This window comes from Acinonyx jubatus, chromosome D4, assembly GCF_027475565.1.
Source record: "Acinonyx jubatus isolate Ajub_Pintada_27869175 chromosome D4, VMU_Ajub_asm_v1.0, whole genome shotgun sequence".
NCBI lineage: Eukaryota > Metazoa > Chordata > Mammalia > Carnivora > Felidae > Acinonyx > Acinonyx jubatus.
In genome coordinates this window covers 46,497,852-46,569,940 of record NC_069391.1, presented here as the reverse complement: position 1 = coordinate 46,569,940, position 72,089 = coordinate 46,497,852, and the positions used below count along the sequence as shown (strand labels likewise).

Genomic DNA, 72,089 nt, shown 5'->3' with positions numbered 1-72,089 from the left:
CAATAAAAACTATGGGAGGATTCTGTACAGAGTTGCTATAATATATTATGTAAAATGTCCAGCTTTCAGCAAAAAATTGTAAGACATGCAGAGAAATAGGCAATATGACCATATTTGGGGGAAAAAAGCAGACAATAGAAAGTAAGGCACAGATTTAGCAAACAAAGACTTCAGAGGAGCATAGAAATATGTTCAAGGAACTAAAGGAGCTCTCATCTAAAGAGTTAAAAGAAAGTATGGTAACAGTGATCCAATACACAGAGAGTATCAATAGAGATGAAAATTATTTAAAATAACTCAATATACACAGTATATTGAGTATATATATACATATATATTTAGATCTACCTCAGTTCCTTTTATCGCTGTTTTGTAGTCTTCCACATAGAGATTTTATGCATATTTATTAGACTTATACCTAAATACTTTACTTTTTGAAACATTATAAATGCCATTTAAAAAATTCTACATGTCAGGGTGCCTGGGCAGTTCAGTTGGTTAAGCATCGAACTCTTGATGTTGACTCAGGTCATGAACTCCGACAGTTTGTAAGTTCAAGCCCCATGTGGGGATCTGCACTGATGGCGTAGAGCCTGCTTGGGATTCTCTCCCTCTCTCTCTGCCCCTGCCCCACTCTAAACAAACAAACAAACAAATAAACAAACAAACATTTAAAATTTTTACATGTTATTTGCTGGTATATAGCATCATAGTTGATTTGGATACATTGACCTTGTATCCTGGAAACTGGTTAAAATCATGTATTAGTTTCAGAAGCTTTGATAGATTCTTTGGTATTTTCTAGATCTAAATAATATAACCTGAGCACTTTTATTTTTAAAGTATAGTTTCATTGAATATAGAATTCTTGGTTTACTTTTTTTATTTCAGCATTTGAATGCTATCCCACTACCTTTCGAATGTCATGATTTCTGGTGAGGAGTTAGTTGTTCATCCATATTGTTTTTCTTCCTGTAAATGAAGAGTTCTTTTTCTCTTGCCATTTTCAGGGTGTTCTTGTTGTCTTTGGCTTTGAACAGTTTGACTATGATGCTCGTAGGTGTGAACTTCTTTGCGTCACCAAGAAGTTTGGTAAACTTTTTAGAAGTCAAAATTAATGTTTTTCTTCAAATTTGGGAGGTTTTTAGCTATTCTATAAATATTTTTTCTTCCGCTTTCTCTGTATCCTCTTCTGGGAGTCCATTAGGCCTATACTCATGGTATACCGCAGGCTTCTAAAGCTTTGTTGTTTTTTCTTCCTTTTCTTGTTCTCGTTTCAATTTTGTTTTTCTTTAAGTTTGCTGATTTATTTCTTCTACCATCACAAATCTACTGTTGAGCCCCTCTAGCAATTTTTTTATTTCAGTTATATGTTTTTTATCTTCAAAATTTGCATTTGGTGCTTTCTTTTAATGTTTACTTATTTATTTTGAGAGAGAGAGAGAGAACATGAGCAGGGGAGCAGCAGAAACAGAGGCAAAGAGAGGATTGCAAGCAGGCTGCATTCTGTCAGTACAGAGCCTAATGCAGGGCTTGATCCCACAAACCATGAGATCATGGCCTAAGCCAAAATCAAGAGTCAAATGCTCAGCCTACTGAGCCACTTAGATCCCCCACATTTTGTGCTTTTTACCAATATGCATCTATATTGATCATTGTGATTTATTACATTAATGGAAAAAATGAAAAAAATATATAATACTTTCAATAGACACATAAAATATTGCAAAAAATTACTCATTCAGAAAACATTTTTAAACAAACTAGGAACAAAATAAGGGATTTTACTCAACTTGATAAAAAGCATCTATGTAAAATCAGTAGCTAATATCATATTTAATGTGAAAGATAGAATGATTTCCCCAAAGACTGGGAACAAGGCAAGAATGCTCACTTTCATCATTCTATTCAACCTTATACTAGAGGTCCTAACCAGTGTAATAAGACAATATAAATAAAGGAATCCATATTAGAAAAGAAAACATCTTTATTTGTAAGCAACATGACCCTGTATGTAGAAAACACTAAGAAAACCACATCCAAAAATTAGAAGTAACATATGAGTTCAGTAAAGCCAAAGGAGCCAAGATAGATATAGAAACATCAATTAAATATCAGCAATGAACCACCCACATATGAAATTAACAATTCCATTCCCTACAGCCTCAAAAAGTGAAAAAAATACTTAGGCTGAAATTTAATAAAAGAAGTACAAGTCTGGTACACCAGAAACTACAAGACATTGCTGAGAGAAATGAAAGAAGATATAAATAAATCGAGGAGCATTCTATGCTCATGTTCAATGGTGTTAAGAAGGCAGTTCTCCTCAAATTGATCTATAGATTCAAAGTAATCTCTATCAAAACACCAGCAGGCATTTTTTTGCAGAAATTCGCAAGCTGTTCCTAAAATTTATATTGAAATGCAAAAGACTGAAAATACCCTAAACCATTTTCAAGAAGAATAATGAAGTTAGAGGACTTACACTTCTAATTTAAAAACTTACTTGGGGCGCCTGGGTGGTTCAGTCAGGTAAGCCTCTAACTTCGGCTCAGGTCTTGATATCCCGGTTCATGAGTTCAAGCTCCAAGTTAGGCTCTGTGCTGACAGCTCAGAGCCTGGAGCCTGCTTCGGATTCTGTCTCTCCCTCTCTCTCTATGCCCCTCCTCTGCTCGCTCACTTTCGCTCTCTCTCTCTCAAAAATAAATAACCATTAAGAAGAACTAGAATGATACAGTAATCAAATTAAGGTGGCACTGGTTCAAGAAAAGATATATGAAATCAAAGGAAAACAGAAGTCCAGAAGTAAATCCTTACATTTATGGTTAATTGATCACTAATAAACATGCCAAGGCAACTCCATGGGGGAAAGAAATAGTCTTTTCAACAAATAGTGCTGAGCCAATTGGATATCACACATAAAAAGATGAACTTAGACCTTTACCTCATATCATACACAAAAATTAACTCAAAATGGGTAATATACCTAAATGGAAGAGCTGAAACTATTAAAATTTTAAAATAATTCATAGAGAAGATATCTTCTTGATTTTGGGTTGGGCAGAGATCTTAAACACTATACCCAGAGCATGATCCATATAAGAAAAAATTGATAAATTGGCCATCATCAAATTGAAGATTTTGTGCTCCAGAACATGCAATTGGGAAAATGAAAAAATAAGCCACAGATTGGGGAAAATATTGCAAATAATATAGCTGATAAATACCTTGTGACCATAATACATAAAGAATACTTACAACTCAATAATAAAAAGATAAGCACAATGAAAAAATATTAGAAAAAAAGAACTGAAAAGACACCATACCAAAAAATATATATGAATAAATAATAAGCTATTATTATAAACCTTCACAAGCTTGACTACCACACAGTTCAAAGGTCTCTTCTTTAAAATCTTATAATATATTTATTTCCCATATAATTCATTTAACATTTACCATCTCTCATGTATTGTTAGATGTACTTACCTATGCATGCCTTGACTGTTAAACTGAGAGATTTGGAAATATCACTAAACAGCATGTTATAATTATTTGAGGAAACAGAGACTAGTATGGATGTTGCACAGAATAGCTATTAAATTGATGATTAGGGAATCAGAAGACAATAAGAGACCTTTCATACAGCTTCATTGAATGTGAAAACTTCTTAACTCATGTTTACTCAAGAAGTTTTCACAACTTCTTTTGCCAAGTCTTTTTAGTGTTAACGACTCTCATGATCGACCAGCATTATACACAGTTGGTCTAGTGCTTTTATGTTCTGTTCCAGTTAATATAGGTTCCTTTTTTAAAATAGTGGTTTAATTTGGTCATTCAAACAAGGTTAACAATCAACTTGAAATTCTATTCTACCATGCCAAATCAGCTGAGCCTACCTTCATTAAATTCACAAAGCCTTGAATAATACCAGACAAGAACTAGACACTCTTTACGTCCAATATCTTAAAGATAACATGACACCCTGAGAATTCTACTATTGGTATGTCTAGCTGTGTGGTCTATCAAATTAATATTATTTTTCAATCTGATCACTTTCAATACATTGGTTTTTTTTTAACCAAACAGTGAAAGACACAGCCTCCTTGAACTGAGTACAAATACAAAATAAATAACTAATCATTAATTATGCATGACATTATATACCAATTATTTGTGAAGAAGCCTGAGTGTGTTATAAATATAATCTCATTAGTTTTCTCAAATTTTCCACAAGCTTTAAAGGTATTCATTATTATATCTATATTTAACACATTACTATATTAATAAAAACCATAGACTCTTTAATTTACAAAACATATTTACATTTATCATTCCACTTGCCCTTTTGTGAAATAGACACTATTATCATTCCCTTTTTCCCAACGAGAAAACTTGAGTTTAATCATTTCCAAGATCTTTGTAATCATTACATTAATGAAAGCTAATCTGTACTACTGAAGAAGTACCCTTATTCAAAGGATTACCCTAATATAGGAAAGAGTTGGAGCACCTGGTTTGGTATTAGGAAATGAGATAGTAAGGGGCAGAAAAGGAACCTTTATGGACCAAAACTAAGTGGTACTAATTAACTCTAATGCAGCCAATGTCTAAAATTGTTTTGCCATTGCAGTCATTGCTCCTGGAAACTTCCATCAAAATTTGAACTGATATATTTAATCCTTTTTAAAATTAATTTAAGTGCCATTGACACACAATGTTATGTTAATTTCAGGTGTACAACATAGTGACAAGTTTATGCTATGTGCACAAGGGTAGCTACTGTCTATCACCATACAAAGCTATCACAATATCATTGACTACATTCCCTAGGCTGTGTCTTTTAGTCCCATTACTTATTCATTCCATAACTGGAAGACTGTATCTCCCACTCTCCTTCACCCATTTTGCCCATCCCTTTCCCCTCTGGCAACCATTAGTTTGTACTCTGTGTTTACAAATCTGATCGTGTTTCTTATTTATTAATTTGGGGTTTTTCTTAGATTCCACATATGTAAAATCATCTGGTATTTGTCTTTCTCAGTCTGACTTATTTCACTTAGCATAATACCCTCTAGGTCCATCCATGTTGTTGCAAATAGCATGATCTCACCCTTTTTATGGCTGTATAATATTCCATTTTATATGCGTATATGTGTGTGTATGTGTGTGTGTGTGTGTGTATATATATATAAAATCTCTCTCTCTCTCTCTCTCTCTATCTCTCTCTCTCTCTATATATATGTGTATATACATATATATATGTATGTGTGTGTGTGTGTGTATATATATCTATATATAAAATCTCTCTCTCTCTCTCTATATATATATAAAATCTCTCTCTCTCTCTCTCTCTCTCTCTCTCTCTCTGTATATATATATATATATACAATCTTCCTTTTCCATCTATCAATGGACTCTTAGATTGTTTCCATATCTTGACTATTGTAATAATGCTGCAATGAACAATGGGATGCATATATCTTTTCAAATTAGTGTTTTTGCTTCCCTTGGATAAATACTTGTAGTGGAATTATTGGATAACATAGTATTTCTATTTTTAACTTTTTGAGGAGCCTGCATACTGTTTTCTACCGTGGCTGTACAAATTTACATCCCCACCACATATATTTAATCCTTGACAGAACATTCTAAAGTAGAAAAAAAGAATATGAGTAAAAGAGCAATGACATCTCAAATAGTTATTTTTTTAAATATATTTTAACATTTATTTATTGTTGAGAGACAGAGCATGAGCAGGGAAGGGGCAGAGAGAAAGGGAGACACAGAATCTGAAGCAGGCTCCAGGCTCTGAGCTGTCAGCAGAGAGCCAGATGCGGGGCTCGAACCCACGAACCATGAGATCATGACCTGAGCTAAAGTTGGACGCTTAACCGACTGAGCTACCCAGGTGCCCCTCAAATAGCTATTGAATATAGGGCCCACAGAGCAAGGTTTACAGCCTTCAAGCTCTCTAAAACCCTGTGTTCCTCTAGGTTCCTTCAGAATTGCCATTAAGGAGTCAAGGCTACTTTTTATGTCCGCTTTAGAAAACTATCTACTTGTTTCTTCTGATTGGTAAGGTTTTTTTTTTTGTTTGTTTGGTCATTTGTTATTAAGTTGTATGAGTTCTTTATATATTTTGGATATTAACTTCTTATCTGATTTATGGTTTGCAAAAACTTTCTCCCATTCAGTAGGCTGTCCTTTCATTTTGTTGATTATTTATTTTGCTGTGTAGAGAGGCACATGAAGAGATGCTCAACATCACTAATCAGAGAATTGCAAATCAAAACCAAGATGAGATATCACCTCACACATGTTAGAATGGCTATCAACAAGAAGACAAGAGAAAACAGGTTCTGGCAAGTATGTGGTGAAAAGGGAACCCTTATACATTGTTAATGGGAATGTAAGTTAGTTCAATCACTATATAAAACAATATGGAGTTTCCTTAAAAAATTAAAAATAGATCTACCACAGGAGCCAGCAATTCCACTTCAGGGAATATATCCAAAGGAAATGCAAACAGAATTTCGACAAGATATGCTCTCCCATGTTTATCGCAGCATTATTCACAATAGCTAAGATGTGGAAACAACCCAAATGCCCATCAGTGGATGGATGGGTAAAAATGATGTGTATGTGTATGCATATCAATGGAATATTATTCAGCCATGAGAAAGGAGGATATTTGCCATTTGCAACAACATGGATGGACTTTAAGCACATTATGTTAAGCAAGATAAGTCTGAGGAAAAGCAAGTATTATATGATATCACTTATATGTGGAATCTAAAAAACTAAAATTCATAAAAAGAGAGTAAAATGGTGGTTACCAGGGAAAAAAGGGTAAGGAGAACAGACCAATAGTGTTTGAGGGCACAGATTTATAATGAGTAAACAAGTCATAGAGATCTAATGCACAGGATAATGAATACAGACAATAATGTACTACAATTACATAATTTGATAAATATCACTACGATGTCAATCATATTATAATATATAAATGTATCAAAGACATTGTACACCTTAGATTTATACAATGTGACATGTCAAATTTATTTAATAAAAATATAAATGCAACTGCTTCTAAAAAATTAAAGTGCTGAAGAGAAAAAAGAAAGTCAAAAGGCTACTGTCATATATACTCTGCCTCTTGGTGGCAGATATGAACAGATGCCAGAAAATGCCACTGGAGCAAGCCACTAAGGTTGAACTAGCCACTGGCAACTACTACATCTGTCAATGAGTAGCTCCCTCTTCATGTTGCTGACTTTTACACTAAGCACCCTAACATTGCCACTACATTATAACACAATGCTATTTTGGGGCGGAGTATTTTTTAATTTTTTAATGTTTATTTATTTTTGAGAAAGGGAGACAGAGTGTGAGTGGAGGAGGGACAGAGAGAAAGGGAGACACAGAATCCGAAGCAGGCTCCAGGCTCCCAGCTGTCAGCACAAAGCCGGATGTGGGGCGCGAACCCATGAACCATGAGATCATGACCTGAGCCAAAGTCAGACGCTAAAGCAACTGAGCCACCCAAATACAAAAAACCATTATCCAAGGAAGAAACTGAGGAAGGCAGTAGAGGTAGTATTTAAATATCTCTGCTACTAAATAAATGTGAGGTTAGACAAACCACAATTCCCTAATGTGTATAATAGTAATGTGTATAATAGTAATCCTAGGGACGACTGGGTGGCTCCGTCGGTTAAGCATCCGACTTCAGCTTGGGTCATAATCTCATGGATCCTGAGTTCCAGCCCCCTGTTGTGTGGGGCTCTGTGCTGACAGCTCAGAGCCTGGAGCCTGCTTCAGATTCTGTGTCTCCTTCTCCCTCTGCCGGTCCCCCACTCGCACTCTGTCGCTCTCTCAAAAATAAATAAACTGTAAAAAAATAGTAACTCTAGTGCTATCTGCTGAATTCACTTAAAATATTTGGTATATACAAGCTCACAGAAGGAAGGATGAGAGGCACAATTCTGGTCTGAGCTTCAGCTGTGCCACTAACCTTCCCATGTTGTGGTCTTTATGAATCTCCATTTCCTCATATAAAAAGTAGAGCTAGAAACGCCTACATGCTGGAGTTACCTGATTATTTTTTATTTTGAGAAGCAAATGAGATAATGCCAGCAAAATAACTTCATTGATAATGTTTTTTAAATTAACTATAAAATTATAAAAATTTGTCGAGCTGTAGGTATCTGATGGAATCTCTCACCCCCAACCAAAGCACGAGGTGTACTCCCTTTGCCACCACCATGCTTAGACCACTCTCAGGGCCATTTCTGTCACCATCATTTGACAGAAGAGGTATCCTGTTGCCTTTAAACCAGGGACAGAATACTCATATACTAGGAGTATAAGTATATACTCATAAGGTCAGCATGGAGAAGCAGGGGAAGCAGTAACGGCATGTATATTAGAAGACTTACCTTGAATTAATTATTTCCCACACACTGTACTGTATTCGTTAACAATCTATTCAGGCGACCATCATCCCTTTATCTACATACACTTTTGTACACTCTGGGCATTTACCACATATACCAAATCTTGAGCACAATAGATTTGTAAATGGATGACTATATTTTATGTATATAAATATATTTTATGCATGAATATATTTTATGCATGAAAGTACTGTCAAAATGCATGCTAACATTATTATCTCTGATAACTTCATTGAAATGTTTATAACATGATTTTGAGTCACATTTAGCAATCAAGGGGGGGGTTTTCATTTGTCTTTCATACACTCAAAATTATTCCTAAAGTATCTATTGTGTTATGCATCTGGTCACTTACTAAATACCACTGATCAATCAAATACGCATGGTTCCTGTCCTTACAGATTTAATATTCTAGTGGGAGAAAGAAGATAAAGAAATAAAGCAAGCAAGTTAGCATATTATGCTACATTAACGAGCAACCCCCAAATCTCAATGACTCCATACCAGCAAAGCTTTCCACACCCCACTCATGCAATTTGCTCAGTGCAAGTCTGCAGGAAAGGTCTGCATATCTTTGTCACTCAGAGAATCAGGCTGATAGATGCTTTACTTTAACATGTGCTTTCAACAATCTCCACGGCAGTGGGAAGTGAGTGTGGCAAATCCCACAGTGGTCTTAACGTTTCTGTTCAAAAGTGGTTCATATCCCTCCTACTTGTGTCTCATTATGCAAAAAGCAAGTCACATGGCCATACTTAAATATGAAGAGAGTGAAGACATATAGCACCACAGTGTGCTCACATGGAAGAAATTCAAAAATATTCAGTGAATAGCTCTAATGATTACCACAATGTAAAATTTCAAATAAACAGTGGGAAGAAACTCCTTTACATGGGATGTCTGGAAATTCTCTTGAGACATGAATAGATGAGAAGAACTCAGCCCGATCATGAGAAGAAAATAATTCCTGTCAGAATAAACATGGGTGGAATTCGGAGGCTGACAAGAACGAGGCAAATATAAGGAACAGAAAAAGGGTCACGTGATTAAAGCATACTCAGTGAGAAAGGCACTGGAAAGAAGGGCTGGGATGAGATCCTTAAGGGCTTCATTTGCCATAGTTAGGAGTGGGAAGTCGAGGAGGGCTTTAAGCCAGGGAGTGGCATCATCTGATTTATGGTCGCTGTGTGGAACATAATGGTGTGGGTCAAGAGTGGCAACTATGATGGTACAGCATTATTAAAAGTGGAAGGAGGGGCACCTGGGTGACTCAGTCGGTTAAACCTCCAAGTCTTGATCTCAGCTCAGGTTCCTGAGTTCGAGCCCCCCACTAGGCTCTGGGCTGACAGTGTGGAGCTTACTTAGGATTCTCTCTCCCTCTCTCTCTCTCTCTTTCTCTGCCCCTATCCTGCTTGCCCTCTCTTTCTCTCTCAAAATAAATAAACTTAAAACAATTTTTTAAGTGGAAGGAAATCCACCAGCACTAAAGAAAGAAAGGACAAATACATTCCCAGATATATTTTGATGGTAGAAATAATAAAACATTCAGATAGAGGAGCTTTAGGGGTTAAGGGAAAGATGACTCAAGAATAACTCCTGGATTTGTGCTCTGAGCTATGGCATGGAAGGTATTACCATTTACAGAGCTGATTAAGACAGGCAAAGGGCTCATTTTGTTGGATTACTGTTTAGTTTGTTCATTTTTTTTTTTTTTTTGGCTGGCTACTTGGCTGGTTGGTTAGTGAGGGTGGCTGTGCGCAAATTTAAATAAGAGTTTGATTTAAAAGTTAATTTTAATAAAGCAGTGAGATATGCAAATGCAGATCAAGGAGGAAGTGCATAGTCAAGTCTAGAATCTATAGGTGACCTAGCCGGTTGTGTATGTTTGGAAGTTGTCAGCATACATGGGACAATTAAAGCCAAGGAAACAGATAACATCTCACCTAAAGAGTGAATTTAAGGAAGAGGGGAGGGCTCAGGACAGTGTCCCGTCCCGGAGAGCTCTGATATGTAGCCGTCAGTAGAACAAGGGCTGGCACAAAGTCAGGGACAAAACAATTCTTACCACAGAGTTCAAGGGCAGAGTGTATCTCATTATGGAAGGAAAAATAAACTGTTTAAATGTTCCTGGAAAGTCCTATCGGATTAGGACAGAAAAAATAGCATTGAGTTTTTCCTTCCTTTATCCAGTCGGGAAACAATTCTAGCTTTGTTTCATTCCTTAATCTGACCAATATTTATTCTTTGCCTACTGTGGACCCAAACTATTCTAGGTGCTCAGAATAGGGTGGCAAATGAGACAGCCAAGGTTTCTGCATCTATGAAGCTTACATTCTATTGGAGTGTACATACAACAAACAAGTAGGTGAATAAGCCAGGTAATTTCAAAAAAGAAAGTGCCATCAAGAAAGAAAGACAAATGTTAGAGCATCATTAGGCCAACTGGTGTAGGTTTAGAAAGAGACAAGGGGCATCAACATGTCTGATAGCATGTAATTATCAACAAAATCGGCTTCTCCCTGAGTTGTTTAATAACTAATACGATTTGGTTTCAAACATTGAAAACAATATGAGCAGAGACAATAATGGGAGATACCTTCATTAACTGGAAGTCAAGGCAACGTTTAGGATGCTAGCCCTGTTGCTAACTCTGTGAGGAAAAGAAAGTAAGCTGTTTAGGGCAGTTCAAAGAAGTGAGCAGAGCTCTCTGGATGCAACCAATGCCCCAGGATATTTCTACCATATCACAAGAACTGTAGGCTTCTTCAGATTGATGTTAACATGTTTCCTATCAAATATTTTCTAGGAGAAGCAAATATATTTTCTGTGTCATCTACAGTTGTGCTCCATATAATTAAGATGTGTGACAACTGTCTATATGTATGTGTTCCAAGAAGGCAGTCTGCCAGGCAACGCAAGAAAGAAAATGTCACTTATTCTATACTCTGACCACACCTCTCCTCTCACATTGGTTGTTTCTGTCCCTGCCCCAGAAAAGGCCATTCAGTTCACAGAAGAACCTGGAGATCCAGGAGGAGATGTGGTAGCGAAAGAGGCTGCAAGATTTCCTTTGGGCAATCAAGTTTGCAAAACTTTTCCAATGACCATGAAACATGAGCATGTTTTCGAGGTACCTCAAGCTACACAAGTACTTTTTTTGGAGGATAAAGTTTGTCTTCCTGGAGCCACCTGTACTTTTAGAGTTCTTTTAGGAACCCTATCCTAGACTACTACCTGAAAGTAGCCGGGTTTGAATTCAAATCCGTACCAATTAAAATTATTTCCCCTAGTTTCTTCAGAATTGGGCCCTTATAAACATATCTCCCATTTAGAAGCAAGCAATTTAAAATCTTTAATTTTCTTTACCTGTTAAGCAGAGTTAACTGGGATGACCTATACTCCTTATCGCCTCAGAGGGTTTTCACCTTCCTAGAGTAGATAATCAAGGTTTAAGTGATTTCAGTGTTCATCTGATCCAATATTGTTGCCTATAAGGTAGAATACAAAATTCTATAAAAATTGCTACCAAGATATTAAGAAATGTCTAGTCTTTATGGGAAAGAACCAAACATTGAAAGGGGTCTTGACCTGATAAGGAAAACATGGATGGGGACTTGCTAGGATGAACATGTTCCAATGAAAGTCAAAGTCATTGACTCCTCTTGTCTCTCATATAAATATTTCCCTCCACACCACACCCTCTCTAGTAATAGTGTTGGCTGGAGACTGAAACACTTAAGTAAGGCTAATTTAAGAAGTGATTCCTGTGACCTATATAGGTCTTCTATTCAACACACATAGCTTTGAAATAATCTTACGTTATCTAATTGCCTGCCTCCCATGAAGCTTGTTGGCTTCACAAACACTATAAATTTTCTCAAGTTCCTGAAATCCAAATTGCCCTTTTTCTTTATGAAGTTATCCCAGAAACTCAAAAGGAATGTGAAAAAAGAACTGAGATCATAATGTAGCAAACAGTGAAAGTTTTCCATTTCACCTATGACCAAATATGCATGTCCCAGCTGAGGTGGGCTGGATATGAAAAGAATCAAGTTTGCCATCAGCCTTCCTTTTTCTCTCTCCCCACAGTTGACAGCTCCCAACCAGCTCCTCTGAATATCTGATGTCATCCTCCCCCAACTGTGAGAAAGCCACACCCTAGAACTGTTTCATATCTCATTCCTACGAACCCTAAGTCACCAAGTGGTGAATGTCATCAACTAAACCATGTACCAGTAGAAGAGAGAGAAAAACACTTGTAAACAACAGAGGATATTGCTATTTGTTTTATAGCCCACTAGTGAACTTCAAGCAAGATGAGAAGGGTACCATCTGAAGCAAAACAGACCACTTAGGAACTGCTTAAGAGTCCAAACAAGGAATCTACCTTATGCATGACTGGCTGAGTTGGGAACAAGACCAACAAACCAGATGCCTCTCATTAACTCATCTCTGTTACCTCAAAATTTATTGATCTACGGGGTGGCAGTGATCAAATTATAAACCATTCAATCAATATTTGCTGCTTTCTAACCTCATAGAAACCGGTCCATGTGATAAACAACAAGGAACAAGGGGTTCCCACGGCCCTAAATGCTCCGCTCCATGCTACCTGAATAGGTCTCTTTCCCTCTTCTCAGGTGTGAAATTCTACCAAATCAAGATTCATTTGGGTTAACAAGCCCATTTTGAAAGGTAAATAACTCTGAGAGAATTAGTTTAACAATTAAGTCCTTTATGGAGAATGCACTGGCTGCTTTCAATTACTTCCCTCCTAAACTCCAGTTGAGATGTCCCCAGAGTAAGGAGTACTTTAATAGCAGAGACTGAGAAAACTGAAGAGCAGTGTTGGAATATGAGAAGGGCTCTAGGTAAAAACATGCTTAGGTAGAACTTAAACATGGAGGGGCAGAGGAGCCGGAAGCCTGACAAAGTCAAGAGAGAACAGAGGAGAAGATAGAGAAGTAGGAAGGCCCGCACACCACGGATAAATACTTCAAACATGTGTCCTGGACTAGGCATGCTCCCAGTTTTCAGTGTCATATTGCCTCTTGACCACTCAGATATAAGAAGATAGCAGTATAACAGTCTATACCGAAACATAAAAGTCAAAAGCAGCCTTGATCACCTCACACTCCACAGAAACAGATCATCTCACAATTCAATTATGTGATTAAAAAACTCCATATATCTTTAGATTCCAAATTTTGATAACAGCTAAATGTTCTGATGTTCTTCCCCAAAGCCTTGCTGATTTAAAAGAAAAAAGCAAGTCAAAAGGCATATCCGTTTATGGAGGTTGGTTGTCAAACGTGGGAGTCAAATGTGGGCCATTGTCTTAATTCACTGTCTCGTGCTTCCATTGTTCAGACCATTATTCTAGTCTGCCAAGGCGAGAGATGAACATATGTTCACTGGGATACAAACCACCTTTCCTGGAATATTCTCGAGGTTTCATGGGCCTCCAGAGAAGTTGTGCACCGAGTACAGAGGAAACTTAAGAACACCAGTGTTTACCAGACTCCAGAGTCAAATGAAGGCATCTTAACTGTATTACTTATCCTGCAGCTCAAATACATTTTGCCAGAGATTATTTATTGTTGTGGACACCAAATGGATGATCTGTAAACTGCCTGTGGCGAGAGCTGCTCTAAGAATCCCAAACCTGGCTGGAGGGAGCAGCATGGGGACTATCGGCAGCGCAGTGACTCAGTGGGCTATGAGGGGACTCCAGGGTTTCTGTTTTCACACCAGCTCTGCCCTCACAGCCTCGCCACGTAACCCCGGGCAGTCTTTCAACTTGTTCCAGCTGTACTTTTTTCCACAGTCTGTGAGTTAATCAGCAGCCCTTGGGAGGAAAACCTAACTGAAATGATTTGTAAACAAAAGTTTTATGGAGTACAATTAATAATAAATAGCAAGGCGTTAAGCCCTTGATAGCACAAGTGAATCAGTTCCCCAGCACTTTCCACATGCTATCAGCTGCAGTCATAGGCAGGTTTTACAAAATGCTCATGTCTGCCGTCAGACCAAACCTTCCCGGCCCTGCTCCGTTGTGAAATCTGAGGATTTTAAAATTAGCACCTGAGTCCATACCCTAAGCCCACCTAAAAGGTAAGGTCTAGAACTAACTTTTCTTAGGGCCTGCTGACAGTGGCCATTTCCTGGCTTTTGTGAATGTTAGACCCAGAGCCAAGGAGAGCCAGACGCAGCAGCCGACTGGAATCCCCTACTCATACCAGATGAGATCTGAAAACAGTTCCAAAGCTGATGTATTAAGGCTGAGGCATGAATTTTTTCTTTAGCGTCCTGGGAAAGCCCTGGAAACACATCTGAATGCCAACATCGCCTTCAGCATATATGCCCAATATGGCAGACTCACCATTCAACCCATGACCTTGACCTAAACCCTAATCTATGCCAGTCTTTCTTCTACCTTCACAGGTCCTCAACTTTGGTGCTGGGCTCTTACTGCTTCTGATATCCCAATCTTTTCAAGGTAGAAAGAAAACAAGCTGAGTAAAAACAATATTCTGCAGCTGTTATGGCTTACCTAGTTTATCCCACTGAGATCCAGAGCCTTGATTTCAATCAGTCAAGTTTGCTCAATCCAAACGCCCATCGATAGCAATACCAGAGCTGGTGGTTATAGTTGTTTATCCTGTTGCTGCTTTTAACTAACACTTTGTGAAACGATGAACGTATGGGTTTAAAAATGCTTTACTTATACCATGAGATGAAAACTACATGCAATTTGTTATATAGCTAACTTGAGTATACTCACATGCAATTATTAGAGTAGGATGACTATAATACACATGCAGCTCCTCTCACTAAATCGTTAATGAAAATCCTTTGTCGGGGTGTTAAAAAGTAGTCTCCGTTCTAAACCGGCACGGTTTCCTCTCCTTGCAACATGCAGTCCCTGCTAAATCTGTTTTATGGGCCCCATGCTGTGTATATTGGTTCCAGCCTAGGCTGAAACAATGTTTGCTTTTATCAGGATACTTATTCATAGTCTCCTTATGAAAACTGCTCTGAGTTAAATACTAGCTCTAATAATTGTATTTCTAGAACACCTTTACTGCCCCCACACGGCCCGAAGAGTATCCGCCACTAATTTGTCCTCATGTTGTTTCTGTGATGCTACAGTGCATCTCCCACATCTGACTGCCCCATGTGATGGTGTTGGGCATGAATTCTGCACGTGGCTGTGACCGAAGACACGATCAGTTCTGATCCCTTTAGTAGATAAAATAGCTTCTGGAGTGGGTTTACAAACCAATAATGTACTCATGCACTTTGTAGAAATATGTGCATGATGATTTCATCTCTACACCACCAATAATCTCCACACCAATTCTCCTTCTGGTCACTCCAACAATAAAACCAATTCTCCAGCTTCTCCCTGGAACGAGCTTGTCCATACATCCAGCACCCCAACTTTTGTGGCTGCCATCCAAGAGACAGGCCCCCAAGTCACCTAGCTCTAATAGTCAATGGGGCTCAGCATTCATGTCTCACAGGACCATAGTAAATAAAAAAAAGTTTTCAAATGGACATGGAAGCTTCATGCAGCAATTTCTCCTTGGCTCAGCACATAGGAATAGTCACACTGCGTCCCATCACCTGTGCATTTTCTGTGAACTTTGGACTTAGGTGTGGTAGACTACTGGTCACTCCTAGGAGGTTCAGTTTTTGACTTTGTGGTTCCTGCCCGAGTTTGTTCCTTGCTTGAGGAAGCTCAATGCATGAACTATTAGCAATTAAGAACTTTTAGAAATAGTCCAGATTATTCAGAATTAAAAGCAGCAGTAACCAAACCTCACAGATGCTTACCTAACTCAAGGTTTCTTTCTTGTTTCCTTTTTCTTCCTTCCTTCCTTCTCTTTCTTTTCTTTCTTTCCTTTCTTTTCTTTCCTTTCTTTTTCTTTCTTTCCTTTCCTTTCTTTTCTTTCCTTTCTCTTTCTTCCTTTCTTTTTTTCTTTCTTTCTTTCTGTCTCTCTCTCTCTCTCTCTCTCTCTCTCTCTCTCTCTCTCTCTTTCCCAGGCTGTAATACTATCTTCTCATCTTCCTTTAACCCTCAAACTTATTTTCCCTCCAGCAGAAAAAGACTGCCCTCCCACTCCCCCCACACACATCTTCCTCTATGGCTTTAGGTGAAAAACACTGACATCATAGCCGCCTACCATCATGAGTGCATGTTGCCCTCAGCTCTTAGCAATTCTAGCATCAATGATGCTTGTCCCTGGAGACTTGCTTCATCATTCTTGCTTCATTCCTGGAGCCTAACTTAATTCTAACCCTCAGAAACTCCTACCTCTTCCCTTGCTAGTTTGTACTAAATTCATGAAAAGTATTTTAGGTTTCCTTTCCCTCTTTCTAATATTTGCCTGAACTGGAAAGAAAATAGTATGTACAGTACCCGGAAAGAGTACACAAAGCGGGGATATTTATAAACAGGCTGTGAGCTTCATTCAAGAAAGAGCCAGCGAGCCTGGTTTGGTATTTTCCATCGATTTGTATTACTTGAGAACCCCAAGCTATCATGCCCTTAAGACTCCAGCCATTTGAATTGTACCACTTTTTCTGGATGTTCCCATTCCAGTTTGCCAAGAAATCGCCTGAATATGGATTGCTTACATAGCTTTTCCCACACTGAGTAGATCAGCTAACAAAGTACACGGATTTGCTCAGAAGCTGAATTTCTCATTATATATTTATGTATTACTGTGGTTTGTTCATCACTGTCTTATGAGTCTGGTTAGTGTGGTTCATCTCCTAGAACATAACACTTTTAAAAAACATAAACATTCAAGTTTCTGTCTAGGAAATATTTTGGCTCCAACCTCGGACTTTTAGAGACTCAGAAAGGTAACCAGGGTTAAATGCTCAATCCCACTATATTCCTGGGAGTCCTTTAACTCACAGCGGGCCCTGTGTTCTTTATGTCTCCTTTTCAACTTCAGTTACCACAAAATTATATACTCACACACATGCACACACGCACATGAATTTTTGATTACTTTCATTGGCTCTTGTGAATGAAATTGTCTTTGAATTCATCCATTTTGAATTCTTCATTTACAGTGAGTTTTGGCATTTTTTAAGGCCTGTGTCATTTTACTTTGTCAGTTGTTTGATAAAATTGCAAAAGTCTTGGTTTCTTCACAAAGTCTAACATGTCCCCAAAATTTCAAGCCAACAACTCTTCTGAGGAGCCCATTAACATATTAAGGAGAAATCAATCCAATGTTTCCTGCTAGCAAGCATAATATATTTATCTAATTACCTCTTCTTTTTTCCTAAATCTCCCATCTTTCCAATTATTGCTTTAAAACTCTTTTCAAGGCATCACAAATTAAGTTAGATTGACCTACCTCAGCAGGTATCATCATATTTGGCTTTTCCTTCCTAGCTGTGGATTTTTTTCTGATCCTACTACATGCATTGATTTCTTTCCACAAAGAGTCTTTTGTTAATCTTCAGTTCATAAACATTCTAGCCCTTTGTCGACTTTTTAGGAACTGCCAAAACTGGAACTTGTTATACTTGTATAATTCATGTTTGACTATTCCAACTTTGACTTCATTTTTAAATACTCCATTTTTCTCCCTCCTGTTTTTTTTTTCTCAGTATATTCTGAAGAGGTAAGCATAGGGGTCTGAATTGTAAACTTTCCTTTAGAAACAACTACAGATCTTGCACCATGCCTGAATCATTTTCTCTATGGAGACACATACACCGTCCCCTCCCCACCAACACACACACACACACACACACACACACACACACACACACACACACACACACTGAAAGGTGAAGAGTATTAGGGAAGTCTCTGAAGGTAGCCCCACTCACATTCAGCTTTTAAGAAGGCTGTTTTTTTTAACCATATTTGTGTAGACCACATGAGAATTCTTTCGAGTTGTCTCAGTAGACTTCCCCATAACGCAGCCAGAATGATCTTTTCCAAAGCATAACTTTGGCCCCTGCAAGACAATGATGATTCAAATCCTGAATCCCCTTTCTCCACAAAGTGAAACCCTAAGATAAGCACAAGCTCTTCCATATCCAGCCTCTTCCTTTCTCAAGGGTCCTTCCTTTCTCAGGAGCCTTTTTTCCCAGAGCCTTCTTACTCAATATATTCAAACTCTAACAAGCTACTAGAGTTCCCAAATGAACCTGTGTCTTGCACATGCTGTTCCCTATGTGTACAGTTCCCTTTCCCTCATTTCACCCTGAAAATGGATTCATTTTTTACTTACAAAATATTCATTTTAAAGTATATTTTCCCCAACCATTAACAGTCTCTGTTCAATTCCCTCAGTGATCAAAAGAATTCATTAATGGGGCAACTGAGTGGTTCAGTCGGTCAAGCTTCCGACTCTTGATTTCAGTTCAGGTCATGATCTCGAAGTTCATGAGTTTGAGCCCCAAGTCGGGCACTGCACTGACAGTGTGGAGCCTATTTGGGATTATCTGTCTCCCTCTCTCTCTCTGCCCCTCCCCTGCTCTCACTCTCTGGCTCTTTCCAAATAAATAAGTAAACTTAAAAAAAGGAGAGAATTCACTAGTAAGGCAATTGGCAAAGCTTATCAATGTGGTCAAGCAGCAAAGTGCGTCCACGTGGTCTAGGTGACCCATGATCAGATAATAACCCTGTGTTCTCACCAGTAGAATAGTGTCATATGATATAGTTAACACACTGAAATATCACTCCTGTGCACACACACATGTACTTTCCAGGCTCTGGGTTGAGATTAGTCTGTAAGCTGACATCAACATGCAGAATATTCAAGCCATAATATTTACCAAAGTAGGATTCCCACCTTAGCTAACCTTCTCAACTTGCAAAGGCATATTTACCTGGCAAACTCCAGGTTAAAATTTTTTCAATGGTCTGACTCTCTGGGGGTCTAAATATAAAGAGGATCAAGAATAAAGGGTTACTTTTTGGAATTTCTTTCAAGTAGTCAGAAATCAAGTAGTTAGAAATTTTGCCCAAAATCTTTTGCATTGCCCAACTCTAAGTTAAATTCAAGCTTGACTATAATCTCTTTAAAACCTGTTCTTAAACTGAGGGTTGATGGGGGGTGGGTGATGGGTACTGAAGAAGGCACCTTTTGGGATGAGCACTGGGTGTTGTATGGAAACCAATTTGACAATAAATTTCATATATTGAAAAAAAACACCTGTTATTATTGTCTTTAAAATTACTGAACAATGATATGATCTTTAGGAACAAAGACAGTGTCGGTTCTATCTTTGACTCTGACAGAATTAGTAGCATTCTTGTATATTATATTCTATGTACATTTATTCATTATCTGCATGAAATATCTCATTACCACTTTCTGGTCTGTAAATATAGATGAGCAGTGCCATTGATATTTATGCTTCTAAGTGTAATGTGGACAGACATTCTGATAAAAACTATTAACTGCAAGAGAACACCAAAAAAGGACAAAATAAGCTAAATTAAAATATACTTTTTTCAGGGCCTGGGTGGCTCAGTCAGTTAAGCTACCAACTCTTAGTTTTGGTTCAGGTCATGGTCTCAGGGTTCATGAGTTCCAGCCCCATGTCCGGTTCTACAGCTGGCAGCATGGAGCCTGTTTGGGATTTGCTCTCTGTCTCACTCTTCCTCTGGCCCCTCCCCCACTCGCACTGTCTCTGTCTCTATCAAAATAAATAAATGAACTTTTATTTTTTCTTTACTTTTTTCTTTACTATTTCAAATGTCTCTTTAAATATCAGAATTCTATGGGCAGTTACCATAATTTATTCAGTATGTATTATATTACTTAGGAGTTTATTAAATTATTTAGGCTTTCCTTGTATTCATGGCATTTTACCCCAAAAATGAGGTATTGTCAAAACATTCTTCCTTTTCTTTCTTACTAAAAATTATCTGATTTATATTAATAACTTCATTCCAAAAATTATTTTCCTCACTATTTTAAATAGCTATTTGAAGACTTTCAATGTAAATTAGCCAACTAAATAAAATTAGCTATTACTATTTTATAAAGGGAATTTTTGTAAATCCCCAAATGGAATATGTCTGACCTTTAGAAACCGATACTTGCAAAATAATTTTCTGATCCAATCAAATATAAAACACATAAGTGAATTAGATAGATTAAAGGGTCAGTGTGAAAACAGGGGACTTTCTCTAGGCATTTCAAAGAAGAAGGAACTTAATACAGGGAAATAGTACTCACAGAACTGATGCAAGGGCCAAGGAGAAAAGGTGGGGGAAAAGACTGCTGGGAAATTTAAGAAATTAGGAATCTGTGGACAATTAAGGAAATTATCATTAATGAACTCAGTTGATGGTAGCACTGAAGCAGAGATTTGCCACCTGCCCACCGTTGTCAGGTACTAAAAATGGCCTCTCTTCCAACTTCCAAATATCATGCAAATGCCTTATTGTCAGAATCCAACCTAGAACCCTATTAGACAGGGCTTACTACTATTATAGCAAAAGGACAAGAAACAAATGCATAGCCTGTCCTCTGAGCAAGCCTGAGAAAGTATTAATAAAATACCTTTTAATTTTATTTTATTTTGGTTTGTGCTTGCTTTCTAATGTACACATGTGGTAGTTTTTTTGTTATGTTTGTTTTGTTTTGTTTCATTATTGCTGCAAATCCTTTGACACTTCTCCCATCAGAAAGTGTGGTCTATGTCATCTCCCTCCCCTAGATGCTCAGGGCCCTTGTGGCTGCTCTGAAGACAGAGTATAAAAGAAGCAAAGACCCGTGATTTGTACAGTTGGGCCATGAAGAACATAGAGCTTCTGCCTGGCTCTCTTGGAATGCTCGGTCTCAAGGCTCTCCTTCCTGGAACCCAGCCACAATGCTGAGAGAACCTGTGGAGACAGTCCCAGCCAAGCACAGCTTTGAGTCCCCAGCCAAGACATCAGACATGCAAGTAATAAATCCTCTAGATATTTGTCGCCATGGTTCCACTCACCCCTGGGGACATGAAGACTGACATATTGTAGAGCAGAGACAAGCCATCCCTGTAATATTGTGTCTGAATTTCTGACCCCCAGAATTTGTAAGCATTATAAAATAGCCGCTTTACACTACTAAGTTTGGGATAATTTATTACTCAGCCGTAGTTACTTGAACATCTCGTGAAAACATGAGAAGTAAGAAAAGGTAACGAAGTGGATGGAGACTTAGAGACAGTGGAATTCAACTTGAGTATGCAAATTTGAAGGTTGCCCCAATAGCCTAAGAGGGGAGATTTATGCACCAAGCTATGCAATTTGGCTCACAATCATCCGTTAAAAATCTGTAGTATTTGTCTTCCTCCATTTTGTTCCTTCTCCAGTTACATGATCTCAAGTCTCGAGTCCGAAAGCTCAGAGAGGAAACATCGGGTAGGTTTGAGTCCTCTTTACCATTCCCACGTCATCACCCAAATGACACAGATGTAGTGCAATGGGTCTTTCAGAAGTTGCAATTTTCAAAGACACTGTGCAGTGTTACCACATTAATTAACTTTCACCCACACACTCCCAGAGGAAAAAAAGGAACAAAAATTCCAATTACCACATCCATTTGCTAAGGAAACTGAGTTCCCTGTAAGCGGAGCCTATCATATTTTTCTACACCTTTCCCTTGAATTTGGCAATCCACAGCTACAGAACATTCTTATGGCTAAGTTTCTCTTCTGTTGATGCCCCTCGCTTTTTATCCAGATGTTCTCTTTGATTTTTATCTTTTCGCTCATTTTGCTCTGCCATCAAGAGTGATAGTTATTATATGCTTTTATGTGGCATTGTATGTTATCAAGCACCTCAAGGATTAGATCTATTCATTATTCTGTTCTGAACTCATTACCACCCCATTCTCTACATTTTTGAGTGTCCAGTGTGTACAAAACTGTAGCTCAGTCCTAGGGCAAGTAAAAAAAAAAAGTACTGGAAGACATAGTTCCTTGCTGCAAAGCACTTCTTTTCTGATGAAGATAAGAATGGTATATATAAAAGAGAATGATTTTTTTAATAAAAAACAAGAAAGGAAAACAAACTTGCTATAATTTAGAAACAATAAGAATAGTTTTATAACTCGGCCAGACTCAGCTGGAGGACATAGTGGGACCTCTGTGGTGTCGGCGATTGTCCCAAGAAGGATTGGGCTTGGGTTCTCCATTTCTTTCTCCCCACTTTATTAAGCAACTAATGCATGGCAAGGAGTATGCTAATAAGTTTACAGTCTTATTTAGCTCACTCAGAGATTAGATTCCCATTTGTAATGTTAGGCAATGGTCCAATAGGTCAAATTAAGACACACATTTGGGGGTTTGTTCAAGACAAGGGAGGTTCGAAGGCGACCAAGTGTGAAGGGGCAGTGCCAAAGCGACAGGCGATCAATCCATGAAAAGCTGAATTCTAGTCAAGTCTTTCACATGCCGGCCACTTACCGTGTAATAGAAACTGTGCTAAACCTGGAGATAAAGGATAGTTAAGCCCTCATCTCTGCCTACGATGGGCATAGGTACCACAGGAGAAGTACACATAAGGCCAGGTGGAGGCACAGAGAAAAAGTCTAACCCCAGAGAGTAAGTAAATAAGTAAGACAGGCATACAAGATATCCAAGGACTGAACAACTGGGGTATAGTTTAGGATGGAGCCTTATTCCTCAAAAGTAAACTAGCCAATTGAAAAACAAGAGATACTGATACAAACAACATAGATGAATGTCAAAAGTAGTATATTTAACAAAATTAAGAAAGACCTAAATGAGTACATGCTCTATGATCCTATTATAAGAAGTCTGAGAATAGGCAAAACTAATCCATGTGGAAAGAAATCATAACAGTAGTAGCTTCTACAGGGTATTGACTGGAAAGAAGCACAAAAGAGTTTTCTAGGGTGATGAAATACTCTATATCTTGTTTGAGTGTTCATTATAAGATAGTATGCATTTGTCAAAACTTACTAAATTGCGAACTCCAGATCTTCTCAGTATTTTAGACTGCTTTATGCTTGGCTTCTCAGCTTCTCAGACTCTCAGTCCTGGGCACTTCTACATCAGCATATTCCTCAAGGGCAAGGAAAGCAGAGAACATTTGGTTCCTCTCAATGCGTCTCCCGCTCTCCAGTAACTGGGTCCCTTAAGTCCTCAAGGGCATGACATTTCACCAATACCTGCCAAAAATTCATTTTGTATTGTTATCATTTTTATTTTACTGTTTCCATTTTGTCTTACCAAGATATAAGCTAGTCCATTCCATCTAGAAGTAGAGGTCTAAAGTAAATTTTTTAATAAAGTTTGTTGCCAACCAAGAAGCCATATGGAGTAAGAGAAAACTGAATCTGTTCCTCTTCACACTATACACCTGTAGGAATATCAAGTGGATCAGAATAAGAAACCACAAGCACAATAGGGAAAAACAAGGATGAATTCTTCATAAGCCAGGGGTAGATAATTCTTCTAATTCAAAATTGAAGCAATACAGGAACAACTTAACAAATTTGGCTACATAAGAATTAAAAACAAAAAAGTTTGCATCATAAAATACTGTATACAAAGTAAAAATATCAATGAGCTTTCTTTCCATGCTGATAACAATCCCACATACTTGGTAAATTGTTCTTAAAATCTGCTGGTCTGTCTATAAAAAGCATGGCAGGCATCAACCTCATAAAATGAGACAGTACACAAAAGGCACGAATTCTCTGTATGCCCAAGAAAAGAACCATGATGACAGGGAACAGAGTGGCTATGGTGGACAATCTGAGTCAATTTTCTGGCAAGCAGCTAAAACTACAAAGAAGATTGTGCTAAGGCTTGAATGTGTTGACCCCAAATACAGATCTAAAAGAATGCTGGCTATTAAGAGATGCCAAACATCTTCTCCTTTTTTTTTTAAGTTTATTTATTTATTTTGAGAGAGAAGGAGGGCACATGCACACAAGTAGGGGAGGGGCAGAGAGAGACAGGGAGAGCAAGTAGGCTCTGTGTTCCACGCACTGAGCCCAACGTGGAGCTCAAGATCCCGGACCATGAGATCATGACCTGAGCCAAAATCAAGAGTCAGATGTTCAACTGACTGAGCTACCCGGATGCCCCAAGAAATGCAAACATTTTAAACTGAGAGGAGATAAGAGAAAGGGCCAAGTGATCCAATTCTAAGCTTCATCTTCTGTCCTATTATGAAGACAATAAAATCTTGAGGTTATGTTCACTTCAAAAAATAAGTAAATAGGGATGCCTAAGCCAGTTGAACAACCGACTCTTGATTTCAGCTCCGGTCATGATCTCAAGGTTTGTGAGTTCAGGCCTCGCCTCATGAGGGCTCTGTGCTAACAGTACAGAGCCTGCTTGGGATTCTCTCTCTCCCTTCCTTTCTGCCCCTACCCTACTCGCACTTCTCTCTCTCTTTCTCTCAAACTAAATAAATAAACCTTAAAAAGAAGTAGGTAAATAAATGATAAACTGAGAAAAATGTTTGCAACTTACAGCATAGGGTTTGGATATCCCTAATATTTAAAAGGATCCTCATAATTGAGAAGAAAATGATCAAGCACATAATATAAAAATTGGCAGAAGATGGGAAGAAAGCACAGAAAAAGAAATTAAGATGCATCTGGGTTGTGTGTGTGTGTGTGTCTAATCCTCATCGCTCATTCATAATTAGGGAGACAGAAATCTTAAACTATATTCTGTAGACTTAATTTTAGTACTAATGTTAGTGTTTCTATTTTTAAACTATTACAGGTATATTGTGAGTAAGTAACTGTGTTAATGTCCATGAGAACAAGGATTTGGGAGGCTTCAGAAAAAAAAATTCAAGAAATAAAAAAAACTCTACGTCTTAAAAATGAATTAGAGATTCATATAAAATGATTTTATCTCTCTTGTTTAAAATTATTATATTGACTAGTTCTGTCTACTATGTGTCTGAAAATGGTGGCAAGTCAGGAGCGGTGATCACCCCTGGGACCCAGAATGTGATCTCTGGGTCCCATTCCCTCCTAAAAGGAAGGGGAGTTCTTTGTGGAAAGGTTGAAATCAAGCCCACCACAGATCATACCCTATTTACCTAGCCAATGAGCAGCAATTTGTCTGTAGAGAAAAATTATAGCTAACAAATATGTGAAGTGTGTTAGAATTAGGAACCCATCCTTTTGCAAAGTCTAATGAAAAATAATTTACAAACAAGTGTGTCATGAATGTACACTATTAGGAGAAAAGCTGAAGGGGTCAATAATTACTCAGCATTACCCATCATGAGAAAACCAGACATTGTACGCTTCCAAGTGTGAATCAAATACACATCTATGAGGTTTGCAAAAAAAAAAAAAAAAAAAAAATTAACGTGCTCTAATCAAGCCTTAGGTAAAATCCACTCTTCAATAACGTAGAGCATGAAGGAATGAGTAAAATTATGCCACAAGAAGCGAGTTCAGCATGTAGGAGATTCTACAGGACAATTGGGCCAACATCCCTAACAAGTCAATAGCATGTGAGAAATAAATATTTAAGAAGATGCTTAAAAGACATAGCAACCATATTCAATGAGCGGACCTTATGAAAGAAAATCAACTTTAAAAACATATTTTTGATACCATTGAAGGAATTTTAAATTGGACAAAGTATTCTAAATTATTAGAGAATTATCATTAACTTTGTTAGGTATAATAATGGTACCGTGGCTCGGTGAGAAAATGGGTTTTAAAAATAAATATATACAGTAGTGGATTGAAACAACATGATGTATTCATCATCACTACTAAATATTGTCTGTCTCATTACATCGTTTTGAATGAATTAAAATTTTTAAATGTTTTAAATTATGTGTTAATGGCTAATATAAATATAATTCTTTTCAGGACACATTTATTTACTGACTCAATTTCTAGCTAATCTTGAGGTGGAGTATAGTTCTGAACAATGAGTTTACAGGAGACAGTAAACAGGTTGACTAGTAACTCTTATTTGGGTGTGAAGCATTATCATGTTTTATATCATATTCCCATGAAGTAATTCATCTCCAATAACTCTTTTATCCATAAATCTTTCAATAATGGAGAAACTTTTCTCCATCTAAAAAAGGGGCAGTGGGGTATGCTCATCTTTAAACAAACGAACAAAAAAAAATTGACAGTTTTCAATGGATGGAATCAGAACCCTGGGATAAATGGAATAGTCCCCAAGGATGGTCAAATGTGATTCTCTGCAGATGGCTGCACAGGATGACACTTCATAAAACATCATTTCTCTGCTACGCTGCACAGCATCTCTGGTGCTTCAAACATATTGTTTATCTCATCAAGAGGAGCAGGTTCTAAAGGTAAGATCTGAACAAGTGCCATTGCTAAGGAAAAGAGCAGATGGCCCATCTACGATGGTCTGCCTTCGCTTGATGAGAGACGGCTCCAACCCCAAGCAGACCAGTTGCCAATTAAAAAAGGTCTTGGCTGAGGGATCTGTACTTTCCTGTGACACAGAATCAGCTTATTATTTTTCTCAGACTCTGCCCACTACCTGTTCCAGCACTGCCCTCTCCAGAAATAAAGAGGCCCCTCATGGCCAGTTCTATGGAATATTCCGTGGATACATACTAGTGAGTATCTGGATTTCTCCCAAATTCTCACTCCAGTTCCAGGTGACACTTTATTTTCAGACCCTTTCTAGCTTAATCCCTAACAAAGAAATGTGTCTGTGCTTTGTAAAGAACTTCAAAGACATGAGTTAAACGTAAGAGAATTGTCTCGACTTCCTTTTGCCACAGAAATGGGCTTAATTAACTACTCTCTCTAAACACACTTTAAGTGAATATAATCCATTTAAGTTTTCACAAAAACAGGTGTAAAAGATACGACTAGCAGGCATATTTTAACTTTCAAAGTTCAGGATCCTGAGCTCCAGTGTTGTCTAAAGAAAGCAACAATAGGAGTCTGAAGACAACCATCAGGATCAAATGTCCAGAAATCTCAGGGGAATCAAAGTTTTTTTCTTATAAAGGCACTTAAGATATTCTGATCCTCTGTATACATTTTTTTTAACTTAGTATTAAGAATTAGGTCTTTAACTTCTTTTTCCTGTGCTTCATAACAGCTTTCAACGCGATCTCCCTGCCTCCAGCCTTGCTACCTTGGCACGTCATCTTCTACACGCCTCCAGTGTAAACCTTGCTAAAACTGAGATTGGGTCAGGTCAGTAGTGCTTCTGTTCCAAAATCCCTTCATGGCTCAGAATTCATACCTTCATACGGAAGCAAACGCCCTTCCTCTTCCTTATCCCCAGGTCCCATCCATGAGCCACACTCCTGCACTGCTGGCTTCCTTCCTCCTGAACCCTTCCATACCTCTGCTTTTGCTCTTTCCTCTGTTATATGTGCTCCTTTCTTCATTTTCATCCTGGCAGTATCCGACTCCTGTCAAAATCTAATTTAAATGCCACCTTATCTGTGAAGCTTTTCTTGACTCATCTAGATAGAATTAAATCACACTTTCTGTGCTCTTATACCTTAATGTAGAGTGAACAGATGGAAGTGAAAGCTTTAGAGCCAGAAAGATCTCATTTCCATTCCTGATTCCTCTGCTCACTGTGTGACCTTGGGCAAAACACTTAAGATCTCTGAGCCTCATATTTCTCATCTATAAAGTGGGTATAATAACATCAACGTATCAGGGGTCCTATAAAAACTGTGATCATGTATACAAAATGCTTAGCATAAGTCTTGGCTACATAGTAAAAACTCAAAGAAGGTATTTACCTTGCTTTTTATCATCTTATTATCACAATCTGATTGATACTGATAGCTGTATGCCTGCCCAACCCACTAGGTTTTCAGTCATTAAAGACGGGTATGTGATAGTCATATATTTATCCATGGTGCCTAGAACAGGACCTGACTCACTGATGGTGCCAGTTTATTACTTACTGAATAAAGTCAGCCTGTATTTGATACAGTGATTTCCTGAACTTTTCTGAGATAACGTTTCACTATATCACAACTGTTGATTCATGTGCACCAAAATAGGTGTGCTACTTTAACAACATAAAAATATATGGTGTTATAAATTGTTCTCGTTATAGCTTTGCACATAATAATCCCTGAAAAGGCAGCAGGACAGGAACTATCTCTTTTTGCCTCCGTTTTAACCGTAAGTGTAAAATTAACATGACTCTGTAAGATTTACAGAAAATAATATATAATTCACCTCTAACCTGTATTTCCACCAACATAGCTGCTGGGGATACCTTGGGCTGAGAATTGCATTAAAACTCCTGAATGATTCAGTTCACTCAGTTCAATTGATATTTAAGTATGTGCTATTCCCAGTTTATTGGGAAGGCAGTGTGGAACAAGACAACATAAAAGGTTTTCTTTCTAGTTCAATTAAACAATGACATGTGCCCTGTTGAAATAACAACTGAACAATAGCACGAGGTCCACTCCGGATATCCAAATGGGAAATGAATGTGTGATGCGATTCTCTCAGTCTGACCAGGTCATGTCTGTCCCCAGCCTCTGGTCCCCAAGAGAAGCACTCCTATGCTGCCACCAATGTAAGCCTTCAGCTGTGTCGCCACCCAGCTAAGATTCTTCCACGGTTGCCCCTCTCTGGCCTGCAGCACACAGTCCCAATGTTTGGCCTGGCACAAAATGCTTTGGAGAAGCGTGACCACACCTATTTTTCCAGCCTTGCTTCCCCTTGCCTTCTTCATACCTCCTATGTTCCAGTGACATGAAAATTATGTCCTTGGACTTCCAGTTTCAACTCCCAACAGAGTAAAGAGCTTAGAAGTCATTATTCCTGTCCTTATAACAAATAAAACCTAAAAATACCTGAAAATTACTTTTCTTGGAACCATCAGAGAACTGAGGTCACGGGGCAAGCTACAATGTTGAAGGTAAGATCTGAACAAATAGGAGAAATAGGCTCATCTAGACAAACACGGCCAAGATCTTATCTGGAGAAGCCCACTGGAGCCATAAACTGGTAGGAATACCTAAATGGCAATAATACTGAAATGGTAATTTTGATGAGCTGCTGGAGGCTGGGGGTGGGGCTAAAGAATGAGAAATTCCTGAAGACTGCAGTCTTGGGATTTGGGGGAAACACTTTCATGGGTTTTACCACTGAGAAACTCACTGCGTTCTCATGGTTAAGCTCTGAGAAAGATCCCCTGAAGGACTCTGGCAGGAGGAGGGAAAGAGGAATAATTGTGAAATATGAGCAGAGATTTCTCCATAATTAAAGCTCCCCAGTCTGGGAGAAAAGAGTTTCTCAGAACATTTTCCCTACTGGGGAAAGGCCTTCCCCAGCACTGCGGCCTCCTCTAGCCTTCTGGTCTCATCTAAGAAGATGAAAACATGGTGAAGAGGGGTCCAGGGCCAAACGAAGTAGACTGGGAACACTGCAGCCAGGCAAAGATACAGAAGGTGGCGGTTTGGGGGGGGGAGCTATTACCACTGGAAAGACCCCTCAAAAGTCACAGCCCCAAGATACAGGCTGTGCAAACGGAGATTTAGTCAAAGGATTATAGAGTGTTCCCCGTCCCCATAACATATCATCAGACCACATGTCAGACCAAGACTCCAATATAGTAACAATGGAGTGCAGCAGAAAGAGCAGCAAGAGACAAATTCTGTACATTTTACTTAGGGAAGTCCAAGGCCAAATAGGGAGACAAAAACACAGACACAAGAGAGATTTGAACCTCTAGCACCTACAGCTCAAGCAAATACTAAATCCAACCAAAAGCCTAGCCAGATTACATAGGACCTATATACTTTAGTTCCTGCTACCTGCTAAAACACATCTGGCTTTCAACACAACAGTAGGGGCACCTGAGTGAGTTCAATTGGTTGAGCATCCTGCCTTTTTTTTTTAAGAAATTCTTTTTTTAATGTTTATTTATGTATTTTGAGAGAGAGAGCGCGCATGCAAGTGGGAGAGGGGCAGAGAGGGAGAGAGAGAATCCCAAGCAGGCTCTTGCATTGTCAGCCCAGAGCCTGTTGCAGGGCTCAATCTCACAAACCATGAGATCATGACCAGACACTTAACCAACTGAGTCACCCAGGTACCCTGAGCATCCAACTGTTGATTTTGGCTCAGATCAGTGTCCCAGGGTCGTTGGATCAAGCCCTGTGTCAGGCTCTGCACTAAGCGTGGAGCCTGCTTAAGATTCTCTCTCTCCCTCTGCCCCTTTCCCCAACTCACACACTCTCTAGCTCTCTAAAATTATATATATATATATATATATATATATATATATATATACACACATATATATACATATACATACACACACATACATATATGTGTGTATGTATATGTGTGTGTGTGTGTGTGTGTGTGTGTGTGTGTATATATATATATATATATATATACACACAACAATCATCAGGACCAGAAGTATATCTGGCACAAATTTGGGTATTATCAGAAAAGGAATTTAAAGTAACTATGATTCATATGTTAGAGACATTTTTTATTTTTGATTTTTTTTAATGTTTATTTTTTGAGAGAGAGAGAGAGAGAGAGAGAGAAGGAATTTAAAATAACTATGATTCATATGTTAGAGACATTTTTTATTTTTTATTTTTTTTAATGTTTATTTTTTGAGATAGAGAGAGAGACACAGCATGACCAGGGGAGGGGCAGAGAGAGAGGGAGACAGAATTGGAAGCAGGCTCCAGGCTCTGAGCTGTCAGCACAGAGCCTGACATGGGGCTTAAACTCATGAACTATGAGATCATGACCTGAGCCAAAGTCGGATGCTTAACCAATTGAGCCACCCAGGCGCCCCCCATATGTTAAAGATTTTAACTGAAAAGTAAACAGCATGCAAAAACACATGGGTAGTATAAGCAAAAGATGGAAAATCCAAGAAAGAATCAAAAGGAAAGTGTAGAGATCAAAAACAGAGTACAGAAATGAAGAATGCACAATGCACTTGATAATATTAGCCATTGATTTGACACAGCTGAGGAAAGAATCAGTGATTTTGCAAATAGGTCAAAAGAAATTACAAACTGAAATGCAAAGAGAAAGAAGAATTTAAAAAAACAGAATGAACCATGCAGGAACTGTGGGATAATTTCAAAAGGTATAACATACACATAATTGGAAAATTAGAATGAGAAGGAAAAAAATGGAGAACTTTCCAAGTACTTTCCAAAACTGATGACAGATTCCAAACTACAGGTCCAGGAAAGCTCAACAAACACAAAATAAAATAATCATACCCCTCTATATGTGTGCTTGCACACATATAGACACACACACACACACACACACACACACACACACACACACACACCAAGGCATATCATATTAAAACTGCAGAAAACAAAAGACATTGAGAAAATTTTGAAAGGTGACAGAGGAAAAAAAATAATAACTTACCAAAATGATATAATGAAGAAGAGAATGCAGTAAAATATTTTAAGTGTTGAAAGAAAAAATCATCAACCTAGAATTCTATAGCAAGTGAGTTATTCTTTACAAGGGAATGAGAAATAATGTATTTCCCAGACAAGCAAAAATTAAGGGAATTCATCATTGACAGATTTGCCTGAAATCCAAAAAGAAGATTTTTGTGAAAAAAGAAAATGATACGAGTCAGAAACTTAGATCTACCTAAAGACAAAAAGAGAATGAAAAGGGAATAAATGATTTTACTTTCCTTATTCTTTTTTTTTATTAAAAATTTTTTTAATGTTTATTTATTTTTGAGACAGAGACAGAGTGTGAGCAGGGGAGGGACAGAGAGAGAGGGAGACACAGAACCCAAAACAGGCTGAGCTGTCAGCACAGAGCCAGATGCGGGGCTCAAACTCACACTTCGAGATCATGACCTGAGCCGAAGTCAGATGCTCAACCAACTAAGCCACCGAGGCACCCCTTACTTTCCTTATTCTTAACTAATCTAAAAAATAACTGTCTAAAATCATAATAGTAACAGTGTACTGGATGACTGTAACACATGACTAAGTGAAATAAATGACAAGGATATCACAAAGGGAGAAATTGGGAATACTCTGTTATAAAGTACCTTTATTACATGTGAAACAATATAGTATTATTTGAACATGGAATTAGATTGTTAAAAATGTATATGTAAACTCCAGGGCATTAAAATTTTAAAAAAGAAGTATAATTGTAATGCTGAAAAGAGATAAAATTGAATCATATAAATTTCTCAGTTAAGACCACAGAAAACAGAAAAAAAGAAGAAAAATGACAAGGGTAAGGAATAGAAAACAGGTACAAACACAGTAGATATTAATGCAATTATGTCAATAATCACTTTAAAGTATGAGTGATCTAAATACACCTATTAAAACCTGAGATTGTCAGAGTGGATAAACAACCCATACCCAAATTTATCTTGTCTACAAGAAACACACATTAAATATAAAGACAGAGATAAATTAAAAGTAAAAAGATTTAGAAAGACATACCATGATAACACTAATTCATAAAAGTTGGAGTAGGTATACAAATTTCTGACAAGTCTACATTTACAAAAAAGATTATCAGGGATAAAGAAAGCATTACGTAATGATAAAGTGATCAATTCTCTAAGAAGACATAGCAATCCTAAACATGTATGCATCTAACAAGAAAGCAACAAGGCAAAATGTAATAGAACTACAAGGAGAAATAGACAAATCCACTATAGTCAGAGACTTCAACATACTTTTGTCAGTAATAGACAGGCAGAATATCAGTAAGTATATAGTTGACCTTAACATCCCTATCATTTGACTTGCTCTAATTGACCTTTATACAATATTCCATCCAACAACAACAGAATACACATTCTTCTCCAGCTCATATCCACAAGTATAGGCCACATTCTAGGCTATAAATCACTCACCAAAAAGAGAATAGAAACCATACAAAATATATTCTCAGACCACAATGGAATTAAGCTAGAAATTAATGACAGAAGGACAGCTGGAAAATCTCCCAAATATTTGGAAATTAAACAAAAGACTTCTAGATAATACAAGGATCAAAGAAGTCTTATGAGAAATTTTTAAATATTTGAACTAGATGAAAATAAAATACAATGTATCAAATTATTAGGGATGTAGCAAAAGCAGTGCTTAAAAAGAAATTCATTACATTAAATGAACATATTAAAATAGAATAAAGGTAAAAAATCAATAATATAATCTTCCTTTTTAGGAAACTAGAGTAATTTAAGCATAAAGCAAGGAAAACCAAAATAATAAAAATTATAGCAGAAGTCAATGAAATTTAAAACATTCAAACAAGAGAGAAAAGCTATTTTTAATTTCAATAAAATTGATAACAAAGAAAAAAGGAAAGACACAAATTAACATTAAACAGAAAGAAAAGAGTTTTCATTACTCTTGATCTCAAGTATGTTAAAAGAATATAATAAAGGAATATTATGAACAACTGTGTGCCCACAAATTGGACAACCTAGGTGAAATGGACCAATTTCTTGAAAGATACAACCTACTAAAATTCATGTGTGTATAAATAACTTGAAAAAAACCTATTAAAGAAATTGTCTCAACAATTAATAAACTTGCAAAAAGAAAAGTACCAAGCCCAAACGGTTTTACTGGTGAATTCTACCAAACATTTAAGGAAGCAATAATATTGATTCTTCATAATCTCTGTCAGAAAGTAAAACCAGAGGGAAGACTTCCTAACTCATTCTATAAGGCAAACATTGCCCTATTAACAAAATAAAAACTTTGCCATGCTCATGCATGTGAACACACACACATACACCTACAGAGAATAATTCACATAAACATAGACACAAAATCTTCAATAAAATATTATTGGGTTCTGTTTGCTAATGTTTTAAAGAATTAAAACCTACAGCCAAGTGAAATTCATTCCAGGTATGCAAGAAAGATTCAACATTCAAAAATCAATTAATGTAATCTATCATATCAACAGGCTAAAGAAGTCATGTGATGTTATCAGTCAATGCCAAAAAATTTTTTGACAAAATCTAACATTTATTTATCATATTTTAAAAAATACTGTCAGAAAACCAGGAATAGAAGAAAACTTCTATTTTTGACAAAGAACAACTAACAAAACCTACATTCTGCATCATACTTATTGGAGAGAAGCTGGATGCTTCCTCACTAAGATTGGGAAGAAGTCAAGAATGTCTTCTTGCATCATTCCTATTCAATACTTAATGGAAGCCCTAGCTAGTACAACGTAACAAGAAAAATATATAAAAGTTACACATGTTGGAAAGGAAGAAATGAAACTATTATTTGACACAATTGTTGTGTCTGATATCCCAAAGAATCTACAAAAGAAGTGTAGAATGATTCATGGTGTAATGGCACCAAAGTTGGGCACATGAGTACAAACTCATGTTTAGCTCAACATTGATATAGATAGGTACATATGTAAGTATTTATAAATATGTATCTATACTGTTTTGTTTATACATACATATTTCCTTTCTCCATCAAGCCTGGAAGCAATGACATTGCAGTAGAAACAAACACACCTAGCACCCAGATCTTGATTTCTAATATCACCCACCAATACACAGAACAAGGAATCTTTGGGGAAATGGAAGATTTTAGGACAAAATAAAAAATAGAAAAAATATACAGTACCAAAATGTAAGGGGGGAAATGATAATGATAGGAGTCAAAGGGACACAGGAACCAACTGAAGAAGCTCCCAATGGCCAAGGCTGGAACAATTTAAGCAACAAAATAAAGGATTATTTGGATTATAATATGAAATATAAAATAAATATCCATGGGTTCATACTGGTATATATAAATGATTGAATAAATAAATAAATGGGGATAATAAATTGTTCATGCAGAGGAATTGCAAATTATTCATGCAGCTACTTCACCCTCAAGGTGTTAGAATACAACTCCCTACTCTTTGAATAGGGCTGTGCAAGGCCACTTTCTTCCAAAACACCCAAAACAGGATGAAAAGAGAGGGGAAAAGAGTAACAGTATAGTAGAGAAACCTGACAAACATTGCCTAAGCCAGGTGATGTTAACATCAAAAGTGATAGATGTATCAGTACATCTGTTGAAGAAAACAGATCAATTCTACACAAGGAAGATTCTACAAATTGCCTGACAAGTACACTTCAAAACTTTAAAGTCATCAAAAACAACAAAAAACACTGTTACAGCCAAAAGGAGCCAAAAGAGACATTATGACTAAATGCAATGTGGTATCCTTTTCTGGGTTGGATCCCAGAAAAGATAAGACATTAGGTAAAAGTTATGGAAACTGGAATAAAGTATTGACTTTGGTTACTAACATGTCAATATCGCTTCACTAATGTGATAATTTTATCATACTAATGTAAGATATTAATAATAAGGGAATCTGGGTATGGGGTAAATGTATGAATCTCTCTGCAATATTTTTTTAGGTGGCTGACATCTTTTTTGCTGGGCGCAGGTGCTCAGGAGCTCTTGGTGGGAAGGCCCTCCTTCCTCTTCACCGTCACAGGCTTCTGGCTGCACAGGATGGCACTGGCTCTGCGAATGGCAGGCATGCACAGATCTGGGCCATAACTGTTCTTGTGGATCATGGGCCAGATGCTGCTGAGGGCGGCCCAGGCATTCTTGCTAATGGTGGTGAGCACCTCCACCATTGGAGGTGGCAGGCTTTCGCTGGAGGGTTCTGTGCTTTGTGACCACCACTATACCTCTGCCCTCTGCCCCCAGCGCTACACCCACAGTCTTGCAGTGAATCAGCCCATTGTAGCAGAAGGAGCTGTGAACTTTAAGGTTAGTGGGCTCAGTGTTGTGTATCTGTTCGTTCCACTTGATCAGAAAGCTGGAGCCGTTCCCCACAAGCACCCATTGCAGGTGTGCAGACATGGCGGCCTCTCCTTTCACTGCACCAGCGTGAGACAGCCTCTCTGTACTACGTTCACAATTTTTCTGTAAATACAAAATAAAAGCCTTATTTAAAAATATATCTTAGTTGAGGGGCACATGGGTGGCTCAGTCTGTTAAGCATCCAACTCTTGATTTTGGCTCAGGTCATGATCTCACAGTTTGTGAATCTGAGCCCCCCATCTGGCTCTGTGCTAACAGCACAGAGCCTGCTTGGGATTCTCTCTCTATTCCCTCCCCTAGTTTCTCACTCGCTCTCTCTCTCAAAAGAAATACACATTTTTTAAAAATATATTTTTTAGCTGAATCATTATGTTGTACACCTGAAATGAATATACCATTGTATGTTAATCATACTTCAATTAAATATATTGTTACTTTTATGTTAACATACTCTGTTGCTCTTCTCTCTACTTGTCATTATGATGTTTTCTTGGCCAGACATAAGCCTACTTCTCCATCTGACAAAATGCTAAGACATTGCTTCTTAAAGTCATCTTCAACCTCTGCAGACAGTGTCCTTCTTTCTCCTTTTGATGCCATGACAATTACCGCAATGGAATCACGTGCTCACCTCTTCTCACACTAAGCTGAGTCCTCTGTGGCCTCCACCACAGGTCATTATTCCAACACTGTGCTAGCAAAGTGCTGATCACAATGGAAGCACTCAACTAATGTGTGCTGCCTAAATGAAAGATCACGTTAATAATGCTCTTGAATTTTTAAACAAGTTCACATACATTGTTCTGTATGTTCATCTGACCCCCTTGTGTGCTTAGAGACCACTAAGCCATTTTTTGCCATTTAAAATGAATAAACTGAGACTCAGAGTGGAAAAGATTTGTCCTCATGTACACAATTCAAAAGTGCTGGAAAAGGTATTTATCTCATTTTTACAACTCAACATCTACTTTCCTCTCTCACATGGAGACAAGCTGAGACTCTTCACCTAGGTTTAAGTGCTGGCTCTGTGCACTGCTCTCCTCTCTGATCTTGGGCAAGTCACACAATCTAGCTGAACTTCAAAACCCTCACATATCTTAATGGAAACTAATGTTAATTTTTACCTCAGAGTTTTGTGAGGATTAAAGACACAATGCTTGTAAAGTGACACTTGGTAAGAGGACAATAAATTGCAACGACTTTTATTTTTTTCTTTAATATTACTAATAGTGTAACTATTTTAGAGTCAACCAATCAGTTTTGCTGGAAAAGAAAGAAAGAAAGAAAGAAAGAAAGAAAAGAAAGAGAAAGAAAGAAAGAAAGAAAGAAAGAAAGAAAGAAAGAAAGAAAGAAAGAAAAGAAAGAAAAAGGAAGGAAGGAAGGAAGGAAGGAAGGAAGGAAGGAAGGAAGGAAGGAAGGGAGGGAGGGAGGGAGGGAGGGAGGGAGGGAGGGAGGGAGGAAGGAAGGAAGGAAGGAAGGAAGGAAGGAAGGAAGGAAGGAAGGGCTACATTCTTTCTATTTGCTCTAGTTGGGCCAACACACAAGTCCTTTTTTTTTTAAGGCTACCCTCCCATTTAAAAAAACAAGTCCAATGGCAAAGAACCAGTCTTCTATTGAGATGGGCATTTGGATTGTATGACCTCTAAGATCCTTTCTGCATATACTCCTCCACATTCTTTATTTCCTTTGCAGTCCCCCAAGCATTGTAGCATACAATATCAGAGGTTCAATAAAGGTTGGCTGAGTGAGGCTTTCAAACTCCCAACACAATCACTTTCATGTTGCCAACTTTGATTCAATTTGTGATTTATGGGCATATGGAGTGTTTTGCATCCCAGAGTTTCCTCTTTTGAGTCATGATTTGCAAATGGATATAATAACCCATAAACTGATATCAGCATCAAAACAGATCCATCCAACTCCAGTAATAAATGGCCTCTGGAATGAAAAGACACCAGCCCATTAGGAAGGGCTCAAACAACAAGCAAGGGAGTGTGAACAGCCACCTTCATAAAGTCAGAGTTTCTCAGTTCATTCCCCACATTCTGTCCGTTCTAAGACATCGTGTGTGATGAGGGCCTAATGCAATCGGACTCTCACTCTCCTTTGGCAGGCAGGCCTGCAACAATAGACTAAACCTTGGCCCTGCCAACCCCAAACAGGCATGCCAGTCTGCCTCATTCCAGATTTGTGGCTTGTCTCCACAAAGTAATAGTGATTCTCTTGTCTATACCAATTGCAAGCTGCAGATGGGTAGCCTAATGTTGTAATGTCGGACTAAATTCTACACAGATGAACTGGAAAATTTCCTCACTCATTCAGAAATCTGCCAGCCAGCTGTCAGGTCTCCAGGACTCCCTCACTTGCCCAAATCACCAGTGAACAGACGGTGTTCACCACAATGATTAGGCTGTGTTTTTAGTGCAAACTCTTTGCTCCCATCGAAAGATTTAATCCATTCTTCTTTCTTCAAAGACTCTGGGAAATGGCCATTGTAATTTTCTTCAGCAGAAGGATTCTTCAAGAAGGCAAAACTGAGAAAACTCCTGAAACCACGTTGGAATCAGAGATAAAAAGTGTGTCTTTGTGAGCTACTCGGTGGCCATGACCCCACTCCATGCCTGATCACTATTCCAAGGTGCCCAGTGGAAGACAAGCTTTTGTGCCAATAGGGATGGGGAATTAGGAAGCAGGTGCCAGCTCACTATGTATTTGACTGTCACCATCAATAAAGGACACAACATAATTTTAGGGAACTCCAAAAGCCAAGACACCACATTTAAATAGCAAAGAAATTAGTGAAAAATGAACCCCAAAGAAGTAAGAAAAGAGGGAAGAATCTATTTCATTTGCATTTATAAAATATGAGAACATTTTACATCCAAAAAAAATGTTGTTTTGGCTCTCACATATTTAAATAAATAAAGAGAACTTAGAAGGATCATCATGAGGGGCACCTGGGTGGCTCAGTCAGTTAAGCGTCTGACTTCCACTCAGGTCACGATCTCGTGGTTTGTGGATTTGAGCCCTGCATCGGGCTCTGTGCTGTCGCTGTCTCTCTCTCTCTCTCTCTCTCTCTCTCAAAAATTATAAATATTAAAAAATCTTTGTCAATACTAAAAATAAAAAAATTAAAAAAGGATCGGACTTTTTAGAGGGCTTTTAGGTTTTTTTTTTATAGAGTTTGTTCCTCCTTTAGCCTTTGATCTGGGTAAAATTAGTTCAAAAACATCTTAGAGTGTCCATTCATAGTGTCCTTCCCTAGGGAGTGTGGATTTTGAAAAATCCCAGAGTTCTTTCTGAATATGTTTCTCTCAGGGCACTTCCTTGTCAATCATTAGTGTAAGTGATTCGATCACACAGACCTTCCCAATGAGCATGAGCTTTGGAGTTAAATAAGCTTCAGTTCAAAAGCTGGCTCTGTCATTTCCAGTGTACAAAAACATTTAGAAACCTACTTAATTTTTCATAGCCTCAATTTCCTGATATTTCAGTCATTGTGAGGTCTCCATGCCTGCTGCCAAGCCACCTGTCAACAACTCCCCAAACACTCCCCTGATAAACTGTATAGAGCCTCCCAATCATACTAAATCTGGCTCCTGCTTTCCCAAGCTACTCTCTTCCTAACACTTCATGTTTGAGGACTCTGGCCTACTTTCTGTTCCCAACATATACAAAGGGATTCCTCTTCTCAAGACCCTCCCATGCCTTGTCTTCTCCACCTGAAACACCTCGCTCCCTGCTCTTTTCAATACTGATTTTTTTTTCTTACTCTTCAGATTTCATCTGGACTATCACTTCCTCAAAGAGGTCTTCTGAGAGCACTTTATCAAAAATGTCCTCCTGTCATGGTGTCTGTTGGTTCTTTCCAGCCCTTTTCAGTTTGCATTTATGTACTTGTCTCGTATTACCTTTCTCCTTCATGGAGGTGAATGGTGTGTCCACCTGGAAGGTTCCTTTCCTCACAATTCCATTGCTTTGACTAATTAGTATTTATCCTTTTTAAGTGACACTACCTGGAATTCCTACACGAGGCTAAGCCCCCTCCCTATGTATTTCCTTAACTCCCTGCACTTTCCTTCTGGAACTCTCTAGACACTTATAATTACTTGGCCATTGTCTCTCTTAATATACTTACAGGACAGGGTCCAAGTCTGTTCTCTACTATGCCCATACTGCTCAATATAATGCCTAGTACTAGGAGATGCTCAATAAATGTTTATTCCTATATGTCCCCATATATGAATGAATATATGTTACTATTCATTATAAATCCTATGAACACGTTAACTTTCCCCTAGAGTCTTCTTGTTGATGACCCCTTCACATGCAGGTTAAACACATTTCTCTTCAGTTTCTCTTTCTTTACGCCATGACTCTTTTCTACTTCAAAACTATTGTCAAAACCTAGAATTACTGATTTAGACACATTTCCCGGGTGTTATAGTCAAAGAATGTGTAAAATCAGAACAAAGCATAATGTGTAGACTGTGAGGTGAAAACGCCCACCTCATTTACTTTGGGGTTTAGGGTGGGTGAACTATTATATATACATAAGCAGTGACTTAGCAAGTAAGACCCAAATAGTTTGTGGAAGCTTCTGATCATCTGTTTCCTAGTTTCACAGTTACATCTTGTCTTCTTTAGCATTTAGATGTTTCTCCTTTCTTCTTATTCTGCCTCTCCACAGCAGCCTGGTTTTCACTTTCTGTATCTCCTAGCAGTAGACATTTTTCTCAAACATCACACCCAAGATGGTTATATTGGCTTGCACTTCTCTGTGGAATCCCCTGCTCAGAAAATCTCCAATTGGTAAAACTCATACCTCAGGGGATAGTTGTCATATAACCAAATCCGAAACAAGCTGCCAAAGAAATAAGACCATCAAGTGTTCTAGACATGCCAAAAGCAAATAAATACATAAAGGGGTATGCACATCCACAGACTACTGATAGAGTTTTTTTGTTCCTGTTCTGGAGGGCTTCTCATGTTCAAAGTCACCCTCAGTCTAAAACTCTGAAAAATGCAGTTAAATAATAAGTTTATATTCTTTTGGCTCATTTTATTATAATAATTAGTAAGAATATTGCAGTAATCCACATTTAGAGTTTTTTTTTTTTTAAGAAAAAAAAAAAGTATTCTCCTATTTAGTCCCAAACAAAATTAAAGTGACCTAAAATTTGGGAAACTGTATGAAAATCAATCACAGAATTACTATCCAGAGAACCATAGCAATCTTCTAATGGCATGAGTTAATGATCTAAGCATTTGCAGAATTTTAAGATGTCGGGATAATAGGTCAAATTTATTGAAATGAAGCTGAGCCTTGAAATGTTTAAGCTCTGTCAGAAGCATAAAAAACATTGAGGTTTTAGTAACCTTTGAACATAGTATCTCTTTAAGGATTAACAATGTGTAAAATGGTCAAGTAACAACATTCTGGGCTAAACATGAAAGTGTCTGAGAGGTCAGCTGTAGGGAAATACACAGGTCCTACTGATAAAGGACAGTATAGGTTTTGGTTGCTGACTACAGCAATGAACAAACATAGTTCTTTGAAATGCAGGTATTATCTAGGTTACAAAGGGTTAGATAATATTGCAAAGCTAAGTTAATGTTTGCTTTTTTAAAAGACATATTTTCCCTCCTTTCCCTTCCTGTCTTCTGTATCTATCATTTCCATATGGCAAATAACCCTGCCCCTTCAGGTCAAAGAGGCTGGATTTCAATCCTGACAATGTAACATTGTGCAAGGTACTTAAACTCTCTGAACCTCATCAAATAGGGTTAACAGCTGTCTCATAAGGTTTGGGGGTTGAGCAAGGTGAGGTATGCAAAATTCTTGATATAAAGGCTGGCATACATTCAGTGCTCAATAACTATGGGAAAACCTCCATCGTTCACTTGAGGAAAATGGAAAATACACATCTCTTGTTACCTTATGACTTAAAATGTGCCTTCTTGGTCAGTCCTCACAGCACCCGGTTGTATAGACCTGAAATTCCATTATACCAACTGAAAATGTTTTATAGCAGTAGTTCTCAAGACTGAGAAATAAACAGTCACCATTCAAAAGGGGAGGGTGGGAAAAATCGTGGATGAACTGAAATCTATTAGTAGTCACCTGAGCACTTAAGTTATACAAAAAATCCATAACTAAAAGTAAAATTCTACCTCTCTTGGCAATCACTTGCAACAGGCAATTGCAAACACATTTGCAGTTTGGGTCACGAATCAAGTGGAAGGTTAACAAACTGGCCATCCAAATAAGCCAGGACAGATTTGTACAAATGTTTAAAATCATTTTGAAAATTGAAACATAAAACTTTTCAGTTCTCAAAGTTTTGGTGGACTCCCTGGAAAGATATTACCATAGATGTCAGTTTGAAAAACAAAGTTTCATAGTAACAGAATTTTGTGTTTTTCTAAAAAGCAGATTTAAGTCTTCAGAGGCTAGATGTGAAACTGAGGTATGTGTCTTTATCCCTATTTAAAATGCACTTTAGGGGTGCCTGGGTGGCTCAGTTGGTTAAGTGACCGACTCTTGACTTCAGCTCAGGTCATGATCTTACAGTTCATGGTATTGAGCCCCACATTAGGCTCTGCTCTGATAGCACAGAGCCTGCTTGGGATTCTCTCTCTTCCTCTCTCTCCGCCCCCCCCCCCAACTTCTCTCTCTCTCTCTCTCAAAGTAAATAAATTTAAACAAAATTTAAATGCACTTTAATCCAAGTAAACATCGGTGCTTTGATGAAAGCAGGATAAAAGGAATTATGAAAACACAACTCACTCTATACTTTCTTCCTATTTTTGAATCTATGTTGTGTTGCCTTCTCTCACTCATTGTTTGGGAATTTGGGTATCCAGGGTCCTAATCAATGCTATGCAGCTAAACCAGGACTGTCATGGAATATACTCGGTCACATGTAAGGAAATAGGGAGTATTTCCCTTCCTCTGATGGTAGGTACATGCTCCCCATGGGAACTCTCCTAGCACATTGTGCTTACTTAGCAGGGTATTTATATTAAGGATAAGAGCTATCTTCTATTACAGCATTCTGACACAGGGCTTAAGGGTTCAATACGTATTCAAAAAATGAAGGAACAATAAGTGGCTAATTTATATTTAATAAAAGGTAGCTATCAATTCAGCTTATCCCATTTAATGCCATATCATTTACCTTCTAATAAAGAATGTTTTAAAAATAACAGAAACAGGGGCACCTGGAGGAAACTCATTCAGTTAAGCATCCGACTTCAGCTCAGGTCATGGTCTTGAGGTTTGTGAGTTCGAGCCCTTCGTCAGGCTCTGTGCTGACAGTTCAGAGCCTGGAGCCTCTTTCAGGTTCTGTGTCTCCCTCTCTCTCTGCCCCTCCCATGCTCATGCTCTCTCTCTGTCTCTCAATAGTCAATAAACATTAAAAAATATTTTTTAATAGCAGAAATAGACCCCTAAATACAGCGAAACACTGACAGTTGTCAGAGAGGTGGGCAAAATGGGTGAAGGGGAGTGGGAGGTACAGGCCTCCAGTTATGGAATGAATAAATCATGGGGATAAAAAGTACAGAACAGGGAATATCATCAATGATATTGTAATAACGTTGTATAGTGACAGATGGTAGTTACACTTATGGTGAGTACAGCATAATTTAAAGACTTGTCCAATTACTATGTTGTACACCTGAGATTAATATAACATTATGTGTCAACTGTACTCAAATAAAAAGAATATTTACTTCCTGCCCCCTACACAAACACACACCCCCCGCTGATATACTGTGGCTCCTCACCTTATAAGGGCAAACAAAACTGGCCCATAGATCTTTTGTGTCACCACATGGGTTGAAAAAATTGAAGAATTTGAGATCCATTGCCCTATCAGAGGAGCATGAACACATGTGATTGCAACAGTATCATCTAGCTGTTTATTTTGACCAAAGGTTATTTCCTCTAAATTGGATAAGGGTTAAAATTAATTACAGACATCTTATAGCTGAGTGGCTCAGTTATCACTGCCTGGAATGATCCTTATGTCCTGATGTCTATCAATACATGCAAACCACCCATCAAGTCACTAATTGGCATGCTCTGAAGAAGTCTCTGGAGAAAAGCTAAGACTGAGCACATCCTAGCTTCAGTGTACTCTTGAAGCACGCTTTCCCTGGAGATCAGAGCTGTCAAGAGGCAGCTCTTGATCATGGGAGACCATTAAAGCTCCTCCTCACTTTTGAGATGTCAGGATTTTAACAGAAACACGGTATTGTACTAAATCCGATGTCATCTTCTTGATACTTATGAGGAAGCAAAATAAAATGGGCAATTAAAAATCTATGAAGGTCGATTGATTTTCTCTACTAGCAATTATGCCTTATAATTGTTTGCTAAAAGAGGAATTGGCATTTTACAAAGCCAACAATTGGCTGGGATTTTGTGCTTACTGAACCTCTGTGGGTTTAGAGTTTGGGTTTGGATAAAAACCAAGAGTTGAGCAGCATTTGAGAAGCTTCTCCCAAGCCTTTCATCCAGAAGCTGGCTGGGGAGCTCACGAGGTTTCTGACATTTCCCCCATTCCAACCAGGCCGGAACCCCACTGTAATCAAAATTCACAATGTTCCAGAACCTCGACTTTGGTCCTCATTAAAAACCCTACAGACAAAAGAGTCCAGGAGGCCTGCTAGCCAAACCTTTTCACACAGCAGGGAAGGTTTGCTTTCGGTTTTATTTTTAAGTTAGCAGACTAGGTCAGGACTCATTCTGAAAGCTGATGAAAGACCCGGAGCCCACGTTTCATCTTCTGATTAATCCAAAATTAAACAATTCAGAGATTTTGATCACTTAGTCTTTTTTTTTTTTTAACATATGTGACAGATAATAAATAGCCATCTCTAGTACACATAGCAGGACACATTGTGTCTGCCTGCAGGCTCTTGATGGACCATTCTTTGGATTATTCCAAGATCAGATAGTAAATCACAATTTCCTTTTAAAGCACTGTTACAATTCTCACCTCTTATTGAAACCAAAATGTGTGTATTCAGCTACTTAGACATGACTTACCTGCTGCTCATGTTCCCAGTAATAATCTATCTTACTCTTTAAAAACACTTCTGATAAAGCGGGTATGTGATTTATGTAAGCCTTGCAGTACATGAAAGGGGGACGGGATTAGACACATATTGCGAGGCTCATTTGAGTTAAACATAAATCTTTAACTCAATTGAGTCGCATTGGAGTTAAACATAAATCTTTGGAGAATAACAAAGTATTTGGCATTTTCCAAGTTTCTTTTTTTTCTTCCTACACAAAGGCTTGAAAATTAGCAGGCTTTAAAAATAATAAATAATCAACCCAACAGGAAGTGAATGGGAAGCCCAACAACACACCAAGCAAGATCGTGGGTGTTTCAGAGATAAATAACTGGCCCTTCCACATGCAGGGCCTGTCACCACCCTATTCACTTGACTTTAACAACCCCACCTTTTGTGACCACCTCAGTCCTCATCCACTCTGGTCCCTTGACCAGCTCCCAACCCCACATCTCAGCGCAGTGAGGAACATATCAGGTCCCCGGAAGACCTGTATAACTCATCATGCACTGCGATTATTTGCTTCCTTGAATGTCTTCCTCACAGACTGTGATCTCCTCAAGGACTAGGACTTAATTGTCTTCACATCCCAGAGTAAAGCAGAGGACCCAGCATATTTATTTGCATACGCATTTGTTTATTTACGCTTTGACTCTTTGCAAAAGGATATTTTGAAGTGCTTTATAGAACAGAGGTGTTTCTAATTCAAAGGAATAAAAGATCAATCCATAAATACAATAGGGCACAGTAAAACTAAGAGGCGATTAGCCAGTGTGCCCGGCAGTTGCCAGAGTTTATCAGTCAGGGTCTCAGCAGGAATCTGATGGCACATTCAAATTGAATCCATTAAGGAGAGGTTAATAAAGGGACTATTTGCAAAGGTGCCGGAAGGATTTAAGAAATGGAAAAAGTGGGTAGTGGAGTGCCTCTGGGAAAATAACCAAAAAACCTCCACCAGGAATTTTTTTACTACTCTAGACCTGAAAAGCAAGGTGAGGGAGTGGTTACTGGTACCCAGAGAAAGAACTGAACAGGGACGGGCCACCTGGTAGGAGCTGTGGACTTACAAAAGGAGGCCGCTAACCTTCAGTGTCCTAACCTGCAGAGAGCTCAGGGAATAAGTACCTAGTTTCATTCTCTTCTTGCCTTTAGATCTCTTTCTGATACCTCTCATGGACCAAATCTAATGGAAACCAGAGGGCAGAGAATCCCCTTGATACAGTCCATATGGGTCAGGTTCCAGAGCCCAGAGCAGTGTGCAGAAAAGAGGGGTAAGGAGAAGCCATCAACACATAGCAGAAGCTTGTAAATTCAGTTATAGGCATATTATCAACCAGACAGAACAAAATTAGAAATAAATTAGTTCCGAAACTCAGAGCCTTTATCAGTAATAGCATATCAGTGGTTTGTGAAAAGGCACAGAGGCCTGAGAAAAAAAAATCTCCCATGGTATTAACGCCAGAGAGTGACTTTCACAGACTTCCTTCTGGAGCATGCCTTGAGGCACACCCAGGGCCCAGTACACACAGCTGTGGAGAAGAAATTCTACAAGGTCACAATAATGGGTTATAAACCTACCAGGCTCACAGCCTGATGATCCAGGGGTAAATTTTAAGGAACTTCAAGGAAATGTCAAACTGATTATCTTTTATGTAATTCTGTAAGAATATCAGTCATTTCTTTTTAACAAAGATTTTGATAAAAGTTGAGCAGCAGACAATTAATATTCTTTGGCAAAAACAAGGATTAGGTATGAATAATAAAGCTTCAGACTTCATTAATCAAATGAATGGAAGATAGGGCCAGTCCCTTTCGTGAAATTTAAGGTGCCTACCTGATATGCATCAGAGTAGATGCCCAACACACGCAGGCACACAGAGTCAAGATAGTTCTAGACTCTCTGAAAGACTCAATAAACATTTGATTTAAAAAACAGAAAACGGGCACTTGGATGGCTAAGTCCAGTTGAACATCCGACTCTTGGTTTCGGTTCAGGTCACAAACTCGTGACCCATGAGATCGAGTCCCGCACTGGGCTCCAGGCTGTCAGTGCAGATTCCCTCTCTCCCTCTCTCTCTCTGCCCCTCCTGCCCTCTCTCTCTCTCTCTCGCTCAAAATAAATAAAGAAACTTAAAAAAAAAAAGCATAAATTGAAACATGCAGAAAATGAGGACATACTCCCAGGTTGTGTTTTCTTCATCTTTGCTACCAAGTAGACCCCGAAGGAAAGTGTTTTCTTCTCCTCAGTATATTGACAGAAACTAGTTATTTCATTCCTTGTTATAATAAAAAGAACTAATGGCCCTTCTGATGTTCTAATCATCATCACTAACAGTTTTAAATTGCCACTAAGTATTAGTCTACTAAATACTTTATACATTTAAATTTCACACAAAATTTAAATTGCTCATTTAAATTTCACACAACTATCAGCATCTGCATTTTACAAGCAAGGAAACTGAGGCACAGAGAGTTTAGGTATCTCACCTGAATTAGTTAGCATTCTCCAGAGAAACAGAACTAGGAGATTATATATATGAACTGATTCACTTGGTTAGGTAGCTGAGAAGTCCCATGACCTGCCATCTGCAGGCCAGTGAAACTCCCATGTCCAAGGGCAGGAGAAGATGGAGGTCCTAAATCAAGAAGAAAGAATTCGCCCTTTCTTCACATTTTTATTCTATTTGTGCCCTCATTGAGTTGGATGATGCCTGCTCAACCCCCACTGGTGACAGCAGAACTTCCCTAGTCTTCTAATTCAAATGCTAATCTCTACCGGAAATACCCAAAATAATGTTTTACGTGCTATCTGGGCATCCCTTAACTCAGTCAAGTTGACACATTAAATTAACCATCACATTGCTCAAGTTCACCCAGTATGCAAGAGGATTTAAATCTTAGATGTCTAGCTTCAGAGACCTCCCTGTTAACCACCAACAATTCTAGCTCTCTAGTCTAACATTAGACAAGAAAAGTAGATTAAAAAAAAAAGCCATCCCACATGAAATGAGAAACTTGGCAGGACCAAGAATTGTCACCCAAATAATACTCTGAGCCTCACATTTCCCAAACTGGGATTCCATAGGACGTCTTATCCTGTAAGATGCACCAGGAAAAGAAGGACACCACGGACAATGAAGCTTAAAAACCCACATACTAGTATCCTGCTTTGTGAGAGTCATGATACATTTATTACAGGCTCTAAGAAAGTATTTATTAAAGAAAAGATTTTTCTCTTTCAGTATCCAGATTCTACTAAATTTATTCCATCACTGAATTCCCTCATTGCTTCATCCCTGTTAAGGCCAGCCATAACCTCTGGGCCACTAATCCAAAGGACTTCTTAGCAGCTCTAGACACAATAGACTTTGCCCTCCTTTTGAAACACACTTTTTGCATGGCTTCTGCAATACAATTCTCTTGGTTTCCTTCCTTCTGTGTGTTTCTCATTATTCCTTTACCAGTTCATTGACCACCTGCTAGTCAACAGCTGTGGGGAGTCCTCAGGACTGTCCCTAGCTCTTTCCTCATCTTACTTGAGGGTCTCTACCTAGGTGAATGTATTTACATCTTTTGCTTTAATATATCCACCTATCTGCAGACAATGCCCAGATTTATATCAATATTCCAGTCTTCATCTCTAAGTTCCAGAACCATTTTTCCAACTTCCTATTTGACATCATATCTACAATGTCTCAAAGCCCTCTTAAGTTCAACCTGTCCAAAGAAAAGCTTGTTATTTTCCTCCCAAATTTCATCCTCTTCCTACCATCTGCTGGCAGGAAAATGATAGAAAAAAATCATTCATTTGCTTACCAATACGAGGGCCTCATTTTGTGACTCACCACCCACAACCAGTCATGAGCAGATCCCGTTCACTTTGTAGCTAAATGCCTCTCATATCCATGCATTTTTCTCTATTTAAACGACAAACTTAGTCCTTGTAATCACAATTTTTCTCTCAGACTTTTTTGCAGCAACATATAACTTGGCTATATGTACTTCTACTCACCATCAGCTATGCTCATCTACTCTATTCTCCATCTTACAGACATGTCCAAATGAGTGGTATTTTTTAAGTGCCAATATAATCATGTCCTCTTTCTACTTAAAAGAGATCAGTGGTTTCTTATTTAACTTATGACAGACAAAAACCTTAGGATGGTCTTCAATGTTTTCCATGCATGTCCTGATCTCTCTCTCCAGCTTCATGTAGCATGCCTTTTTTCCTCAACGTCATCACTTGGAAGACATGGACATTTTGCAATTCATCACACTTGCTGGGTTCATACCTAGGACATTGGCACAAGCTATTTGCTCCGAATGGAATGTGTTTCTCTCTCTCTCTTCTACTGAGTAACCACTCATCATCCTTCAGATTTTTTTCCATGTATCACTTCTTCAGAGATATCTATTTTAACTCCCGGATGAGGCCAAATGCCCCCATTCTAAACTCCTATGAAATGACATACCTATCTTATAGAGCATGTCTTAGCCATAATTTTATATTTTCTACATGATTATTGGCTCAATATCTATCCTCCCTAGTAGATAGTAAGCTATACAGGAGGGTGAGCAATGTTCTTTCTGTTCACTACTGCATCTTTAGCACCTAACACAGCACCTCAAATAATGTAGGTGTTTCTAGACAAGGCACTAGTTTACCAGCAGTGTGCTAGGTGCTATTTTTTTTTTTTAATTTTAGAGAGACAGAGAGAGCGTGAGCAGGGAAGAGGGTCAGAGGAAGAGAGAGAGAGTGCAGAGCCTGGCATGGGGCTTGATTCCACAGCCCTGGAATCATGATCTGAGCCAAATCAAGACTCAGATGCTTAACCGACTGAGGCACCCAGGTGCCCAGCTAGGTGCTATTGATAAAACATTAAAGAAGATGAACTTTTCTCTTTGCTGATAGAGCTTCTAACCTTGTGTAAGAGAAAGGTAATCAATAGGTATGCACAAAGCAATGTGTGGTAGGGGTTAAAACAGGAGAGGTTCCAGGGAAAACCAAGCTGCAGAGGGTTCTGGAAGCCTTCCCAGAAACAAAAGACGTAAATAATAGTGATATGTAGGCACTTGATGTATTAACGTATGTGCTAATGTATTATGTTATGTGTAAATGTATTATGTATTAATTCACACTGATCTTCATCTAAGAGGGGGCAAATAAGGAAACTGAGGAGCAAAGAAGGTATGTGACTTGCCAAGTTTGCTCAGCTAATTAGAAGGAGAGCTGGATTCAAACCTAGACAGTCTGGCTCCTACTTCTGTGTTCTTAACTCACATTGCATTAAGTTTTTGAGTTGCCTAGTCAAAAAAGAGTCAAGAGACAGGCAGGGTTCCAAACAAAGGGTAAAGCAAAAACAAAGACTGAGCAAAAAAGAACTCTAAGCTTTAGAGAAACTGATTGATCAGATTGCATTTTTAGAAAGAAAAAAAGAAAAAAAAATCACTAGCTATAATACGGAGACTGGATTTGGAGCAAGGCAAGGCCTATAACAGTTTACCCTTTCCCCACATCCACCATTAAAATCCTCTGGGACATGTGTTCCTTGGAAGACCATAAGTGAATACTGCTCTATCCAAACCAGACACTGAATGAAGGTTTGATTCGCTATGTGGGTCATCACCTCTTATCAAGACCACAAACGGAAGACTATGTTGAAGTAAGCATTTTACAAGTATACATGCTTTGGCCCAAAGAGGGATTCTGACTCGGTTCAGAACAAATTCATTCCCAGAAAGTTCACCTAACTTCAATGTTCCAGAACTTGAAAGAACTTTTATCCTATCAAGTCTATGTGTAACAATGAGGAAATATAAAAGGACAATTACTACTAACCACTTCCTCTGGGGAAAAAAAAAATTCAAAAGGGACATAGTTAAAAAAAAAAAATAGTAAGCTGGTTTTTCCTCCTCATATCTTTGAAGGGATGTGCTGGGAAAGAGGGTGGCAATGCTAGATCAGGCATTTTTGCACATATTATCCACAGGGAAATCTAAATCTATAACCATCATCATAAAATGAAACAAGAAGCAAATCAGAAAGGAATGAATGAAGGGCAAGTGATAGCCAAGGGGTTTACAATAATCAATTATTAAAATGCCTTAAAAGAGCAAAGAAAATGCTTATCAGATCAGCAAAGCACCTTTTAATAAATAATATGATTTGGGTTTAATTAATGGCCTAATTACGATTTTACCCAATAGGCTTAAATGCTCCAAAGGAACAGTTTGAGTCTCTTTGGTAGATAATCTGTGTTTTAAAAAATGTTCTAATTACATATTTGCTTGAGTAAATAATGTGAATTTTACAAAACTGCCTAATGATATATTTATGTGACTATATTTACCCAAATGGCCTCTCATTCTGTACTAATGGAGCAGGGTTTACTGCTCCAGGGAGACATGGAAACGTGGGATGGCTCCAGCCTTCACCCTAGCACCCCTCTTATTCTCACACCGTTCTCACTCTCTCTCACCCCAAAACACACCACAGCAAGCGTATGACCCACTTATTCATCATCAATTTAAACAGGGAAAAAAATGTTTCCTCAGCCTTTTGTGTAAACACATTCTGCAGAAAGGGTACAGACTTGAAAAATGAGTACTAATACTGTATTAATACTCCATTAAAAGAGGATAATGAGACTGTAACCAAGACAGGACGTTCAAGGTTTAAGGAGCTGCATAATGTATTCTGTTGTTTATATAGGGTCTTATGATGCCTTACAAAAATCCAACTCTATGTGTTAGAACCCATAGAATGCTATGACTTAACACCACATATTGATCCATATTGGGTAACAGAGAAGTCCTAGAGAAACTGAGTGTGGATCTCCCAGCTTTATGATCGATGGTGCGTGTCCGTTCATGAGTTGTAAGTCACATTCACATGTTCAAAGATACAGATCTAAACAACCCAGCATCTATCTACTCATAAAATTGGATGAAGAAACAAAGTTCCATCTCACAGTTTTCTCATAAAATCTCACTCTTAGTAGACATTTACTGTTCAAAATTAGGTGCCACTTGATTCTGTAAACAAGTAAACGTGACCCAGGGAAGGAAACACAGCATTTACATTTCCAGTCATTTTCCGAACAAGATGAGATGATTTACCAAAATACATACAAAAAAATTTAAAAAAAAAGAATATAATAAATGGTTGAGAGAACAAGGGACTAAGGACAAATAGGTGAGAGAATAGAATCAAGGAATAAGATTAGCATCCCATTTCAAGCACGCAGTAAGAGCCTACAGGCCATAAGCTTCCGAGAGGCCAAAGCAGAGCAAGAAACATTTGCACAAGTCAATCAAGTCAGATAATCAGCAGGATTCTAAAATAATCTCTCCTATGCTTCTCATAAACGGGACACCTTGTATGCACAATCTTTTCAACCACACCTCAATAGAGGATAGGAAGTTTCCTATGACTGTGAGTTACCATTTAGGTCAAGGACGGCATCCCATACTTTGAAAAATGGAATGATAGCAAATGTAACATTGACTGTGCTGATCACAGTGGGATCCCTCTTGGATGATTCAGAAGGCATTCCAATAATTGCAGGGACTCAGGGCCCTCATTATAGGCACTAATTGTATTTTACTATAATTGGGCAAAATTGCTGCTTAATTGAGAGTTCAACTGATACAGTGCCAGATGAACTAATTTTCACCTTAATAAATGTGTAATTACTTATTGAAATTTTGAATCCCACTGTTGACGCCCTCATACACTACTTCTTACTCTGGGCACCACCTCACAGAGTTCAGACAGATGATCCCATTGCTCAGACCATAAGACTTGTGATTCTGAACTGTGGAGTCAAGGTGTCCACAGCATGGAGCCCAGAGCACCCCAGTCCATGCATCTCTTCCCTCCAGTCCGGCAGCACAAGGCTGTTTGCCCGCAGGACAGCAGCAGTGGCTCCATCTGTTTACTCTGGCCTCTTTTGCTTGGATCAAGTAGGAAATGGAAGGCACTCATCTGAATTTTTCAGAAACTTTGCAGTAATTGAAAAGAGAAGGTGACAAAGAGGTGGGGGGAGCTGTTTGGCAACTTTATTATACTGGCCACTCCGTGGGCTGCATAATAAGGCAAAGGCATATTTTTGAAATAGTACCACGCGCAGAGCAAACCATAACTCCAAGCACTTTGTAAAGGAGCCCATCCACTCAAGTAGTCATTTATAATTAGGATGTGAAGCTCGGCCCTGCAGTCATTTATTATTGAAATTGCCTTAAGGTGATCTCCCAAACAACTTCATCTCTTGATTTACCTCCTCCTCCTCCCCTTTCTAAAAGCAGCAAATGGAATACACGGGATTAGTCTCTTAGGAGCAAATAAGCAGAGATGAAATGCAGCCAGGAGCTAATGCTTGGCAGCGCCCAGAAGGGAGGTGCCAAGAGGACATGGGTGGATCATGGGAGAATTGATTGGAAAGATTCTCTGTTCCCAGAAGAGAGCAGGCTTCAATGGTTTCTCTCAAGTTTTATTGCACATTAGCAGAACCATATGCTCTGCTCGTGTGGGCAGCACCTGGGCGGGGGGGGGGGGGGGGGGGGCGGGAGGGAGCCCATCAGCCTCAGACTGAAATGCAGAGTTGAGAAGTTTCTGTTTAGAAAATGAGCTCTAGAATGGCTGCAGAAGGTGCACCTGTCCTCAGCCTCCACATAATATATTTCTTCACGTGGCGTCTATTCAAGTTGGGTTTTTTCCATTCCATGTCCACCAAGAGAAGAAAAAAAAAAGCAACTTTCTATTACTCTGAAACACACGGAGAAAAGATTCTATCTTTTTAAGAGGATGGCAGGTAGTTGGAGGGAGGGGGGGAAGGCAAGAAGAGAATGTTCTTTTCAAGACTTGAAATCAATATGTCTTATCAAACCCAAATCAAATTGTATACGCCAAAGTCATTACACCCAGAGCCTACTTTTTAGGAATAAATATTTTGCCCTAGGATTAAATCCCATTATGTCACAGAGGCTGAGTTTCTTCAGCCAACTGGAAAAACTGTGACATGTAAAACCTGATAGCATCTATATACAGTGGGAGATGCAGGAACCATAGAGTCTTCAAGTTTAAATGAGAAACCCCGCCATTTTTTTGTGTCCTAGCTTGGAACTTTGCCACTTTAGGCTGCTCTGGATGGGAAAACTCTATTTGGAATAAGTCATATTTGTCTCCAGGGCCTGGCCTGGCCCCTGCTCTCTGCTCAGTGCACCCCCACTGCTTCTACTGTGCTATCACATAGTGTTCCCAGCTCACCCGCTTTGAAGCCCATCCTCTTAAACCGCTCTTCCTTGCATTATCCCACACTGTAGTCTTTTCTGGCTTCTTGTTCACCAAACGTTGCTGTTTCATTTGCTACTTTCTCAGGAAATTGGTGACAAATGAGAGAGTTTTACTCAATACTGAGATAAAATGTGAATGTGTTACACCCTCCAAAAAGCAGATTTATAGTTAACAGAGGCCTCGATGGCTCAGCTCACAGAAGAGTTTTTGGTAGAACTTTAGGAAACATGGCAGTACGGGAGGAAAATGATCTGTCAAGTCATGTCTTTCAGCCTACTCAAGCAAATCACACTTTATCAGTTAGGGTGGATCTGCCTGCCAGTAACTTAAATTCTGACTTGAAAGGACAAAATAATGGGGATATTTACTATCCCATGTAAGAAGCCCTGAGCACTAAACAGGTGTAAGGCTGTCCCATCTCTCTGTGTGCCCAACTCAGCCTGTCCCCCAACTTGTCCCAGCTAAACTTATGTTGCCAAGATGCCAACCATAGTTAGAGGCATCCCACAAAGACACAACCACATCCAGAAGAAAAGCAAACATCATGTTCTATATATCTATCAGAGAGAAAACATTTTATAATTGCTCACCAGCGATCTTCTCATGTGTCACTAGCCACAATAAGTTCCTATGCTCCTTTCTAACCTGGTCATGGTCAAGGGCAATGTGTAAATTATGCCTGGCTTAGACTACTCATACACTCTTTTAGTCACTGAGGAGAAGGCAGGACCTCCCAAACCAAAATCTGGATTCCTTACATATTGAACCCAGGAAAACTTAAATGTCAGTCTGGTCTTATATCTTTAACACACTTTGGTTTAAATTCAGTAATCATGTCCTTCTTTCTGCAAAAGGTTCTGCCATGCTTTGAGCTGTAGGGATCTCAGTATAAGAAAAGGAAAAGAAAGAAAAGAAGAATTAAGAGATAAGGCAAAAACAGTGGCATCTGAATGCTAGACCCTGAACAGGGTCCAGAAGGTTTTTTACATGATTGCCAGTTTCCCATAACCATTAGCCTTCACAATAACTGAAAACTCGGAAGCAAGTGGGTGTGGCAGACCACAGAAATCAAATTAGGAGCCGTGGAGTACAAACCTGGGAGGCGTTGCCCATGGCCAACTGCGTTGGTGATGTAGGAACCGGAAGTAATATTGTACAGACAGGTCAAAAGCACCAACCACAGTGAACATGGTATTCTTCTGGAAGTTGAGACAACTAGAAAAATATACCTTAAGCCTTTGTTTTACTGATCCAAAGTGAAGAAAACCAGCCACGTCCATGGCTCCAAATGTCAAGTCTACCTTTAAGTGAATTCCAATGATTAAAAAGTGAAATGAAACTTGAAGCTTTTTCTGAAAAGTAAGTTCTACAGGCAAACAGGGTAGAGGAAGGGTAGGCACTCTGCCCCACATGTGCTCATCTGCTAACAAACCTCATAGTACTAGGACCTCTATGACGTGGCATTTCACAGAATGGCTTGTCCTGTGAAGAATATGGTCTAAACTTATCCTAAATAGGGGCAAGATCTTCCTCATCTTTACAGCATTCCCTAGTGCTTGGAATAGTGCTAATTACTAATTACCAGCTATTAATCTAAATTTATGAAAAAAACCAATTGCTTGGTTTGAAAAACTGTTGAATACCCTTGAGTTGTTTACAGTGCGTTCTATGTAACAATATAGGGAAGAGACATGTCTCAAAAGTTTCTGTGAAATTTTAAATGCTTAATATTTCATCCTTTACTAATTAAAAAACCAAGATCGCCAGAATCACAGTTGTGCAATAGTCGTGTATTTATCATCGTGAAATAGCAAGACATACCAGTATATTAACAATTCTGGATGAGAGGGTCACTTCCAGAAGTCAGGTTTCGTATACTAGTGTACTGAGACCTATCTGTGTAGGCCAAAAGGGGTCTCCCTCAGGAGCCAACACTGGAGCTGTGGCTTGACAGCTCTTCACCTTCACAACAGCCAAGAGCCAAAAGGACAAACCAGAACTCCTGTGCTATTGTCACTGTATCACTGTTTGTCCAGGTAACACCAAGTGATATAAAGGAAAACTTGTAGCAAAAGAACACAACATTTTACCCAGTGGATTTCTGAACTATTACATCCTAGCGGTTGGGTAAGTATTCATCCTTCCCTACTGATTTTGACAAACAATATTGTCTCCTGTAAAATACAGGTATAAGACGGATGTTTAGGGATCTTGCTGAGTGAGCATCGCCAAACCAACTAAAACTTGCCTTGAGCTTTCCTTGAGGAACTGCCTTACTTAACTAATGGCCGCCCTTCCTGGAAGCCATGTCCAGCATCCATCTGTATTAAATAATATGAAGTAAAAAGTGTTTCCCTTTGCTTCATCCTGCCCAAAAGTGCCTGAAATTCTGGCCATTAGTATCACTCAAATGATTCAAGTAAACAACTAGGGAGCACTCACTATATAATGGTAATACATTGATGAATTGTGAGAAAGTAAAAAAAGAAAAACAGACATAATGTCTACTTTATAGAGTATATAACCCACTATGGGAAAGGATGAATATGGAAATTACTGTAATTCAGTATACGCCAATAGAAGAGAGCAAAGAATATAGTAGGGAGGATGAGAGCTAAAAGAGATATCATCCAATTGGGAAAACTAATTGGAAAAGCAACTGGGAAAACTCTTAGTCAAAAGTGTATGTGAAAAGAATCTGACAAGATAGATTTTTAACAGAAGAAATAGTGATAGCATATAAATAAGACCGACACATGTGTCAAAGCAGAGAGACCTCTCCTTTGTCTATACACTTCTTTCAAAGTGGGCAATCCAAAATGGTTACAACTTAACCCAAGGACACTGTAGCGAACAGCTGGCAGACAACAGGATTCAGAGGAAAGAAGATAATTGACAGGGAGGTTTCAATGGTCAAGAGAAGCCCTTAAAAGGTCCGGAACACGTGGTACAACAGGCAGATCCTGAAGCTTCTGGGGGCAGCATGAGCTCACTGGTCAGTGAGACGGGCGATCCCAAAATGAGTTTTGTCTTGTTTGCCATTTATTCTTGGGCAGCCTCTAACCTCAACGTGCATTAATCTGCCTTGACAAAGCAAAAATAAAATAAATCCAATGATGCACTTTGCTTGAGAATGTGGAATCTATATTGAGGCCAACCTCAGGGAAACAGGAAATCAGAGTGAAGGTTACAGCTCTGACAGTGACCTGGGCTGGCTGAGCTTTCATTCCTTTCTAGGTCACACTGACATGAAGCCCAGAGACAGCTTTGAAATCTGCCAAAAAAGTCAGCACATGCCAGGATGGAATGGGATTCCACACCCCTTTGCTTTTAGAGGCAAAAAACTCTCAACAGAAATAGTCTAGTGCTTTAAACAAAGCACTGCCTCGCCTAATCATTCTTATATTTCTAAAAAGCCTCTTGATAGCCACAAAGTAAGAAAACAGTAAAATGACCACAGATAAATGTGCTAAGGACACAAATAATAAATCCAAAGGAAAAAGGTACAGGCATGTTCTACTCACTTATAATCCAGGGCAAATTAGAAAAACTGGATGCCATTTTTCACTTACTAAATTAGCCATTTTAAAGTTAGAATATTCTATTTGATAAAGATATACTGAAGCCCTTTCTCGTAGAGCAGAAGCATTAAATACTGGCAAGAGGCTTTGACTCAGTAATTAATCTTTGGGAATTTATTCTAAGAAAGTATATTTTATCTATTTATAGGTCACATTCACATCATAATTATTCCTAATAATGCAAAATTATAAACTTTATTTTAAATGAAAGAGCAGGATCAAATGTTCTGTTTTTATAACTGTTGAAAACAGTGACATGGAAAGTACATGGAACTCAGAAAATTCTTATGAAATAAATCAAGATACAAAACTAGCTGCATATTATGATCACAAGAAAATAGAAAATAACAATCCTTGTTCTGTTTGGATGTTGAGATTCCAAATTACTTTTTCTTTTCTCTCATCCTTACATTTTCTCTAGTACTGATATACTGATCTAATAATTTTAAAAACCTATGCATTTTTTAAAACTCTCTTATTCATGAATTTCTAACTGCCATTTGATTTCAACAAGGCTATTTCACCACAATATTTAAAGTACCTTGAAGTTGGTATTTGGTCTTATCCAGTTTCACCCAATAAAGAAGAAACTATTGCATAAGGAACAGCATTTGGGAAGGAGGCCCAGTTCCTGATGCTGATGGAGGGTTCGGGAGTTACCATGCCAATTCCTTGCTTCACCACCTCCACACTTACCCTTGTGGCTACATTCACCTCTCTGTGCTCCGCAAATAAGATTTGCAAACCTTAGGCTTTGTCGGACACCTGTTTTTAGCTTTAAAAAGCACAGGATTCCATGTTGTCTCACCTCTGCAATCCCATAAACTTAAGTCACTTAATTTCTGGTCCATCACCTAATATATGGACCAGAAATTTATATATGATATATAAAAGACTCTTTTATAAAAGAAATTTATATATGATATATATGATACATGATATATAAAAGATTCTTTTATAAAAGAAATTTATATATGATATATATGATATATGATACATAAAAGATTCTTTCATGTTAAGTGACAGATGTAATAAGATTTTTAATTTATTACGGTAATATCAGGCCTTGGAATCCTTCTTTGCTTTATGAAAATACTTCATTGTGGTAGAAAAGGAGACCTTGACAGTATTAGAGGTAAAGCGTTCTAAGCAGAGCCTTCATTCCTGCTTTTGTGCATGTGAGTTACAAGGAAAGAAAAGAAAGGAAAGGAAGAAAGAGAAAGGGAAGGGGAAGCAGCAAGGTGGCAAAAAGCGCAAGTGTTAATGGAGACAAGTGGCAGCGTCCGGGAGAAATCCCTGGCGAGGCAGTGGCTGCCAGGCCTCCTGTGTTTAGCTGTGTGGATATGACCGACATACATTCAAGAGATGTGCTATCCTCAGCAGCCTCATGTCTGTGACTGCTGTGAGTGGCCCTTATTGAGTTGAGCAAAAAAGATTTAGCAAAGAAAACACAGTCACCAGGGGCAGAAAATGGAGGCCAAGGTGGCCAAAGCATAAGCTGTTACAGAAACTGAGGAAATCTCGGGAAGGGCTTCAGACTTCCCCAGTTCTTGGAACAGGGCTTCAATAAATCTTGAAATTCAAAGACTCCCGGCCGACTTCCACGGGAAAAAGTTAATGGCAGAGAAAAACCTAAAATCCAAAGCTTTAGACCCTAGGTCAGTTTTTGCACCACAATTTCATGCTGCCTCTCAATTCTATTTCCTATTTATATCCATTCTAACAGGCTATATAAAACATAACTGTCATAGAACAAAAGGGACGGATAGGATAGGGAGAAGAGGAGGAAATGTCCTTTAAACTGAAATGTGCTTTTTTGGTACTGAAGGATCCCTTCAAACACCTGCTATAAGAACAGACTATTAAATAGGGATTGAAATGGCAAAGATAAATGATCAATTAGCTTTCCCTGTTACTTTTGTTCTTCCTTCCTTCCTTTTTTCCCTGTCTCACTTTCCTCCTTTTTTTTTTCCTAGTAATCATTCACTGCTCCATGGGAGATGCTAAGTTTCCCAAGCCTCAAACCCATGATCAGAAGATGGGGTATACCACTACTTTCTGACCCACAAAGGAAAGAGCCAGAACACATCATGAAGCGTTTGGGACAGTGAGAAGCTGTGGAAGCTCTTGGGGTCACTTCTTGCATACGTTTTCCTTTGCGGTTCCACTCTGGCCCTGAGATTCCGATTCCCCAGATTCGCTAATATTCTGCATGGAGAAGAAAGAGCTGGGGAGAAGGGAGGCCATAACCTCATCTCTTCCCTCTCTAACTCATCAGAGTTGTGCGTTGAGGAGAAGCTTTGACAAAAGTCTAGCTCTCCAGGAACGACCAAGACGAAAGGAGTTTCTCTGTGGCCCTTCTTCGAATGTAACCAGCTAACTCGGTGAACCTGTATTGACAAACGAACAATAACTGAGCCAAGGGCATTCACAGCTGATGGAGGATAGGACAGACAAATCTTCACTTTGTTTCTATCCTGTTCTCTTTCCAAGGGGTCATCAATCTCCCTCTGCCTGTGAGCCAGCCCGTCTCCAGGAGCATCACCAAGCACGACAAGCGTCCAAGATTCGCTGCCACAGCTGCTGTTCTCCACCTAAGGTGTGGCACTGGTTGCTGTTCGGCACTAGTTTGTACCCCATTTTACCTATCACACTGGTAATTAACGTCAGCGGCCTCTTGTGCCTGCGAGTGTGGTCCGTGGACCGGCAGTCGTGTCATCACCTGGGACCTTGTTAAAAATGTGGAAACTCGGGCCTCACACTGAATCAAAAGCTGCATTTTAACAAGAATGCCAAGTGCGTCTGATGCCCACTACAGTCTGAGAAGTGCTTTAGGGAAATTTGAAGGGTTGTACCCCTTCAATCTACCCGTCACTTGGGAATGTCATTACTTTGAGTGGCATAATAAAGCAAAGGCTTCAATGTAGCTGCCCCTGTGCTCACCACTTGGCAGCTGTGTGTCACCGGGCAAATTATATAACATCTCTGATTCTCACCTCCTAATATGTTTAATAATAATAACAATAAAATCTTTATCCAAAAGTTGTGAGGACTGAGACAATGTATCTAAAATATGTAACCTAAATCGGGCCACAGTAGGTAGACCTTTGAAGTCATAGATTCAAAGTGTGAGAAGAGGCTTTGAAGCCTCCTTTTTTTGTCAGATGCTCATCTTGCCTCCGCGAGCTCAGCTTCAGCCATTACCTGAAGCTGATGGATTGCAACTCTGTCTCATGGACAGCCCTTTACTCAAGAGTTTACTTCCTTTAGATAAAGGCCAGCTACCCCAAAATGTTTGTATCAGACTCCACTGGATTTGAGATTTGTTCTTAGTGTTTTGCTATTTTATTACATTTTATTTTGGTTTGCTCTGCTTGCTTTGCTTTCTTTTTAGTCAAGAATCCTCAAGCACAAAATTACTGTAACACTGGAACACAGATGTCCCAAACTAACCATTCAGAGGTGGTATGCACTCAAGACCCTACAAAAGGTAAAATCCATCAGTTTAATAGCTCTTCAGCAGAGAAGAGATTCTTAATTCAGAAAACATGTGCTGAGCACTGATTTTCTGCTGAGTATTGTAAGAAAAGAGATAAAATAATAAAAGTCATTGCCTTTGAAAGATTTTGTCCTTAAAAAGGTAATGCAATAGGGATGCCAGTTGGTTAAGCATTCAACTCGGCTCAGGTCACGATCTCATGGTGTGTGGGTTCGAGCCCCGCATCGGGCTCTGTGCTGACAGCTCAGAGCCTGGAGCCTGCTTCAGAGTCTGTCTGTCTGTCTGTCTGTCTGTCTCTCTCTCTCTCTCTGCTCTTCCTCCACTCGTGCTCTGTCTGTCGAAAATGAATAAACGTTAAAAAAAAATTTTTAAGTGATGCAATAAATGCTATGGAAAAAGAAAAAAACATAACATTTGGGGAGTTCATAGGAGGGACATCTAGACTATTTCTAGGGCTGGGTGGGGTATTCTGGGAAGATCTCCCAGGTAAAGTCTTATTTAATGTGTGAAATTTTAAGCAAATTGTTTACAGAGCTATCAGTTCACTCAGCAATAAGAAAAAAACTGACTGGGTTCACATCCTAACTCAGAGGTTGAGTAAATTATTAACCCTTCAAAGCTTCCCCTTACATATAAACATAACAGAAAAAAACGTTAGTACATACATCATAGATTAATTGTAAGAATGAAATAAACATGTATCTATAGCTGGTGCTCAAGAAATACTTGCTATTTTAGGGGAGCCTAGGTGGCTCAGTGGGTTGAGCGTCCGACTCTTGATTTCAACTCAGGTCGTTATCTCATGGGCGTAACATTGCGCCCCGCAGTGAGCTCTGCACTGACAGCATGGAACCTGCTTGGGATTCTCTCTCTCCCTCTCTCTCTGCCTCTCCCCACCTTATGTGTGCACGACTGCCCCCTCTCTCTCAATCTCTGTCTCTATCTCTCTCATGATACACTTTGAAAAAAAAAAAGAAATACTATTTTAGTTCTTTCTGTTTGCACAAATTGGCGTAAGAATAACTACCCTATCTCTTATCAGAATTTCTAGATGAAGTGGGTCAAAATTATGATAGATTACTGGTATAGTCCCCAGAGGAACTATGTATAGACACACACAGACACACACACACACACACACACACACACACACACATCTTTGTATATATACACATTTATGTATACATACACACTTACATACATTTACATATATAGAAAATGGTGAAAATTAAGAGGAAGAAATGCTTAGATAGGTAGTAAGCAAAAGCCTCTGGGACAACCAGACCTCAAAGATGCCTCAAAGTCAACCCATCCAATATCAAATTACAATCTCACCAAAAGTTCCTCTTCCAGCACTGTTCATCTCAGTGAATGATAACACCCTCCAGCCATTGTCAAGTCAGAAACAGAGAAGTCATCTTTGACATCTCTTTCTCCCTAGTGTGTCCATATCACACCCACCACTCAATCTTGATGACTTGGTCTCCTAAATCCACCACACGACTCCCACTCTTAAATCCCTTCACAATGTATGTCTGGTCACAGGGGGTGCTGGCATCCAATACATGCAGGACGAATACTTGCTCTATTAATGAACGTATCATTTAACAGAAGATGCAAGAAGGTGTAGCCAAAAGAAAAAGAAAACTATTTTTTAATCTACCTAGGAAGTACCAAACTACAATTCATTGCATTTCTGTGCAAATGTTGTAGTTTGTTGGTAGGGAAAAAACAAGTAAGTAAATGGTAAGATCTCTAATAGCAAAGAAGAGTGAAATATAACATCAAAACTTCACATTTAGAGGTACAAATGATCAAAGAGATGTAGAGAAGTCTTTAAAATGGGGTCAGCATGCTAAGGCCCATATGTCAAATCTGGTCTTTATTTTGCTGGAATGCAGCACACCCATTCTTTTACTCTTGGCTTTGCCAGCCTTCCTGCTACAGGGCAGAGGAGTACGGTTGCAACAGACACTGTAGGGCGTACAAGGCTAGCATATTTGCTCTCTGGCTCCTTATAGAAAAGGCTTACCAACTGTGCTTTGGAAAGCATTTTTAAAAAGGCCTATGTAATCTTTATTTTTTTACTTAAATTCAAGTTAATTAATATACAGAGTAGTCTTGGCTTCAGGAATAGAACCCAGTGATTCATCTCTTATGCATGACACCCAGTGCTCATCCCATAGAGTGCCCTGCTTGATGCCCATCACCCATTTAGCCCATCCTCCTACCCACCTCTTCTCCAGCAACCCTCAGTTTGTTCTCTGTAGTTAAGAGTCTCTCAGGGTTTGCCTTCCACTCTGCTTGTATCTCATTTTTCCTTCCCTTCCCCATGTTCATCTGTTGAGTTTCACCAATTCCACATATGAGTGAAGTCATATGATACCTGTGTTTCTCTGACTAATTTCGCTTAGCATAATATATTCTAGTTCCATCCATGTTGTTGCAAATGGCAAGATTTCATTCTTTTTCATTATTTTTGATTGCTGAGTAATACTCCATTGTATATGTATGCCCACCTATTCTTTATCCATTCATCAGTCGGTGGACATTTGGGCTGTTTCCATGATTTGGCTATTGTTGCTAGTGCTGCTATAAACATTGGTGGGCATGTACGCCTTTGAATCAGCATGTTTGTATCCTTTGGATAAATTCCTAGTAGTAAGGGTATATATTTATGTAAATAATGTGAATTCTGATAGAAAACAGTGTACTCTGTGTTTTTAAAACTTGTCACGAGATTATAAGGGAAGGGAGACCAAGGACCCAGTTTAGGTTGAGGCTGGTGGGGGCCAAATGATAGTCTTGAAGAGAATGGGGTCCTAATGCCTGGAACCTGTGTTTCCTTATTTGGAAAAAGGGTCTTTAAAGATGTGATTATATTAAGGGTTTTGAGATGAGGAGATGATCCTAAAAGATTGGCGGGGGGGGGATGCTAAATGCTGTCACAAGTGTAAGAGACAGGTAGGAGGCAATTTACACACACACACAGGAGAATGTAATGTGAAGACAGGGGCAGAGATTGGGATGACACAGTCACAAACCAAGGAAAACCAATGATTGCCAGCAGCTACAAGAGGCTAAGTTACAGATTCCCCCCAGAGCCTCCAGGATGAGCTCCAGTCCTGATGGCACCTTGGTTGTGGAATATTGGCTTCCAAAAGTTTGAGAAGATAAATTTTCATTGTTTTACGCACCCCAAGTTGTGGTAATTTCTTACAGAAACCTCAGGAAAAGTTGGGCCCGTCTGTGCACAAAGAAGTTAGGAGTGCGATGTGATTTTACCACAACATGTAAGGCACCTGGAAGTTTGTATTTAATGCCATGCAATCCTGCCAAATGAGGAAATGTTGCATTAAAAACATAGCACTTAAGAGTACCATGTCCCAGCACCAGTGAGCAGCGACCAGTATTTCGTCTTTCAGACCTCCATCACTTTCCTGTCTTATTTTTATTATAACCTGACTATGCCCCACCAATAGGATTGACAAATGTTAAAATTCGTAGACCACCTATGCTAAACCAAAGAAGGAACATGAATGCAGAAAGGAGTTCTTTTACCATCTCAACTCTGCTACTAAACAATTTTATTAAACTTAGTTAAAACTCTTAATTTCTGAGTCATCACCTAAAACCCCCAAAACACACACACACACACACACACACACACACACACACACACACACAACATGAAAAGAAGAGATTATTTAGGTGACAAATGCAATAAGATTACAAAAAGCTATTATGGTGATGTTGACAACAGAACCCTTTTTTGTGAGGAAACTGTCTTTGCTTGAGAAAAATACCTATTTCCAATGATGCGGGGCCCCAAAGGTGTCCAAGAGAGTTAATGTGCTTGACATGAGACAATTAGAAATGTTTGGGGTTTTATTTTTGATCTGTGAGTGAGAAGGAAGGAAGGAGAGACAAGAGGGAAAGGAGAGTTGGGGATAGAGATACGAGCAGGTTGAAGGGAAAGATCCTAGCACTGAGCCTGCTTCAGATCCGCTGTCACCCCCCCTCTCTCTGCCCCTCCCCAGCTTGCACTCTCTCTCTTTTTCTCTCTTTCAAAAAGTAAATAAACATTAAAAAGGGGGAGGGGCACCTGGGTGGCTCAGTCAGTTAAGCGTTCAACTTTGGCGCAAATCATGATCTGAACGTTTCCTGAGTTTGAGCCTTGCGTCAGGCTCTGTGCACTGACTGCAGAGGATTCTCTCCCTCAATCTCTCTCTTTCTGTCTCTCTCTGCTCCTTCCTTGCTCACACTCGCTTTGTCTCTCTCACAATAAATAAATAAATAAATAAATAAATAATGAATTAAAGAAGAAAGATCCTGCTGGCCGATGACATTAGTGCCTTCTTTCCAGACTTCTTCAAACTGACCTTGTCCAGGTCACCTGCCCACAAACCACAAGGCACCCCCCAGGCTTATTCTTCTGAACCTTCTCCCAAGACACCAAAAAGATGCTATCAGACTTATTTCCAGGTTCACCTATGGAGCGGCTACAGCGATTTGAGGGGCCAGACTTAAAAGATAAGAAGCATCAGGTGATAAAAGCAGAGCAGTTGGGCTCTAAGACCACATTTCTCCTTTCCTGCTTGTGATGCATAAAGTTCCTTGAAAAGGAAAGAGCACACAGCTTATATTAAATAATTCACATAGTAAAGGCTGAAAATGCAAATGAATTTCAAGCCACAATTCTTCACTAAGTAAGTGCTCTTGTTTGATATGAGAGCAGGTGCAAGGAGACTTAACATGCCAGGAAGAGAGGACAGATGTCTGCAGAGGAAGTACTGAGGACCGGAGAGGAGTTTGGTCATGGAAGGTAGACCCAAGTGACTTCACAATGTGCCAAAACTTGTCTCTACCTACATCTGGGCAAGGCAGAAAGAAGCCATCAGATGGGAGTTTGGAAAATATTTGCAGAACCTTATCACTTCTTACTACCTCCAGTACCTCTGTCCCCATTCAAGCTACAGTCACATCCAGCCTGGATGCAGCTGTAACCTCACCACGGGCCTGATGACATCTAGGGTTCATTCTCTATGTTATCATCAGGGGGCTATTTCCTTATGTTAAATCACATTATTCCCCCGTCCAAAATCCTAGAAAGGCCTCAGTTCACTGAACATGATAGCTCAAGTCCTCATAGTGTCTCATGAGGCCCTGCCTGACCAGGCCGTCATCTGACCCCATCTCCTACCACTTCCCCCCACCCCTCTCTCAGTGTCAGCCACACTGGCCTCCTTACTAGTTTTCAGACTTCCTGTCTTAACTGTCCCCTCCCTGGAACACTCCTCCCACCTTATCCATGGGGCTACCAACTCTCTTCCCTCCTTCAGGCTCTCTGTTTGAATCTTACCTAGTCAGTGAGGCCTCCCTGAACACCCAAAATGATGCCTGTGCTCCTTCCATCCCTTGTCCATGCCTAAAACTCCCAATCCCCTTCATCTACTCTGTTCTCATTTATTTCTTAGCATGTATCACTTCTCAGAGTATTATATACTGAAAATATAATATAATATAATATAATATAATATAATATAATATAATATAATACAATACAATACAATACAATACAATATTAGTGTTGACTATCTCCCTCCATACCAACCCCTGGGAATATAAAACTATAGGAGGTCAGGGGTTTGTTGTTTGTTTTATTCCCTGATGTATAAAATGCCTGGCATTTAGTGGGTCCTCAAATAGCATCGGATATTGAATACAGAGTGAAGGTAAATTAGGAAACTGTTTTCCATAATTAGTAATAATTAGCTTCAATAAGAATTACTGCTGTTCACTTATGTATTTAATAAATATTTGATGAGGGCCTACTCTATGCCAGGTACTGTTCTCAGTTCCGAGGATATTATAGTTGGCAAAAAAAATAGCCTCCAGGAGGTTGAATTCTAGGGTAAGACAGACAATTAAAATGAATAGGTAAAATATTTAGAATGTTGGGTGGTGGCAAAGGTTAAGGAGATAAATAAAGCAGGCAAGGAGGCTAAAACTGATATACTATATACTTTTTAGGAACCAAATTAGATAGTATAATACAAGTTCTTAGAGAAGTATGAGGCAATGGTTGAAAACTCTATACCATGTAATGAGCTGCATTTGTCCTATGCTTTTGGTTTTACTTGAAACAACTTTTTGCTGTGTCATATACCACTCAGAAACTCAGTGTGTACGTGACTCTTGCTTCAAACCCATAGCCGTTGCTTTCTCTCCTGTGGGAAGATCGTGTGGCTCACCAGGAAGGTGCAGCAGGCAGGACTTCACGTGCATTCAGTGATCCCCACACTCCCCCTCGATGGTGGCCGATTAGAAGAGAGGCAGAGCAGAGTAGCCCCACGGGCTGACTCCCACCACACTTCAGCCACTCCTGTGGCATTTCACGCTCTGATTAAGGAGTGAGGTTCCAAATAGCTTTACCCCTGTAAGAGTACCATTTAGTTACAGAATCTGTGCCAATTGATTTCATTTTCTTTAGGCTCCCTGGAAAGAAACAATACATGCTATCAGCAGAAAATCAGTTGTGGGAGCACTGGGCTCATCATGTATACCTTCTAACCCACTCAAACCTCCTCCCAAGCTATTTGCTGGCTAAGCCCCGTCTCCTTACTTCCGGAATTCACCAAGACTCCTGTTCAATGACTTGCTTTGGCTGATAGAAGAGAACAGAAGTGACAGGTAGCACTTCCCAGTGGAAGTATCTAAGAGCTATATTTACCTGTTCTCTTCCCTACTGTTGCAAACCCCAAACGTCACAGGGAGGCTGAAGTCTCTATCAGTCGGAACCTCTAAATAACTCCAATGATACTACTTAGCTTTCGACATGTAGTATGAGCAAAAAAAAAATGTTTTAAGCCACTGACATTTTAGGGTTGTTTGTTACCATAGCACGATGTATTTTATCCTGAGTAAAACCACAACAAATGCCATTTATCAGCACCTGATAGTTTTTCCTTCCCTCTTAAGAAGAAGAGTACTAGGGCATTTGCTGTGTCTTATGAGAGATTAAGACATTGTTAAAAGATGAGGGGATTTATGCTGAGATGAAAGGGTTCAAATGCCTGGTATCTACCCTGGGACCCTGATTACTAGAGACGGTGACTCTGAGGGGCAGTACAGAATGCCTCCAGAATACTCCCTGATACATCCCAAAAGAATTGATTTCAAGTTTCTCAAAAAAGTGGGAAGCTAACCTAAAAGTTTAATTTAAAAAATAGTCATTAACAATAGAGGCCCTCTGAATCATGGGGAAGAAAATGAAAACAGAAAAATGTTACCAGGGCAACTTTGTCACTTCAGCAGTTCTTAAAGTGACTGTGGAAGTGATAGCAATAAGAGAGAACATGGGGTCCATCACAGCAAAAGGAAGAGCCATGATATTCACTTGCATGGAAGCGACATCCTTATGAAATGAGCTATAGGAAGAATGTCCACTGTTAACACCTTTATGGCCAAGCAGAGCTTAACTCCAGAGCCGACAGCAGAATTTTATCTTCTCTAAGAAGACCTGATGAGCCACGCCAAGATCCTGCTTGGGAGGAAGGAGAGAGGGGCCTGTGTCTTTGACACACCACCATGGAGGCCCTAGATAGATTTTATTGTCACTGTGATTGCTACCCACACTCTTGACAATCTTTCCCTAGACTGGTCTGGGAAATTAAGAACGTATGCAAAAATGGATACCTGTGTATAGGACCATCCAGAAGGATCTGGAATCTGTTGCAACAATCAGGCAAAAGAGTTGAAATCAAACACTACATTCATTGGATCTTGATGAAACAATGGATATGCTGGATCTTTAAACCTTAGTCTTTTAGGACAGCTACTTGGAAGCCAAATCCATCTTACCCTAAATGGGAGAGATTGACTGCAGTAAAACAGCATAAAAATTGAAGCCATGAGATGCTCCACCAAAAACGCATACTTTTAAGGACATCTTTATTTATATTTTCACAGTATTTTCTCTGAAGTTTATATAATAGCACATGGAGATTTTCATCCAAATACCAAGCATACACTACCAACAGCTTTAGACTTCTCAACCCCCTCAGCCTGTAAGTTGCTTCAGGGTAGAAATGGGTGCAATGTCTAGAACAGTCATTCCAGGAATTGTCTCTGAGCTATGGCTCCCATCACAGCTCACAGGCAGCAGCCTGAATCTGCTTTGCTTTAATCAGAAGAGATAGATGGAATGGAGCCCACTTAGTTCATGGCTGCCAGCCCTCCCCATCTCCCTCCCACAGACACGCATACAGGAAATCTGGCAGCTTCCTTCTCCCTTCCTGTCAGTCTCACTAGGCTAAGGAGCAGGCAGATGCAGGAGGGAGGGGGGAAGCAGAGGCTGTCAGAGCACTTGCCACATTCAGACTTGCCACTACGGGCCCCTGGTGCCCTGCATTCCTCTGGGATCTCTTCCCGGGTTCAAGTCGGAGAAATAGGTCTAAGTACCTGAACGAGATATCCCACAGGAAAGAAAGGCCCCAACAACCAGGGCAACAAATAAATGAGAGGATTTGGCCCTGATTAAATTCTATTATCTTTGAAACAGAGAATTGGGAGTTAGGCAGCATTTTCCACTAGCCACAGAAAATCTGCCGGAATGAGCTCTGAGATGATGAACAAGAGTTAGACAAAGGGGGATAAAAGGAAAAGAAACAATAAATTTCACACTGATGGGCTTTTCCAGTATCCCGGTGGGAAGAATCCCATGGTGGGGCCATGACACATACTCAGGCAGGCAGTTTTAATTGGCAAGACAACAGACAAACTTGGGATCATGGTCTACTTCCCTTACTAATAAATGTCCCAAATGCTCCTAGCACAAACTGTCAGAACACATCTAGCTTTCCTCTGACTTTTGTTGATAGGTGGTAACACTCAACTCAACCAAACAAATTATAAGGCTGCTATATCAATGTAACCTCCACTCTCCCGACAGTCAAAAATGTCAGGAAAAATCGAGCGCAGGATCTTCAGTCTCTAACACACACTCTAAACAGAGTGAGGGACATAGCCCCTTGGTGAAGTGACAGAAGGCAGGCTAGATGAGCAGTTCGAAGTTCTCACCTAGAGCTAGAGAACTGCCTTCTTTAATCGATTCACTCACATGTTTTGCACATGGATGTGCTATGCTTGATATAATGGCTAACAAGACAAATATGCTTTGTGCACTTAGAGTTTACAGAACTCTAAGGAGAAAGAGACAATACAATAATAATACATTATAGCTGTAATATAATGTGATACGTCCTATGAAAACATCACATAGTGTAGCCCAAAACCATGAAGACAGAGCAGTGTTTTTCAAAACAGAAAGTAGAAACAACCCAAACATCCATCAACTAGTGAATCAATAAACAAACGTGTGGTATATCCATACAAGGGAATATTATTTAGTCATGAAGAGGAATGGACTATTGATACAGGCTACAACATGGATGAACTTTGAAAGAAGTCAGACACAAAACCACATATTGTATTATTCAATTTATATAAATGCCCATTATGAGCAATTCCATAGAGACAGAAAACAAATTAGTGGCTGCCAAGGACTGGAGGATGGGGTGGGGGGAGGCAGATGTAGAATGACTGCTAGTGGGTACAAGATTTCCTTTTAGGATAATAAAAATGTTCTCAAATTAGATAATAGTAATGGCTGCACAATCTTGCAAAGGTATTAAAAAAACCACTGAACTGTGCACTTTAAAAGGATGAATTTTATGGTAGGTGAATTATATCTCAATTTTAAAAATAGTTAAAGGAGAAAAATCCACAAAGCCTTTAGTGAGGAAAGATGAGCCTGACCTGTACAGAAATAGCATTCCTTGTGAGACTGCACAGGACAGAAGAGGAATAGCATTGGCTCCAACAGAAAATACACTATCCCTTAGCTTCTCATGCCCATGGTTTTCCTTCAATGACATGAAGTTTAGAAACAACATATATGAGGCCTCTGTTATAGTCTCAATAAACAATTGCTCAAGAATATTACAGAACTTACGCTGGAGAGGTTCACAGCTAGGATGCGATTTTCCTAATCCTCTAAGCTAGCAAATCACTGCCATGGTGTCCAGTGGCATGATTACCATCAAATCAAGATTCAAAGAACTGTGGTAGCAGGAGGAAGTACATGGAACCCACAGTGAAGTTCCCGCCTCCTCACTATCACATGGCAGCGTTGGAAGGTCATTATTTCCTAATTTGTGTGCATCTCCATCTATCTCAGACACTCCAAATCTTGAATGCCATTGTGATTTAAAGTCTCCCATCCTTCCTCCTGCATTTTGGAGGATCTATGCTTTGGCCAGTTAACTAAAAAAGCAGA

The 72,089-nt window shown here is 39.0% G+C and overlaps 1 pseudogene; it reads right to left on the bottom strand.

Annotated features, from left to right (window-relative positions):
• Positions 1-34,992: 34,992 nt before the first annotated feature.
• Positions 34,993-37,490, bottom strand: LOC128312009 (60S ribosomal protein L28-like; annotated as a pseudogene).
• Between the last annotated feature and the right edge of the window lie 34,599 nt (positions 37,491-72,089).